The following is a 72089-nucleotide window of genomic DNA, read 5'->3' as shown; positions in this document are numbered from 1 at the left end:
TCGCGTAGATGTGAGCGCCGGCCGGGGGAAACCAGCAAAGGAGGCAGCCAGTCCACGCCGCGACCGGAGCGGCCAGGAACAGTTCTGCAGCCCCAGATTCGGCAGGGCTGCAAAGATCGCCCCCACGCAGCTCCGCTGCTAATTAGGGCCGGTTCCAGATAAAAGAAACTGAGAATTGGCCTGTGTAAGGGGAGCTCAGCTCGGAGCTCTACCCAGGCACGTCCTCCGCCATTGCGTGCTCAGCCACGCCCCCCGTCACCCATGCACTCATAACCAGCAGATTGGAGTACGGAAACTCCCTCTACACCGATATCAACAAGTCTCTACTCCAAAAGCTCCAGACAATACAGAACACCGCAGCCAGACTCATCCTCAGAAGAATCCCTCGACATGAGCAAATCAGCCAACACCTGTGGAACCTCCACTGGCTCCCCGTCGAGAAGAGCGTCACTTTCAAGATACTCACCCACACCTACAAATGCCTCCACAACACAGGAACCCAATACCTTGAGAGAATCTCCTTACAGGAACCCAAAAGAAACCTCCAATCCACCAACCTCGCCCTCACCGAAAACCTGCACATCCGCAGAGCCAGAACAGGAGGAAGAGCCTTCTTCTACATCACTGCAAAGACCTGGAACGGCTCTAGACCGACATCAGATGTGCCCCCTTCCCTGAACGCCTTCAGGAAGGCCCTCAAGGCCTAGCTCTTTGACTTAACGGAGTTGCTGACCCCACCCCACCCCACCCCAGCGCCTTGAGACCTTCACAGGTGAGTAGCATGCTTACAAATCCCTGATTGATTGATTGATTGATTTTTGAATATGGCCATGGTATTCTTCACTCTGGATTTGAGAGCATCATACCATGTGACCTGCATGCTGAGTTGAGACACCTTATAGAATGTATAACTGTGGATAGCTATACTAGTTCAGGACAATAATGTTTGGCCTGACATTGGTCTCTTCTCTATGTCAGTATGCAGTGCACTGTTTTTTTTCTGAGGCAGTGAAGCGTGCACCTGTTTTTTTCAATGGAAATGTCTTAGTTCTGGCATTGATGCCTCGAGGATGACCGCAAGGAGATGGGATACACCTGGAGTCAGATTGAAAGAAAAGTCCAGGACAAAGATAGCTGTTTAGTCCTGGTTGATTGCCTATACCCCAGGAGGACAGTAGGCATAAGTAAGTAGTAAGTAGTCTTAGGGCCTGATTATGAGTCAGGCCGTCTTTGGACTGCCAAACTAGTTGTGAGGAGGTGGTGGCGGTCTTGTGACCGCCACATTACGACTCTAGTAGTCGTGCCACTGTGGGACCGTCAACACCACCAGGGAACTGCTGCTCCCTGGAGGTGGCTCGGAGGTCCAGAAGCATCCATATGCTTGCCGCCAGGGTTTGTATGGCGCTCATCCTCCATGAATACCCTGGCTGAGAAGAATCAAAAGGGGCCCTGCAGAGCTCCTTTGCACTCCCGCCCTGTTGATGCACACAGGGGGTTTTTATGGCGCTCATCCTCCATGAATACCCTGGCTGAGAAGAATCAAAAGGGGCCCTGCAGAGCCCCTTTGCACTCCCGCCCTTTTGATGCACACAGAAGTTCCAGCATGGCATTGACTTTTCAGTCCATGCTGTGCTGAAACTGATTTTGGCATTGCCATTGCCATTGACACGCCAATGGAATCTCCTGCCAGCGACTAAAAAAGTCATAATACGGCGGGCGGTTCATATGCAGGTTTTGCAGTGTGGCAGCCGGCGGTCCTGCTGCCGCATCGTCAAACTGGTAATCGGCTCCTTAGTGTTTATCTAAGATGAAAGAATTTGTGTTGGAATTGTGTCACAAGTATTTGAGAGATACTTGAATGTTAATTGCTTGTTGTAGAAACATGAAAATTCAAATTGTTTCACAAACAAGTAGATTACCTTAGTAACAGTATATGGCAACGATGCATCAATATAAAGAAGTAGTTGATAAAGACCATTGTTGAGAAATCACATGCCATGGATAAAGATCAGCTGATGACATTTTGTGTATTATGTGAATAATATTGGAAGTGTGTTGCTCACTTTTCTGATGATTCTCTGAGGATGTTGAAGAATGAAGTGGCGCATGTTTGGGAAGTGGGTCAGCAGAAGGAAATGTGATATTATCAGTGCAACCACTTTTCAATTTTCAGCTATGGTAAGGAGAAATATAATACAGTAGGAAGTTGTAGTATTGCAGCGAATTCCAGTGGTTACAGACTTAGGTCAGAAAGAGTAACAGGAATGTGCGAAATGTGGCATTTGATTCTAATGTAATAACGAAAGCAGAAATGCCTTATTATAAGCAATTGTAAGTTGTTGCCAGTTGTATGGGCAGTCCACATTTTCTTAATTGTAAGGCTTGGAATTCAAAATCGTTACTGATCATAAAACTCTTGTTGTATATTGTTCTCCTTGGAGAGCTACAAACTACTCTAAGTTACTGGATGACCAAAATGAGAGTGGGGGTATTAGTGAGACTTTAGATTGTTTGCCACATACTATATTCTGTTGTGTAGTGAACGAAAAACTGATTGTGAATGGGATGAGGATGATGTGCAGGGGTGTGTTTTAGGAGTTACAGAAGAACAGTGGAGACAGCTTAGCTTTAGGCTTTTGCATTGCTAAAGAGGAGCACCAAGGTAGGCTTCTGACCACTTCTGGGTACGGAACCAGCTCTTATCTCTGTAGTGAAAGAATCCAAAAAGATCAGGGAGAAGCAGTAGCCATCATTCTCCTCGATCTAAGTGCCACATTCAACACTGTTAATTTTGATATTCTTCTGAACCGGTTTGGGAATGTAGGACTATCAGGGGAAGCAATAGCATGGATCCATAGTACCTCAGTGAGAGAACTTTTCAAGTTTTTTCAGGAGAAGCCACCTCAAGGTGCTATCCTCTTAGATATGGAGTGCCTCAGGGATCTTCCCTGAGTCCTACCTTATTTAACGTGTATATGAGGCCGCTGGCGGACATTGTCCTCCCATTTGGGATAAAAAATTATCACCTATGCTGATGACACCTATGATGATGCCTCTTTAAAGCAGCCGCACAATGCCCCCTCAAACCTAGAAACATACATGGAGAAGGTGGCCATATGGATGCAAAATTCTTGACTGAAGCTCAACGGCAATATGTTGGGTCAATGGTCCCAGAAAATAACCATACACTGTAAACAAATTCAAAACAGATATTCAAAACAGAACAGAATTTTGTTAGACACACTGTTTAATTCACACTGACACTGTTCTCTTAATGGAAATATTTACATATTTTTATATGCGACAATGTCCCAAGACTCAGTAAATGAAGTATCTCTACTTAAACGGAGGCTTTCATCAAGAGCAAAGACATAAAGATGCATGTGAGCCGAGAGGCCCATTTCCATTAATCAGATACTTCATTTACCGAGTACCAAGGTGCTTGGTCATCTATCGCCACAGGAGCCAGCGTGACTGTCTATGCCCCTAGACTGAGGGCAGAGGCATTATGATCACCCCCCTCACTTTTTTGTCCTGAAGAAGACCCTGGTGTAAGGGATGCAACAACCTGCAGTTCCATTGGGTCGAAAAATCGAAATTTTACTGCACAAGCCAGCAATCAACAGATATTTCAAACTGTGCAACTGTTGAAAACATGGCTTTATATTGTTTATATTGAAATAGAGATTGATTGGCTCAAGTAATGAGCCTCATGTATCGTAAATACCATACTGTTTTTGATTGGCACTTTGATCCTTCAATCACTTTCCTACCCTCACTGAAGCACCTTTTCCCGACCCTACCATGCTCCTGTCTTGGGACATTGTTGCATATAATAATATGTAAATATTTCCATTAAGAGAACATTGCTCAGTGTGAATTAAACACTGTGTCTAACAAAATACTCTGTGTTCTATGTTCTGTTTTGAATGTCTGTTTTGAATATGTTTACAGTGTATGGGTATTTTCTGGGACCATTGCCCCTACGTATTGTCTTGCACCCATGTCCCAGCGACTAATTTTGGGTATACCCTTCTTAGGTAATTAAGCTCAAAGGCGGCAAATCGGAAATCATGTATTTGGGTAATGTGAAGATGTAGAAATTCAGGAAATGCAGATTGATGTAATATGGGTTTCTTTATTAACATCTCATGAAGAAAGGATCTCATCCACAGAAGACACAGGCAGGCAGTACCTGACTCAGCACTGGCCCCAATTAGAATATCAACATAACTACATCATATAATTCTAAGGACAACATTCTATAAGTCAAGCAAGTACCTCATGCACAGGTATAGCACAATGAAGGATACCACACACCTTCCCCTGAAACACAAAATTGTTATTTTAGAACATAGTCACTAAAAGCTGCAGGAGCACAGGTCAAACGTGTGCTTTTCCTGACAGGAACATCAGGCTCAGCATGAACATCAGTATTGGTAGAATTGTTATTTGCTAAAGTCGACCCAACAGAAATAACACCATTGCTTGGACTCTTACCATTTGAAGCTGAACTTGAAAATGAAGCAACACGGTTCAAATTCCATACCCTTCCATCATTTAGTTTTACAGCATTACGAAAGAGTTTTGTGACATAAAAAGGAGAAGAGAACTTAGCCCCTGAGGATCTAAGTGGAAGGCGAATTCTCACCCGATCCCGAACAGAGACTTTAGTATGATCAACAGCATGTCTGTTATCAAAATTCTCCTTCCTAACCGTGGACTTGGCCTTCTGCTTCAATAAACCTAGGCCTTTGTTATGATACTTAGTTTCCACCCCTAGATTCCTCATCCAAGTTTGAAACATGTACGTTTTCGGTGTACGACCTTGGAATAGCACAAAAGGAATCTCGCCAGTCGTGGAATGTGGTGTGACCCTATACACCATTACTCTTTCCAGCAGATTAGTTTTCCAATCGGCCCCTTGATCTTTAGAAACTTGAATAGATTCCTTATGTACTCGGTTGAACCTCTCCACCATTCCGTTACATTCCGGATGGTAAAGTGAACGACGCTTATGCTTAATTCCCTTATTGACCAGGAAATCCTCCATCTCCCTTGAAACCAGCTGTACACCATTATCTGTAAGGATTGTTTCGGGGAACCCCTCCCTAAAAAATACATCCTGTAAAAATGTGGTTATGTCCTTGGTCTCAATATTCTTGGTAACTTTTATCTCTGGCCATCGCGAGAACATATCAATCAAGACTAATACATACCGTTGTCCACTAGTAGAGGAAATTGGCCCCAGAATGTCCAAGGCTACATCCTGCCAACACCGTACCGGCGTTTCTCTAATAATCATTGGCTGTGTCCGTGTCTTACACACCTTGTCAGATGAGTTACATTTAATACACTTCTGTGGATGAGATATATTTTGAAGAGCACAAGATAAGTAAAAACTCGAAGAAAGGGCAAGAAAAGTTATTAAAAGAATGTAATATTTTCTTTTTTTTTTGTCATTCAGTGCCCAAAGTAAAGTTTAAGGTTGCTTAAAGTTGTGCAAAGTACCATTAGATGAGGCTTGGTGTTAAGATCCTTTTGAGAGATTTTCAAAGTAGACCTTTTTCTTCTACAAGATAAATATTGATAGTTGAAAAATAAGTCTTCAATCCCATCCTCGTCGCTAATGTGAAGATGTAGAAATTCAGGAAACGCAGATTGATGTACTATGGGTTTCTTTATTAAAATCTCATGAAGAAAGGATCTCATCCACAGAAGACACAGGCAGGCAGTAACTGACTCAGCACTGGCCCCAATTAGAATATCAACATAACTACATCATACAATTTTAAGGACAACATTCTATAAGTCAAGCAAGTACCTCATGCACAGGTATAGCACAATGAAGGATACCACAGGTAATTTACCCAATATTGACTTCAAACTGCACATGTCGGGGACAAGCACCCACCCCAAAACTCAAGATAAAAGGCTTGGGAGTATGGCTTGACAGATCTCTAAAATTTGGGCAGCAGGCTGTGGAAGTGACCGGGTCATGTCATGGCATCATCAGAACGCTGAGGAAAATTCTACCCCTTCTGCCCACTGGGGCAAGAAGAACGGTGGTCCAGGCCCTGGTTCTTTCACGCTTGGACTATGGTAACTCCTTATATCTGGGTGCACCCAAATCCACCATTAGCAAACTCCAAGTGGCCCAGAACTGTGCAGCCAGGGTACTGCTTGAAGTGCCAAGAACGCAAACTGTGAAATCATGTCTGAAAGCCCTACATTAGCTACCTATTCTGGAAAGAATTAAATTCGAATCCCTTTGCATAGCCCACAAAATCCTGATGGGGAAAGGCCCCACTATTTTTAAATCCTTCATTACCTTTTACCACCCCAGGAAACTTCTCCGCCTTGCAAGCATGAGGCTGGCCTTCATCCCTCAAATTCACAGGACACGTAGTGGGGGTAGCTCTTTCTCGCATAGCTAGGCTATGGAATATTCTACCCCTGCAGCTACCATTTGAGACCCATCTTCTCACCTTTCGAAAGCATCTGAAAACATGGCGATTTCAGAACCTTAGTCGGTAAACCCACCCACTCTCTCTGCTAAAACCGCTAGCGCTGGGATACCTATGGGTAGCTATGCACTCTAGGAATGCCAGGTAATAATAATAATAACAAAGAGTGCATGAAAGTTAGTTGGAAGAGCACCAAGGTAGTAGAAGGGTATGTGAGAAGGAACAGCACAACTTTTCGTGGAAGTAGTTTTGTTTACAAAGGTCAGTTTAGTTTTCACCTTTGGGTATACACAGGGAATTTTGGCATTGGAACATGTGGACATGGTATAGAGTGAAGGGTTTAATGTGGACATTTTATCTCTGGTCTGGATTGAGTGATTAAAATGATAAGATGGCGGAGGTGTGAAATGAGTTGTGGAGCAGATTGTGGTTTGAGAGTGTGTTCGAAGTGCATGACACCGTTGGAAGGCTCATTAAACCCTGGAAATGAGTAGCTTTAGACATCGTGGGACCTTTTAGAAAGATATCAGCTAAGGAGAGAAGTGTCTGAACTTTTGGAGGATGCCATGTTTCAATAGGTAATGGTGGACATTTGTGATTAAGCAAGATGTGTCTGGTGGGGCTTGGATTCCTGAGTGTGAAAGGAAGGAAGGGGCAGGAAAGATCACAGCAGAGGGAGAAGCGCATTGCAAAATTGCGAGATGGATTTAGGAAATCATGGAAGTGAGGCTGAAAGGAAGTGTGAGCAGTATTTGTTGTGAGGGTGATGTGTATGAAGGTCTAGAGAGTGTCTGTGGCGAAGAGGGTGGAATGCAAATGTGAGAGTACTTTTGTGTCTTGTGTATTTTGTGTTTTTATTGTTCAATGAGAAATGTGTCATGTGTATGTGTTATTGGTCGTGCAGTAGTACTATGGCTAACTGTGTAATGAAATGAAATGTTGTTATTAAGAGCGTTTTGGGAGTGACAGCCACGAGGCTAGTGAAGAGAATTCCACTTCATTGTTCTTTGACGGAGATTCATTTTCTTCCGTCTTAATTAGAGTGTGAGTTGTTCTTACTCAGCCTTTGAACCATGTTTTATTAGGAGCAGGGCTCAGCATCTTCTGTGCACAGACACTGCTGTCAGCAACACCAGGGCTCAGTGTCTCTACATGCACTGGTGTCAGTGGGGAGCAGGGCTCAGCGTCTCTACATGCACTGGTGTCAGTGGGAGCTGGGCTCAGCCTCTCCACATGCACTGGTGTCAATGGAAGCAGGGCTCAGCGTCTCCACATGCACTGGTGTCAGTGGAAGCACGGCTCAGCATCACCACATGCACTGGTGTCAGTGGGACCAGGGCTCAGCCTCTCCACATGCACTGGTATTAGTAAAAGCAGGGCTCAGCCTCTCCACATGCACTGGTCTCAGTGGGAGCAGGGCTCAGTGTCTCCGCATGCACTGGTGTCAGTGGAAGCAGGGCTCAGCGTCTCTACATGCACTGTTGTCAGTGGGAGCAGGGCTCAGCCTCTGGACATGCACTGATGTCAGTGGGACCAGGGCTCACCGTCTCCTGCGCTACAGGCACTGATTTCAGCAACAGCAGGGCTCGCCGTCTCCACATGCACTGGTGTCGGCAACAGCAGGGCTCAGTGTCTCCACATGCACTGGTGTCAGTGGGAGCAGGGCTCAGACTCTCCACATGCACTGGTGTCAGTGGAAGCAGGGCTCAGCCTCTCCACAAGCACGGCTCAGCCCCTCCACATGCACTGGTGTCAGTGGAAGCAGGGCTCAGCATCTCTACATGCTCTGGTGTCAGCGGAAGCAAGGCTCAGCCTCTCCACATGCACTGGTGTCAGTGGAAGCAGGGCTGAGCGTTACCACATGCACTGGTGTCAGTGGGAGCAGGGCTCAACTTCTCCACATGCACTGGTGTCAGTAGAAGCAGGGCTCAGCGTCTCTACATGCACTGGTGTCAATGGGACCAGGGCTCAGCGTCACCACATGCACTGGTGTCAGTGGGAGCAGGGCTCAGCGTCTCTACATGCACTGGTGTCAGTGGGAGCAGGGCTCAGCGTCACCACATGCACTGGTGTCAGTGGGAGCAGGGCTCAGCGTCTCTACATGCACTGGTGTGTGTGGGACCAGGGCTTAGCATCACCACATGCACTGGTGTCAGTGGGAGCAGGGCTCAGCGTCTCTACATGCACTGGTGTCAGTGGAAGCACGGCTCAGCATCACCACATGCACTGGTGTCAGTGGGACCAGGGCTCAGCCTCTCCACATGCACTGGTATCAGTGAAAGCAGGGCTCAGCCTCTCCACATGCACTGGTCTCAGTGGGAGCAGGGATCAGTGTCTCCGCATGCACTGGTGTCAGTGGAAGCAGGGCTCAGCGTCTCTACATTCACTGGTGTCAGTGGGACCAGGGCTCACCGTCTCCTGCGCTACAGGCACTGATTTCAGCAACAGCAGGGCTCGCCGTCTCCACATGCACTGGTGTCGGCAACAGCAGGGCTCAGTGTCTCCACATGCACTGGTGTCAGTGGGAGCAGGGCTCAGCCTCTGCACATGCACTGATGTCAGTGGGACCAGGGCTCACCGTCTCCTGCGCTACAGGCACTGATTTCAGCAACAGCAGGGCTCACCGTCTCCACATGCACTGGTGTCGGCAACAGCAGGGCTCAGTGTCTCTACATGCACTGGTGTCAGTGGGAGCAGGGCTCAGCGTCTCTACATGCACTGGTGTCAGTGGGAGCAGGGCTCAGCGTCACCACATGCACTGGTGTCAGTGGGAGCAGGGCTCAGCGTCTCTACATGCACTGGTGTGTGTGGGACCAGGGCTTAGCATCACCACATGCACTGGTGTCAGTGGGAGCAGGGCTCAGCGTCTCTACATGCACTGGTGTCAGTGGAAGCACGGCTCAGCATCACCACATGCACTGGTGTCAGTGGGACCAGGGCTCAGCCTCTCCACATGCACTGGTATCAGTGAAAGCAGGGCTCAGCCTCTCCACATGCACTGGTCTCAGTGGGAGCAGGGATCAGTGTCTCCGCATGCACTGGTGTCAGAGGAAGCAAGGCTCAGCCTCTCCACGTGCACTGGTGTCAGTGGAAGCAGGGCTTAGCGTTACCACATGCACTGGTGTCAGTGGGAGCAGGGCTCAACCTCTCCACATGCACTGGTGTCAGTAGAAGCAGGACTCAGCGTCTCTACATGCACTGGTGTCAGTGGGACCAGGGCTCAGCCTCACCACATGCACTGGTGTCAGTGGGAGCAGGGCTCAGCCTCTCCACATGCACTGGTGTCAATGGAAGCAGGGCTCAGCATCTCTACATGCACTGGTGTCAGTGGAAGCACGGCACAGCATCACCACATGCACTGGTGTCAGTGGGACCAGGGCTCAGCCTCTCCACATGCACTGGTGTCAATGGAAGCAGGGCTCAGCCTCTCCACATGCACTGGTCTCAGTGGAAGCAGTGCTCAGCGTCTCTACATGCACTGGTGTCAGTGGGACCAGGGCTCAGCCTCACCACATGCACTGGTGTCAGTGGGAGCAGGGCTCAGCCTCTCCACATGCACTGGTGTCAATGGAAGCAGGGCTCAGCATCTCTACATGCACTGGTGTCAGTGGAAGCACGGCACAGCATCACCACATGCACTGGTGTCAGTGGGACCAGGGCTCAGCCTCTCCACATGCACTGGTATCAGTGAAAGCAGGGCTCAGCCTCTCCACATGCACTGGTCTCAGTGGAAGCAGTGCTCAGCGTCTCTACATGCACTGGTGTCAGTGGGAGCAGGGCTCAGCCTCTGCACATGCACTGATGTCAGTGGGATCAGGGCTCAGCATCTCTATATGCACTGGTGTCAGTGTCTCCGCACGCACTGGTGTCAGTGGAAGCAGGGCTCAGTGTCTCTACATGCACTGGTGTCAGTGGGAGCAGGGCTCAGCGTCTCTACATGCACTGGTGTCAGTGGGAGCAGTGCTCAGCGTCTCTACATGCACTGGTGTCAGTGGGAGCAGGGCTCAGCCCCTGCACATGCACTGATGTCAGTGGGAGCAGGGCTCAGCATCTCTATATGCACTGGTGTCAGTGTCTCCGCACGCACTGGTGTCAGTGGAAGCAGTGCTCAGCGTCTCTACATGCACTGGTGTCAGTGGGAGCAGGGCTCAGCCTCTGCACATGCACTGATGTCAGTGGGACCAGGGCTCAGCATCTCTATATGCACTGGTGTCAGTGTCTCCGCACGCACTGGTGTCAGTGGAAGCAGGGCTCAGTGTCTCTACATGCACTGGTGTCAGTGGAAGCAGGGCTCAGTGTCTCCGCACGCACTGGTGTCAGTGGAAGCAGGGCTGTAAAAGGTGAGCCCACATTACTATCGATGCCCGGGCTGCTGGCGCAGGCCGCCTCTTAGTTCCCATTCTGAATAGTTACCAAATAAAGAGACGGGCGGTGGAAGCAGGAATCACAAGAACAGGATTTATTACTCATGAGGAGAGCCTGTCATTTCGGACACGAAACACAGTGTCTGTCGGGAGGTGCTCTAACAAGTGAGCTGAGACATCTTCTTTTATACCTTACAAAACACTTGTCATTACAATCAGGACATTGTGACACAAAGAAAAGACATCCCTATAATCCTCGTGTCAATCCTACCCCACATATGTTATCAATAGAGACCCTTGAACTGTAGATAAGGGAGGGGGCAATGACGCAGCTGAGTGTTCCGCTGATTATTAGGAGATGTGCGCCTGATCGTATCCCAAGGGGTGGGGAAGCCAGGATCAATAGTGGGTTCTTTGAAGAGGAGTGACTCCATACCATAAGGGGCAATAAACAGTATCTTCCGGCTTAGGCGATGGCCTCGGACATGTGTGGACAGTCCATCGCGGAGGGAGGGTTTACTAACAGAGGGGTTATTCATAAAAGGAAAGGAGGTGTTGGTCAGGCGCGGCCGGGACTCCCAAGGACAGGGTCTTGCAGAAGAGGAAGGTTTATGACTTGTCCATGTGAGGGAGGAGGGGGGAGCCAGGGTGCGCACAGGGACAGAGTCGCACAGAGAGAAAGGTCTTGTGACCTGTACATGAGAGAACAGGGGCAGTCAGATACAGCTGGGGGGTTATGTCAGCTGAGACGAAGGATGCCTCTTCAAGAGGAAATGGGGGGTTTGCGTGGGTCAAGCAGGAGGGTTGCCTTTCATAGCAGGGTCGTGCAGAGGGAGAGGGTGTCATGGTCTATGCATGTGAGAGGGGGTTTAAGATACGCACAGGAGGGAAGCCGGGGATTCCAATGGGCAAAAGGCCATGGTGCCTAGAATGGCTGTCACGTACATATGGGTACGGGCTTTTACTGGCGGAGTGATGCAGTCAATATTTTATGGCATTCATGGTGCTTACAGGGAGAGGAGTGGGAAAAGGGAAATGAACGCTGTTTATGTACATCAATTTTTCTAATTTTCCACAGTCGCCCCTTTTTACATTACAGAGTTCATTTTTGTACTTGATAGGGGTACAAATAAACAGGCGTAGTTGAAGAATTAGCATTTGTCAATACTAACATTTGGCATATAATCATGGACAGTTGATGTGATGGGCAGAATGCAGCACATAGGAGATTGCATTTGTCGAGTTCCTATCATTTCAAAAGCACTACATAGCATAAATGTTTCTGACTTAAAAAATGTGACCAATGAACATCTTGACCAAGTAGTTGAGGGCGGAATTCAGTTCAATACACAAGATCTCTTCGTCACAGTGTCTTTTTAGCAGTGAGCCATCACTGGTAGGCTCTAGTCTTTTTAGCAGTGAGCCATCACTGGTAGGCTCTAGTCCGTGTCCTTTCGTTGGCGCTGTTGAGCACCGGCGGTGGAGCTATAGGTCCAGCTCGTGTCCATCCTTACGCGTTGCAGGGTGCGGTCAGTCCTCTGCTGTTAGACCACAGTCCTGTTCCCTAACCAATCCTTTTAGTGGCGCCTTATGCTCGGCACCCATATTCCTGCGGCGTACCCCATTTCCACCTGGATGCTGTCCTTCCTTTCGACAAGAAGTCATGTGGAAAAGAGGGTGTGTGGTTTCGATAGTCGATGGGAGTGAGAGGGCGGAGTGGGGGCAGATTTTCCTGGGACACACCAAAGGGACCAAGGGAGCAAATGATAACAAGCAAGCAAGCCCATCAACCGGGCTTGAAGAGGGGGACGGAAGCTTCAGGCACGTGTGGGTAGGCGGACAGAGGGCTTCAGGGCAGCCTTTCATCCTTTCGTTTACCACATTGGAGAGTGCTGCCTCGTCCCGTATTCCTGTCGTGCTGGGGCTCCACCTTTGGTCGAGGTCGCATGTGTCCCATGATCTGCGGCCAGGCTGTGTGTCACGTCCGACCCTTCTCCTCCGGTGATCGTATATCTTTGAAATAGGTACAAAACAAGCTTTAGAGAATTGGTCAGGGGAAGACATTTATTCACGTGAATTCCTCCCTCAATCCTACGCACTTGGGAGATACGCTCATCGGTCACAGTCAGAGGTTCATTACCAAGCAGTGCATATGTCAGCATTCCTACTGAGTTCATGCCAAGTTTTATTCATCGTCTACACATGTCACATATGGAGAAAAGTCAGGCTCTTATCAACTGTGCATTTCATCAAACTCAACATTTCGGAACCTCCAGGGAGACTCGTCTTTCTAACCTGAGCCTCAACAGCCTAACATTTCCCTTCAAGGCTGGCTAACCTTTTCAAACAGGGCGGGGGCGCTATCATCGAGAGTCAGGGTAAAACAGGTTTTTCTCGAGGGACGACAGTTACTCATGGTCATCATGTTTATATCCGGGACAGCAGCTGGGGTCAATCAAGTGGGGCGGGGATACTTCGGGCATTAGCGCTTGGGTGCAAAGGGGTGGGGCAATCTGGGCATTGGAGGTCAACCTAGACGTTGGCGTTCGTCTCTGATGAACAAACAAAAAATAAGGTGCCATTGACATACAGTTCCCCTATAAAAGGCCAGATTGGGGGACTTTAGTCGTCTTACCTGTCCTTTCCTTCTCAGCCAATTCGAGTTCGTTCATTTTGCAGAAAGGAGAGGTAGTAATATGGCGAGATATGATCATTTTAATTTCGGTCAATTTCGCTGAACACCTTCGCGTTCAATAAGTATCCAATCAGACTGGTGCCGGTGGGGCACAATTTTACCACAAAGAGGAAGAGGAAATAGGGAGACTCTCATAGAGAGTGAGAGCCGTCCGCAATCTAAACGAGCCATTCGGTACACGTATGACATGTAGAGAGAGGGAGAGAGAGAGAGAGAGAGAGAGACGTGTACGAAAATAGGTCGTTTAGTGCGCTCACAACACAGAACAGCAGGGGGTCAGGTAACGGAGAGACGCAAACAGGGAGGACATAAACCCCTACAGCACACATACACAAACTCAGACGAAGGAAGACGGTACATGTATTACATATATAAGACATTCACGACAAAACATAAAACAAATATTGGCCAGAAAGATCTATTTTTACATCCTGCGTATCTTTACTATCCTATTTACCTACGTGCTTAGCTCTTTTTACCTTTCCCTCCTTTTCCCTCTCGCTTGTTATTTCTGCGAGCGTTCTCAATTTGCCAATACTTACACCTCGGTCAGTCGATCAGAAATTAACCTGGTCGGGCCATTGCCCATAGGTGGATTTTAAACCATTTGTGAGTTTCTTCTTTTGGTTGGAAGTTCTCCAGGCTGAGGCAACAGAGGGTATTGATCAGGAGAACAGTCGGGCAGTTTCGTTATATCTATAAGAGGGTGAGAAGGAGGTGGTACATTTCGAACATCAACAATATTTCTAACTTCCCAGACGGGTGGTGCCTGGGTACCCTTACCTCAGGACTTTTCCTAGTCCTTTCCCAATCTAATTAAACGTCATAATCGCGTTATCTAGCGTGCTAATGTCGAGTCAATTTCCGTCATACAGTACCCGTCAAGTTTCTATGTCAGTCCATCCTCCCAGTCGTTACGTTCTAGGGAGGAACAGTCATATCTACGTCTACGTCTGTCAAAGCTTGTTAGCATAAGTACTATGCTCAGATCCCCTTTTTCTCCTTTTGTCGGTCGCTCGATCGTCGCTTTTCCATACTTCAGCCGACGGGACCTGCAGAAGGGAGGAGAAGGAGGGGGTGGGGGCAGCATTCAAAACACATCAGCGCGCATAAATCCGAAAATGTTTTTACCTACCACATACTCGACCTATCTCCCCGGGGTGCATTCTCTACCATCTCGGCGTTTAAGCCCAGAGGGATCAGTAGCGTCAGTTAGATAATCATCGATGATCTGCGTATCTACATGAATTACACGATCGTGACCTTATAGGTTGTGTGCAAGGGTGGCGGTCAGGTGGTATTTCTGTGGTGTCGTTTAAGGGCGTCTAAAACACTTTTCCGGCTGCCTGTGACACATAATGTAGCTGCTAAATATCGGGCCCTTTTTATCCTTCAGCCTTAATCATACTGTACGTTTCTTATGTCGGTGACAGTAGCCATACATTTCGATAACATTCATAAATACAAACACTACGAGAATATTTGCGTGTTCAAAAACTTTTAATGAAAAGGTTGGCGCACAAATACGGGCCTACAACCCAGTGGGCCGGCTACGGAGCAGACTGGAATTGTGCATAAGGGAAACGAAATCGGTGGCCATTTATTTCATAAAGTGCAGTAGTGTAATGAAAATCATATCGAACTTTCTTAAGCGGCAAGTATAATGCGTGTCAAGCGTTCAACAATATCATCTCATTATTCTAGTATTGATGATGAATTGGCTTTTATAAAGCGCAACTTACACTCCATGGAGCATCTTGGCGCTAGAAACATCACGTGTCATAGGTGAGAAAGGAGGGAGAGTTGTCCGAGAACATAAAGGAAAGTGGAGAAGTACTTAATACAGAGAGGATGAGTGATATTAAATTAAATTAACGCTAGACATAGTGTGTCAGTGGCCTTAAAAATCCATGTTTTAAGGGCTTTTCGGAACAGATTCTCTGAATGAATCAGACGCATCTGGGGTGGGAGCTTGTTCCAGGCTCTAGCTCCTAGCACTCCGATGGATTTTCCACCTTTTGTGGTCAGTCTGAATTTGGGGACAGCTAATAGGTTTAAATTGGATGATCTGAGTGACCTGGAGGGATTGTATCTTCCAAACCTTTGGGATAGGTATGAGGGGCCCGACTGGTGGTAAGCTCTGAAAGTGATGAGTAGGATTTTAAATAAAACTCTCTTATGAATGGGTAACCAGTGCAGGGTTTTGAGTGCCATGGATGCAGATGATTTCCTGGGTAGTCTTAGCACTAAGCGGGCAGCAGCATTCTGAACCATCTGCAATTTGTGTAAGACAGCTTTGTTGGAACCTGCATAGATGCTGTTGCAGTAATCTAGCCGCGATGTAATGAGGGCTACTGCTATCGTTTTTCTGGCTGTCAGGGGGAGGAGGTCAAAGAACCTTCTGAGGCCTCTAATAATGTTGAAACAGGACCCTGCCACAGTCCCTGCTTGTTTTTTGAAGGATAGGGCTTCATCAAACCTTATCCCGAGGTTGCGGGCTGACGTGATGGTATTAGGTGGAACTTCGGCGTCTTGGGGCCACCAGTTGTTAGGGGAAAAGAGGTTATTCTGACCAAAAGGGAGGATCTCAGTCTTGCCTGAGTTGCATTTAAGGTGGTGAGTTCTCATCCATTCAAAGGTTGCGGTGAGACAATCTCTCAGATTTTCTTCTGCTTTAGTTGAGTTGTTGTCCAATACAAGGATGAGTTGGGTATCATCCGCGTAAGATATTGTACTGATGTTGAATGATGTAATCAGTTCAATCAAAGGGGACATATAAAGGTTAAAAAGGACCGGGCTCAGGCTTGAGCCTTGTGGTACCCCTGTTGTTAAAGTTTTTTCCTCTGAGCAATAGCTTCCTAATATGGTGATTTGTTTTCTATGGCTTAGAAAATTTTTCAGCCATTTGAAAGCGGTTCCTGTTAGTCCTGATTCTGCCAGGCGGCCAATTAATACGGGGTGTGAGACCGTATCAAAGGCCGCCGATAGATCGAGCAGGATCAGGACAGCCTTTTTTCCTTGATCCAGTGCCATCTTAAGTGTCTCTACAGTATGTAGAAGGGCTGACTCTGTGGAGTGTTTTGCCCTAAAACCTGCCTGGTTAGGGTGTAAGAGGTGATTTTCCTCCAGGTGTTTAGTCAGCTGTTTGTTTACTGCTGCTTCAGTCAGTTTGAATAGCAGTGGAAGCAGCGAGATTGGGCGAAGGTTAGAGAGTGTGGTGGGATCAGCTAGGGGCTTTTTCTGTAGCGGTTTTACAGCAGCACGCTTCCATTCAGATGGAATGACGGCAGTGGCTAGAGAGGAATTTATGATGGAGTTTATAATTGGGTTTACCATGTCTACTAACATGTGGAGCAGCAGTGGGGGGCATGGATCAAAAGGGGAGCCTGATTTACATGAGAGGATAGCTTGTCGAGTTTCATCGAGGCTAATGGGGGCAAAGTTATTTAACTGAGGTATACTGTTGGATAATTGTAGATTTTCAAAAGCGGGGTGTTCTGAAAGATCTGGGAAATCTTTGGTGATATTTAGTATTTTCATTTCAAAGTAGTTTGCTATGGAATTACAAAGTGTTAATGACGGTGGTATCTCCTGCCTGAGGATTCTGGGATTCATGAACTCGTCAACTATTTTGAAAATTTCCTTCTGTTTGTTATTGGATAAATTGATGGCTTCTAGGAAATGGTCTTTTTTGGCATTTTTTATCATAAAATGATATTGTTTCCTAGCGGTTTTATAGGCGAGAGCTTCCGTAACATCATAGTTATGGCGCCATTTCTTTTCAAGGGATCTGACCTCAGTACGTTTGTTTTTTAAAACGGGGGAGAACCAGGGTGCAGATTTTTTATTTTGTTTTTTCCGTAATTTTCCTGAATTTGTAGGACCACAGAAATCTGTGACCCATTTACAGAAGTTATTATAATCGGATTCAGTACATCCTGTAATGGACGGTTTAGATTCCTCTGCGATGTGGTGCAGATTAGGTGAGTTTGCAAGTTTTTTCCAATCTTTCTGCGTCGAGAAGTCAATTTTTAGGTTGGCAGTGTTCGGACTTTTCTTTTTGGTTGTAAGTTTGAAAGGGATTAACCAGTGATCCGTCCATGTTTGGATGAGGGGGGTTTCGACAGTTAAGGTTTTGATGTTGGTACAAATACAGTCTAATATATGGCCTGCTTTGTGTGTGGGCATTTTAGTCAGTATTTCCAGCCCCAGTATATCAGTTAAGTCATTAAGCCATATTGTATTGGGGTCGTTGGGCTTGTCTAGGTGAAAATTTAGATCGCCTAAGACTGTGAAATTGGCATATTTCAGGGTTAAGGTGCTAAGTGCATCTTCGAAGCTTTCGAAGAAGCCGTTTTGAGGTCCTGGGGGGCGATAGATTAAGGCTCCCACGAAAGTGTTCTCCTCATTGATCTGAAAGCAGAATCCCATACTTTCTGCCCCTTTTACGTCCGAGAGTTCGAACGTCGAGCATTTCAGTGATTCGCGGTGGATAATGGCTAGTCCACCTCCTCTCAGTTCCTGTCTATCGGTCCTCTGAATGAGGTATCCTTGGGGAACAGTTTCAGTTATGATTGGGTTGCACCATGGTTTTAGCCAGGTTTCCGTTATGAATAGTAGGTCAATGTTATTCTCTGTAATAAGGTCAAATATGTGCTGGCCATTTTTACATATTGACCTTGCATTGATCAGGGCTCCTCGGAGAGCGGTCGCGTTTTTCATAATGGGTGATTGTATTTCCGGGGTGAGGAGTGTTCTACAGATATGACAACATACAGGTCCTAACCACTTTTCGACATTGATCATGTTGTGACAGTGATTTTTATTATGATTGAGGGCAAGTATTTGATCTCTTGTATAGGTAGGTATATGGTTGGTACATACCTTAGATAGGGCAGCATGATGGGCCCTGGGCCCGGCCGAGGCACGGACGGGCACAGACGGGCTTGCCCTAGGCGCGCCTTCGGCGCGCAAATGGCGCGCCCGCTGCGCCCGTCCGCTGCGCTTCCGGAAATGACACATTATTTTATGGACAGGAAAGCGAGAAAGAGGGGGGCGTGTCCTCGTCAGGGGGCGTGTCCGAGCTTCGCGCCGGTGACGGCGGGGGAAGCCTTTCTGTGCTTTGTGACTCCGAGTCAGCGTTTATCTCGGCTGCACGGGTGCATCAAAAGCGTCAATGAAGGTAGGCGAGTGACAGATAATAGTGCTAAAAGACAATTTTTAAAGTGACTCTCAATATTTAAAAGTTTCTGGCCTAGCTCCCGGCTTCCGCCTCAGGAGACACGAAATGGTTGTAGGGTCGCTTGTGGTCAGCGGCGCCTTTATACTGCGATGTTTGTGGGCGTGTCCTCGTCAGGGGGCGTGTCCGAGCTTCGCGCCGGTGACGGCGGGGGAAGCCTTTCTGTGCTTTGTGACTCCGAGTCAGCGTTTATCTCGGCTGCACGGGTGCATCAAAAGCGTCAATGAAGGTAGGCGAGTGACAGATAATAGTGCTAAAAGACAATTTTTAAAGTGACTCTCAATATTTAAAAGTTTCTGGCCTAGCTCCCGGCTTCCGCCTCAGGAGACACGAAATGGTTGTGGGGTATTTGCTCAATATCTAATGTATATCAATTCATTGTTTAAATGCTCACTCCGTGCCTATTTCATACCAATTCATCGCTTCCAACACATAATTAGTACCCACTCTAAATCAGTTCATTGTCCCAGCACATAATCAATATCCATCTTATATCGCTTTGTTTTCCTAGCACATACTCAATATCCATCTTATCTACTTTCATTGTCCAAAAACTGTATGCATATCTTGGGGCATCGAAGCTGAGCAACCAGGGTGCAACAAGGATTTTAAAAAAAAGTCTCATCTTGTATCGGCGCCATTTTGGGCGAGGCCAGGCAAGTCCCAGTATAGTCAGATTGCCTCCACTGACTCGCAGTAGGACCAGAACCTTCCGTTGATAGTTTCAAAAGTTTTCGTAATGCGGTAACAGTCTAGCAATATGGACCATCAGTCAAAAGAGGGGAGGGCGGTAACAATTTTTCCTACCGGGTCATTCTGGTGTTCCACCGGAACTGAACAAGTCTGTGCCTTGGCTGTATTTTAGCCATTTCCAAACTGAGGCTGGCGCTGGCAGGAGTGCGCCGATGTCGCGGTTCCCAGTGAGGGGGACGGGGGCACCCATGCGGAGGGATCGGGGTGCCCCCCCGGCTCTCATAGAATCTTCAAAGTTGAGGAGAGAAGGCTTGGGGCGTGTGCCCGTCCTGGGCAAAAGACCGCTTTTCGATGTTGACCCTCTTTAAGCAAGAGCATTGGGGTGTCGCTGGAAGCCTCCACCTGGAGGGAGGTGGGGGAGGGTCGTTCGCGCCGCCTCCCCCTTCCAGCGACCCCGCGCCGTTCTTCGGCTCCAGCGCTTCGGTATTGGCCGTGCCAGCCATTGAAGATGGGTGGGGGTCGGTGGCTGAGGCAAGACATCCCCCCCCCCCCTTTGACATGTGGCGGGACTACCTACAACTGTCCAGGCGTTGCCGTGTGGCTGGACTACCTGTCACTCTCAGGCGTTGACATGTGGCGGGACTACCTGTAATCTTCAGGCGTGGTCATGTGGCGGGACTACCTGCAACTCTCAGGGTTGTCCAACCTCGCCTTGGCTCCGGTCCTCGTCGATGGCCAGATCAGGCAAGAGAGAGGGTGTGGGAGGTGGTTGGTGGCCGAGGCAAGACAGCCCCCCCCCCCTTGGCCTGCGGGGCAGCAGAAGAGGGAAAGGGGAGACCTCCATGATTCCTCGGGCCGTCCGCCCCACAGCCTCCCCCTTCGACTGCGGCCAGCCGAGCCCTGCACGCATCGAGGCCTCGCCTTCCGGATGGGCGTAACCGTGGACCTGTTGCACTTCGGGAGCTTCTGGAATGGGGGTAGGTACCTATTGAATTGTTTCTATTTCATGTGACCGTTATTTGGGCATGGTGGGCAATGAGGCAGACATGTTGGGAGCAGGTATAGGCAGTGGAGCCTAGCTACCTCGTGGCTGTCTTGCTGTCGATTTTTCGCCATTTTATATTTCTTATTACGAACTGTTTCTAATGTTTCTTATTTTTAGTGAAGTCGAAAGCTCATCAGGGGGTTACTGACTTAGCCCGATTTCTTTTTATTTTTCCTTCTTTTCCTTAGCGTGTTTCGAGCTAAAGTTTTCTGTTAGTAGGGTACGGTGATCACTTCATTTTTATATGTCCTTTCACTAGGGGTACTCCTGGATGGACCAGGTGAGTTACCTCCAATAAATGGTCCGGGTTGGAACTAGATTATCGATCAAAGGGGAACACATATCCCTTCATTAGGGTATCATCCTGGACGGACCAAATGATGTACCTCCACTTACTAGGGTAGCCTCCTGGACGGACCAGATGGGTTACTTCCAATAAATGGCCAACAAGTGGGGGCATGTGTCCTCCATAAGGGTAGCCTCCTGGACGGACCAGGTGAGCTACCCCCCAAATAATAGTCAATCAGTGGGGAGTGGGTAGGACTGACGGATTACAACGGGGACAAAAGTCTGCATCACCTACCCTTCTCTATCTGCAAAGACTAGACAGAATATTTCTATTCCACGTTGTTTGCAAACAGAAAATACCTCAAACAAACAATTCCTTGGACAACAATGTCCAGTCAATCAATCAATCAGTGGGGAGAAAAACAGGCATGACGGATTACAACGGGGACAAACGTCTGCATTACCTGCCCTTCGCCATCTGCAAAGGGAGACAGAATATTTCTATTCGTCTCTGTTTGTGGACAGGGAAGATCTCAAAGAGCAACAATCGATTATTAATCGATTTCAAACAATCAGTGGGGAGAAAGGTAGGCATGACGGATTACAACGGGGACAAAAGTCTGCATTACCTACCCTTCTCTATCTGCAAAGAGAGACGAACGTTCCTATTCGCCGCTGTTTGCAAACAGAGAATGTCTCGTTCTCAAGAAGAGAACCAATATTTCAAGTAGCAACCAAAGCTAAATGAACCAATAACAACAATATCAGTATTCAAATACCGATTCCAATACAATCAATCAAACAATCAGATGGATGAAACCATCCTACCAATCAGGCGTAAAACGCCCTACTTAATCTTACCCGGACCGGACCATACGGACAGTTCTTCATCTTCCTCCTCCAGCGCCCGATCGTTCTCTTACTCCGTGTAGCATTCCTGTGGGATTCCAGTCAGGACAATAGGTCACTCGAGAGAGGTCCGTTCAGAATCGGTGAAGTTCTTTCGATCGGCAGCCGGACGAGGGCCCTCTCAAGGCAGGTATACTCCGATCATTTAGATGTTCACTTCTTCGTCTGGATCTCTCTTACCGGACCTTATGTCACTGATGGACCCCGCGTTGGGACGCCAATTGTAAAAGGTGAGCCCACATTACTATCGATGTCCGGGCTGCTGGCGCAGGCCGCCTCTTAGTTCCCATTCTGAATAGTTACCAAATAAAGAGACGGGCGCTGGAAGCAGGAATCACAAGAACAGGATTTATTACTCATGAGGAGAGCCTGTCATTTCGGAAACGAAACACAGTGTCTGTCGGGAGGTGCTCTAACAAGTGAGCTGAGACATCTTCTTTTATACCTTACAAAACACTTGTCATTACAATCAGGACATTGTGACACAAAGAAAAGACATCCCTATAATCCTCGTGTCAATCCTACCCCACATATGTTATCAATAGAGACCCTTGAACTGTAGATAAGGGAGGGGGCAATGACGCAGCTGAGTGTTCCGCTGATTATTAGGAGATGTGCGCCTGATCGTATCCCAAGGGGTGGGGAAGCCAGGATCAATAGTGGGTTCTTTGAAGAGGAGTGACTCCATACCATAAGGGGCAATAAACAGTATCTTCCGGCTTAGGCGATGGCCTCGGACATGTGTGGACAGTCCATCGCGGAGGGAGGGTTTACTAACAGAGGGGTTATTCATAAAAGGAAAGGAGGTGTTGGTCAGGCGCGGCCGGGACTCCCAAGGACAGGGTCTTGCAGAAGAGGAAGGTTTATGACTTGTCCATGTGAGGGAGGAGGGGGGAGCCAGGGTGCGCACAGGGACAGAGTCGCACAGAGAGAAAGGTCTTGTGACCTGTACATGAGAGAACAGGGGCAGTCAGATACAGCTGGGGGGTTATGTCAGCTGAGACGAAGGATGCCTCTTCAAGAGGAAATGGGGGGTTTGCGTGGGTCAAGCAGGAGGGTTGCCTTTCATAGCAGGGTCGTGCAGAGGGAGAGGGTGTCATGGTCTATGCATGTGAGAGGGGGTTTAAGATACGCGCAGGAGGGAAGCCGGGGATTCCAATGGGCAAAAGGCCATGGTGCCTAGAATGGCTGTCACGTACATATGGGTACGGGCTTTTACTGGCGGAGTGATGCGGTCAATATTTTATGGTATTCATGGTGCTTACAGGGAGAGGAGTGGGAAAAGGGAAATGAACGCTGTTTATGTACATCAATTTTTCTAATTTTCCACAGGGCTCAGTGTCTCCACATGCACTGGTGTCAGTAGAAGCAGGGCTCAGCCTCTCCACATGCACTGGTCTCAGTGGGAGCAGGGCTCAGTGTCTCCGCATGCACTGGTGTCAGTGGAAGCAGGGCTCAGCGTCTCTACATGCACTGGTGTCAGTGGGAGCAGGGCTCAGCCTCTGGACATGCACTGATGTCAGTGGGACCAGGGCTCACCGTCTCCTGCGCTACAGGCACTGATTTCAGCAACAGCAGGGCTCGCCGTCTCCACATGCACTGGTGTCGGCAACAGCAAGGCTCAGTGTCTCCACATGCACTGGTGTCAGTGGGAGCAGGGCTCAGCCTCTGCACATGCACTGATGTCAGTGGGACCAGGGCTCAGCGTCTCCAGCGCTACGGGCACTGATTTCAGCAACAGCAGGGCTCGCCGTCTCCACATGCACTGGTGTCGGCAACAGCAGTGCTCAGCGTCTTCACATGCACTGGTGTCAGTGGAATCAGGTCTCAGCCTCTCCACATGCACTGGTGTCGGTGGGACCAGGGCTCGGCATCTCCTGCGCTATGGGCACTGATTTCAGCAACAGCAGGGCTCGGCGTCTCCACATGCACTGGTGTCGGCAACAGCAGGGCTCGGCGTCTCCACATGCACTGGTGTCAGTGGAAGCAGGGCTCAGCCTCTCCACATGCACTGGTGTCAGTGGGAGCAGGGCTCAGTGTCTCCGCAGGCGCTGGTGTCAGTGGGAGCAGGGCTCAGCGTCTCTACATGCACCTGTGTCAGTGGGAGCAGGGCTCAGCGTCTCTACATGCACCTGTGTCAGTGAGAGCAGGGCTCAGCGTCTCCACATGCACTGGTGTCGGTGGGACCAGGGCTCAGCATCTCCTGCGCTATGGGCACTGATTTCAGCAACAGCAGGGCTTGGCGTCTCCACATGCACTGGTGTCGGCAAAAGCAGGGCTCAGCGTCTCCTGCGTCACAGGCACTGGTGACAGTAGGAAAAGAGCTTATTGACTCTTGTGCCACAGACCAAGATTTCTGTAAGAGCAGGGCTCCGCGTCTCGTGAGTCACATGCAATGGCGTCAGCAACAGCAGGGCTCAGCATTTCCTGCGTGAGAAGCAGTAGTGTCAGCAACGGCGGTGTTTAGTGTCTCCTGTGCCATGGGCACTGTAAGCAGCAGGAGCCGGACTTAGTGTTTCCTGTGCCACAGGCACTGGTGTCAGTGGAAGCAGGGCTCAGCATCCCTTGTGTCTCAGGCACTGGTATCAGAGTAAGCAAGGCTCAGTAACTTCTGTGTCAATAATGCTTCTGTTCAGGGTTGGACTGGACTATTGGACAATCTGGCGGTGCCTGAAAGGTTCATCTGACAGGTCAGTGTTTGTATTTTTTGCTGTTTGTGGGCCTGTTTAATGGCTGGGTTTTACTGTTTATGTATCTGATATTAGCACAAACAGTGCTGGTAAGTAAAGAGAACCCGGTTGATCCCTGTTCCAACAAGCTACTTCAGTGTCGGATCTGGGGTCCGGCCAACCCGGGAAAACATACTGAATTTGGTGTCCATTCCATTGATTCAGAGCAGCAACCTGCAGGTAGCGAGAAAGGCTTTCTTATTTTACCTTCCGGGAGGACACAAACAAAGCCTGAGTTAAAGGGCCTTTCGCCCTTCTATGGATGGGTTTTTGGTCGTTTGTGGGTCTGTTTTGGGCTGTTTTTTTACTGTTAATGTCTCTGATATTACCACAAACAGTGTTGGGAAAGTAGAGAGAATACTGGGGGATTCCAGTTCCGACAAGCTATTTCTGGGCCAGATCCGGGGTCCGGCCAACCCAGGGAACCATGCTGAATTTGTCTTGGTGTCATTTTCTGACGCCAGGACACAATTCAGCAGTGCCCCCACATTATCTGCTTTCCATTCATTCGGAGCACCAACCAGTAGGTGGCAAGAAAAGCTTTCTTATTTTAACTTCCAGGTGGACTCAAAACAAAGGCCTGATTAAAAGGGCCATCAGCCCTTCTTTTGTTGGAGTTTCATTCTGGCTGAGAGCCATTTCGAACCTAACACCTAGACATTAATGCAATGGAAGGAAAGAAAGTTAATATAATAATAGAAAGCTTGTAATTACATCACAAGTTCTTAGGAGCAACTATTGGAGGCAGGTTTCACATTTAGTTAAAACCCCACATATGTAATAGCTGGTCATGCACTGTAAGAATGCCAGATGTACCTGTGTGTATTTACAGAAAAAAATGAATTCAGTGGCTCCTGCTATTTTTCTATTTTTTTTTTATGTTTTATAGCTGTACTCATCCCAGTGTAGGGTGCCAGAGTGGTATACATCACACATTAAATCATAAAAGTGTGTAAATTAATGTACAGGAAATGTTACACAAGACATGCGGGAATTGTCTATGCTTCTAGACGGTATGTGTTAAGAGTAAATGGTTAGGTGAAACTAAAGTCAGGGAATAAAACGTAAGGTGGTGGCTGCGGTTGTCTGTGCTAACAAGACTATGTCAATTTCCAAAGGAACCCTTCTTTGCAATCTTAGACTAAAAACAGATTGAGAAAAAAATAATAAGGAACTATCTAAACCCATGATTTACAATTTGCATGCAACTCCTTGATTGGTAAGAAATAGGTCTGCCTTAACAACTAGAGTTATCTGACCTCTAGTATAATCCCCTCAAAAGGCCTGGGCGCATAAACATCTGCAACAGGTGTCTTAACCCTGTAAGATATTTGAAAATGCAGCCTTTTTTACACCAATTAAATAATTTAGAACATATTTACTGTTAACTTTGTCCTTCCTGTCAATTTCTTTCCAGGATTTTTTTTTTATAAATGCATAGGTTGACAGTGAGATTCTGCTTTCCAAGCCCTGACTCTCGTGACTCCACCCACTCTCCTTTGCCACTCCGCGACCCCCCCCGATGTAAGGGTTCCAGGATTACATTTTTCCATTTCCAGCATTGCTTACAGACATTGCCTACTGCAAGCACAAATGCACACTGTCTTCCGCATCTTCTAAAGCATTTGATTTGCTATTGCGGACCACTTTTTAATACGGTACACGGGCCTATGTTCCATCTCAGTCCGACCCTTTCGTTCATGTGCCATAGGCTATGGTGTCACGCGCCTGCGCAGATTTCAGCGGTAGCAGGGCTCAGAGTCTCCTGTTCCACGGGCTACCCACTCGTGAGGTTATCGACCCTGCTGAAAGTAACGTCAGAGGCCAGGGCGTTTCCTCGCCTCTGACGTCACTTTTATCAGCAGCAGAGCTCGACTACTTTTATGTACCAGAGGGAGCGACGCTCGTGCTAAAAAACATAAATAACCCTGCGTTGAACTGCTGCCGAGATCAGGGACTGCCAGAGCAGACACGGCACATTTCGAACCTGACAACAAGCACAGGCGGTCTCAGAATAACAGAATAAAACGACTTTCCAAATGTGCAGTGGCACCCTTGCAGTTCATAGTGTGCCGAGATGTACCATTTTTAACATTCCTAGTCAATCAAGTTCAGCCTCCGTCGAGGCAGCGGAAAATAGGGCCGGACTCAAGGCACATTTTCGGGGTAATCACTCGCCAGCCTTGTAAATGACCTCCATTTATAAAGTATTTAAATGTACCCCGTGTGGACATGCTTTAAGTCTAGCCTCTCGGATATAAATTGGCAACGTTCCTCGAGTGTTGTAGAAAACGCTGCTGGGACGGCTGTCTTGTTCAGCGTGGACGCGGATATTGCACGTAAAAGTTTATATCTGAGCACAGACTCTCAAATATCAATCTAAGCGCCCCGCAATAGAAGGCCATGAAATGTCTTAAGAGTTAGTTGGTGTTTGGAAGTTGGCCTTGTCGCGAATAAAGTGAATAATTAGTAGTTAATTTAAAGTTACGTGTTCGTTTTTGCAAGTAACCGTCGACGTGCTGCTATTTGTAAAACGAGGTGGAACAACCTAAATGAGTGGGTGTTTGGCATCAGCGCATGCGCAGACTGTGCGTTAAACGCTGCTCAGTCTTCAGCGTCTGTCCACTGGGATTGCTGACTGTCGAAATCGGTAAACACACAATAGGTATTGGTTGACATATGGCACAACTTTTCTTTTTTATTTAAATTTTAATTTGTGCACTTTATTCACCCCAATTCCACCCGACAGTGTCTTTTTTGTCATCTATTTTGAAATGCTTTATATGGAGGGGGAAATAATATCTGGTGGTTTAGTCACTGGTGTGCGACATTTTATCAATAAATGTGTATTTTATTTTTTGCAGATTTCTATAGCCCGAACTCGACTCGGAGGTATTGTAGCGCTTTTCATGAGCGCCACCAGTGACGTTACACAAGGACGCATTCATGTGTACCGGCGTGAGAAATTATTTTACATAAATCCATAACTTTAAAATTTCGACAACTACAAAGTTGTGCGCGACTATTTTTTATTGTCGTTTTCAGTGAAATATACATTATTCGTTGCACTCATTATTTTCCTTGCTCTCTGGAAATAAAGGAGAAGAAAAACACACCAGTGGCAGTGGCACTCGACCGAAAAATCTGTGGAGAAATTGGACAAATAAATATATAGTTGTTTGTGGCATTAACGTATTTTCTCAATTGAAATTACTATTTTAAAAAATGATTTCTATTTTGATGTCAGGCGGGGCAATAATATGCGCACGTTTCATCAATACGTCAGCTGTTCTTTTATTGCCAATGTTGAACACGTGTATGCGTCGCAATAAAAAGTGCGTAGGTTGACATACTGGCATTTTTCTTTTAAAATGAAGTGTATTTTTGAAGTTATTCGAAAACGGAGAGGAGTGTAGCCTGGAGGGGAGGACAATTCTGGTCGGAGCAAAACTGAAGATACGCTCATATTAAATAGTGGCCGCGGTTGCGGATATCGTCCAGTGTGCGCGTGGTATAAATGGGCAACCGAAACCATTCGTCTCAATACAAAAGAACACTTAGAGGGTTAAAATAAATCAGACACGGGATGAAGCATGGACGGTTCGACCAGGAAAGGAACTGCAGTAATTCCATCATGGGTATGCGGTGTGTTCACACGCTGCCGACCCCCCGGTGCCGCATAGGCCCCGTGCCGCATAGACCAGCTGTGAGGCGGAGCGTCGGGGGGGTCAGCGCCCCACCGACGAGAGAAGGGCTGCCAGGCAGAGCCCCCGCGCCTCTCAGACCTGCCCAGGGGGGCATCGGCGTCTCAGAGAGCTGCTCGTGGGCAGAACCCGTGCCACGGAGAGCTGTTTTCAAGTGGTGGGCACCGCCTGCAGTCATTTGTGGGGGCTGTGGTGTAATCATCAGTCTCTGTGCCCGCACTTGAATGTGGTTGTTACAAATGAAGTGCGGGGGGGCATGCTGTGCAGGGGGGCCAAGCCGAGGCCCCGGCCCTCACCGAGCTGCCCTCATGCACCCCCCTAAACCCGCAGACTCAGTGCTGGGCCGAGCCCCCAGGAGGCAGGGAGCTGCCCCATGCATATCACACAGACCTGCCCAGACAGACTCCTCTGGCATCACAGAACTGCCCCTTGCAGACCCAAGCAGGTACAGATCTGCCCCGGGCAGAGTCCCCTGGAATCACAGATCTGCCCCGCGCAGATCATTGCAGACACAGAACTGCCCCAGGTGGAGTCCCCTGGAATCACAGATCTGCCCCGTGCAGATCACTACAGCCACAGAACTGCCCCTGGTGGAGACCCCTGGAATCACATAACTGCCCCGCGCAGATCATTGCAGACACGGAACTGCCCCGTGCAGGTCACTACAGCCAGAACTGCCCCTGGTGGAGTCCCCTGGAATCACATAACTGCCCCTGGTGGAGTCCCCTGGAATCATATAACTGCCCCAGGTGGAGTCCCCTGGAATCACATAACTGCCCCTGGTGGAGTCCCCTGGAATCATATAACTGCCCCAGGTGGAGTCCCCTGGAATCACATAACTGCCCCTGGTGGAGTCCCCTGGAATCATATAACTGCCCCAGGTGGAGTCCCCTGGAATCACATAACTGCCCCGTGCAGATCATTGCAGACACAGAACTGCCCCGTGCAGGTCCCTGCAGGCACTGAGTTGTTCCCGGACAGAGTCCCCTGGCATCACTCAGCTGCCCCATGCAGATATATCCCTGCAGGGACCGAGTTCTTCCCGACAGAGTCCCCTGGCCCTACAGATCTGCCCCCCTGCAGCCCCCTAGAGGCGCAGAGTTACCCCTGGAAGTCTGCACTGCAGATGCTGCATGCACCGAGCTGTCCCCGGGCGGAGCCCCGTGGCTCGCAGTGCTGCCCCCAGGCAGGAGGTCTGCGGTGGAAAATCCAGCTCAGCGGCCTCCAGTCAGGCGGACGTCCCTCCCCGGCTGACGCTGGCAGCGCCCGCCAGTCCCTCTCTGGAGCCGGGAAGGAAGGATTAACGCTCCACGCACACGGACGGAGGCCAACGGGCCCGCGCGGCCCACGCACATTCCGGTGCGGTGAACACGGACTCGAGCCCGCTCCTTTCACGGAAACTATCCCGGCCGTGCGGTGGAGTGAAGAGGCAAAGTGGACAATTAGAGAGAAAAAACTTTAAACCGGAATCCGCACGCACGCGCCAACCACTGACGACACGAACATTCATGTTTTCTGGCAATGCTTTCAATGAATGGTTGATATTATTATTATTAAAGCTGCATTATGTAAAATGCGTAACGGGTAACTGGGTCTGTAAAAACATGTTGGGGTTATTTGGTGTCATAAACCCGCAGCCTGACGGGCAGTGGAGTACAAAATCACCAGGACAGTGAGCTGGCACTAAAACACCATACCACTTTCACCAATGTTAGTAATAATTGTCTAATGCAATTCATAGGAAAAAAAGAACATAACGCGTGTTTGATATTAATCCCATGACTTGTGATTTATATGATATTATATACGTTTGTGTGTGTTCTGATGGCCCAACATCCCAGGAGGCCGAAGACGGAGGGGTCGGTAAATGTCACCGGAGCCCGGCGAGGCAATCTAAGCCCATATTGCACGTTACAAATCGTTCATTGAAACTAGCAGTAAAAAGAAGGGAACAATACTTAGTATTATAGTCAAGTATGTAGAGTTTTAGGGAAACAACCTTTGTGTTGCGCAACTTCACATTCTCTCTGTAGAACGAGGACCTTGTTGAATCTGTTCTCCTCAAGGTGCAGCTCAGAGTGGGCACTGGTTGGAATTGGAATGTTCGCCTTCCTGAATAGATTGTGGATGAAAAAAAGGACACTCGGATGGGAGCGGAATTATGTCACTCAATGGCTGCAGCATTTACCGCATAATTATAGATGTACCACACAATTTGCATATTTTAACTAAAAATGCGATTACTGGCAGAATAGATCAAAATAATATTGCCGAAACTAATTTCACAGGGTATTAACTGTATAATATGAAAAATATTTTGCTGGTCAATGTGAAAAGTGGGTTTCATCCTAATGACAGCTGCAAGCCACTCTTTATAATTTTATTATTGCTAGGGCTACCACGATTATGCATAAAGCCTGATCAAATTATGCAGCACGGTTATTTTAATTATGCAGCAAAAAGCAAATTAGGTGACTTCTCCGGCAGTATTACTTTCATCCATTTGAACTAGAAAATTTTTAGAGAAATATGTAAATTATGCAAATTATGTGAAAAAAAAATGTGTGGTAGAGTTGGCAAACACATAATTAATGTGGCAGACCATGCAACCAAGCAAGTACATAAATCCAGTGGCTCTCACCCTCGCCCATTGTTTTATGAACAGTGTATTCATGAAAGGCAAACAAAACCTAAACATTCTAATTCCAGTCTGTTGCTATTGTTAGATGCATGTTGAAGAAAAATTATTTTCCCAAACTAACTCCCCTCAAATAAACATTTAATATAAAAAATACATGACGGATATCATGCATACAATGGTCCTCTATTACCAATTCAGGTTTCTGGTGCCATTTACAAATCACTTGTGGCTTATTGTGTCACCAGAACCACTCAATGCAACAATATTGGACCAATTTATTCAGGACCACTGGAATTATTCAGCATGAAAGGATCAAATTATGCTCCAGGGTTGACTAAATTATGTGACAAGAAAGAGAAAATTATGCAAAATAATGCACCACATATTGTGATCAGTAGCGGCCGGTGGTGGGAGTGCTGCGGTGAGGCGGGGTGGGGTGGGGAGGGCCAGGGTGGGGGGTAGTAAACTATGGAATACGGCCGAACAGAGGTAAGTAAACAAATAAATAAATAAAACAAATGTCATTGTGCGCGCAGCATTGCCAAATGCGATGAAGCGTGCGCAACAAAATTCGTTGTATTTATTTATTTGTTTACTGACCTCTGTTCAGCCGTATTCCATAGTTTACTACCCCCACCCTGCCCCTCCTGCGCCCCGCCTCACCACCCCGCAGCACTCAGACTTCCGGCCGCTACTGATTGTGATAGTATTACCCCATAATTTTGTCTTTTTTCCGCATGTTAACACTGTCTGGGCAAAGGTTTAACATCATTACTACCACTTTACCATCAAATACAATAATAAGCAACTGAAAGATGGCCAGTGACCTTTTTGCATAGAGCCTTTCACTGCACACCAATATGTTTTGCCATAAATTTAGTAACTTTTGATCCATTTGAGCTAGTAACAGCATTTTTCTTTCAAATCTGTAGGTTATGCAGAAGATGATGGATTGTGTGACAAATGAGGCAAATCCAAAATTATTACCTTGTTATTATTATTGACATTAGGAAGAGGCCATGACTCTCAGCAGGGAAGTCCACATATTTATGTCTCCGCATTTACATATATGGTTTATGCTGTCTGTTATTGTTTGCACCCTTATTTGTTTTAAAAGCGATGTTTAACCAAACTAGGATACAATGGGTTAAATTGTGTGGAGTAAGGAAAGATAACTTTCAAGAGGCCGCCTGACTATTGGGAGAGTTATTTCCTTGCATACAGTAATAGGGGAGGGAGTAAAGAATATTTTCAGATGCTAATATTGCTACACTGTGTTTGTGGTAATAAAATAGAATTTGACATTCTCAGTGTAGTAATAAATGTGTGCATGTATATTTTTTTGTGCAGTTGCTCTAAAGGACATGTTACTGGCCAACATTTATTTTACTACTGTGGTGCATATTTATATATATTCCCCTCCTCACTCCAAAAGTAAACGAACCAGCACTCCCGTTGGGTGAATCCACTATTTAGTTGTTTAGGGGTTTCCAACCTTTTCTGCAACGAAAGCTACTTGCATTGAATAAAAATCCTCCTGAGCTACTAATATTATTACTGCTGTAATAGTGACCACATCAGGCAAATGACATAGGCTGCTGGGGAGCTAGCAGTAGCTCACGAGCGACTCGTTGTAGACGCCTGAATTATATATATTTCATAAAAAATTATTTATGAGCTTGCAATTACAAAAACAGTTTTGTAATAATACTAATTCGTCATGTAATTATGCATTGTAGATCCTACGTGTCTATAAGAGTGCATATTTATGTATCCTAATGAAAAGACGCTGTACATTAGAAAAATAATTGCACTTTATGAACAATTCGACTGTGGGAGGTCTAAATGGACCACATTTTCTAAACATTTTCAAAACTTAAACTTACAAGTTTTTCAATGCAATTGAAATGCTTAAAATACTATAACCTTATTCATGTATTAAAAGTATGAATTAATATTCAAGTTTCCAAGATCGCTAGGTGTGGGCGTCATTGGTGGTCTCAGAATATATTCTGAATTAACATTGTAAATAAGACACATTTCATTAACTGTGTTAAAACTGGAGTTTATAAATAAGCACAGCGAGAAGCTTATAAAGATTCACACTTGTTTGCAGTTCAGACACCCAACAGGGAAGACAGAAACCAAACAGTTTTAAAAAATATCTGCATGTCATAATCAATAGGTATCAAAAGGCACTGAGCGGTAAAAGCACCAAAGGTGAGGGAATGCGAAGGAACACTATTCACATTAAGAAAACAGAATGACCTTCTCGTTGCTTCTGGAAAGTGCTAAATAAAATCTGACCCCTCGTAGCTCACAATAAAGTCAGGTTTCATAATCCACAGCGGCCTGTGTTTTAATGCAAGTGTCATGGCGGCCAGTCTAGAGTGGGAGAGGTCAGCGGCTTCCGTACTCGCGCACTCTCCCGGGGCACTCCGGCTACAGACAGGTCAGAGGTCACGCTATCCTTCCGCAGGAAGAAGGGGGTCATTTAGAGGGTAGTGCGTGAGAGAGCTGCTGCTTTGCGTCCATTCACTTTTCTCTGCCGCAATAGATTCATACAAAAATAAAACAATTTAAGGAATAGAGGCAACATGAATGCTAAGAGGTGTATGTACAATTCTCGGGTTCTGCACCTTGAACGAGAGTTCATTTCACCCTCCAACTGTCCAGTGACAGGAGGTTAAGAGAGTTCACTAGTTCATGCCAGGAGGGGTCTCGAACCCCCGGTACACTGTGTGCGGGCGGAGAGGATTCTGCTGCGCGCGCCCTCCAGTCACGGTCTGCGCAGTCCGCTGATACCTGTAGGCCCAGAGTTCCTGCTCAGCCGTTCTATGGTGAAAAGTACCGGTGCAGCCTTTCTGGGAGTTCAAAGGGCAAGTGAGTCCTACCTTTATTTCCAAGGCACTGGTATAGCCGTTGTGTGAGGGCAAAGCCAGTCAGTGTAGCACGTAGGAAGGCAAAGCCGCTCTAGAAGAGTGTGGACCCCATGCAGCTGTAGTGTAGACCCAAGGACCCTTGTGGAGATTGTGTGGGCCCAATGACGCTGTACAGTCTTCAGGCCTTGGTGCACACGTTTTGTAGAAACCTCTGTAGCTATTTTGTAGGTGACAGTCGTTCTGTAAATGCCAGGCCCAAGTGGAAAGGCTTACCATATGCCAGGGCTCAGTTGGGCCGTTCTGTAGACACAGGGCCCTTCCCTGCAGCCATTTTGTAGGTGACAAGCAAGCATCCGTGCAGTCTTTCTGTCAAATCAAGGCCCCGGTGCGATGGTTAGCATTAGTCCGGTTACTTTAGGCCCTTCTGTAGACACAAGGCCCCCGGCTGCAGCCATTTTGTAGGTGCCAGGCATCGGTGCAGTCATTCTGTAAATGCCAGGCCCCAGTGGAGCTGTCCTGTAGATGTTGGGTCCGTTGCCCCCTGTGCAGACGCCAGACCCCGGTGCAGTCGAGCTGGGGCAGGGCGCGGGGCTGGGTCAGGGCGCGCCCCGGGTGCAGGCGGCGGAGAGCGTCCAACCCGGCAGGCAGTAGTAGGGGTAGTAGTAGGAGGGCTGCAGGGAGAGCAGCGAGGGCCGCAGCAGCTCGCCCGGCTGGTACTGTCTCTGGTCGTCGCGCACCAGCACCTTGACGGCCACCTTCTTGGCGGCGCCGGCTGCGGGGGCGGCGGCCAGCAGCTCGGCCGCCAGCTGGCGCCGCTTGGTCTTGTAGCGCCGGTTCTGGAACCAGATCTTGACCTGGGTCTCGGTGAGCTTGAGCGAGGCGGCCAGGTCGGCGCGCTCCGGGCCCGAGAGGTAGCGCTGGTGGTTGAAGCGGCGCTCCAGCTCGAAGACCTGCGCGTGCGAGAAGGCGGCCCGGGAGCGCTTCTTCCGCTGCTGCGGGCCGGCCGCCCTCGGCGCGCCCCCCTCGGCCAGGAGCAGCGGCTCCGCGCGGGGGTCCCCGGCCGGGGGGCTGCGCTCTGTGGGGGAGGGAGACAGAAGGGATCGTGAGAGGCGGGCACAGTGCAATAATCAAAGCATTATCAAAGGAAACGAGTTTCACCATCCCAACCCCACCACACCTTTCACTGCTGTCGTAATAATAACATATAATTAACAATAATATAATGATTAATCCCAATAATAGTAATAATACATCCTAATCGTAAATCAGTCACAGCAGCAGTGTAATTTACATTTCTACTCGTATTATCATAGTTGTTATTACTGTTACTAATACTGACCACGTAATGTCCAAATGTGAATACTAATAGTGCTAAAATTATAAAAATATTTCTACTACTATTTCTATTGTTTTATTGCAGCTGCTGTTGCCACATATTACGCCAATGATGGGTACCAATCTTATTATGGCATTTATTATTAATCTTATTACATTAGTGTAACACTCTTAATATACGTATTGCTCTGGCATACACAACTCCCAGCACAACGTCTGCTGTCATTCTTATTACTGTTCGTTCTACTCCGAATATGGATTATAAACATGTTAACAATATCCTCAATCCCTAGCAGCTCCACAGTAGTAACGCCACTGATATTAGCATCACTTCTTATACTGTTTCTAATATTATTAGAAGTGTTATTCTGTTATTTCTACCCCTGCAACTTCTGATAAAAATGGCGATAAAAATCATACTGTCGACGGGAATGCTACTGATATTATGAAAGCGCTACTGTTGCTGCCGCTAGTAACGCGTTCAAGTCCACGAAGGCCATGTGCAAGTCCACGAAGGCCACGTGCAAGTTCAAACAGGTCACAGATATACAAGCCTATGGGAAGTGGTGACCTGTGACCTTCAGCCGGGCCTCGCTGGACAAACAGAACCACCGTGCACACAACATGGCGCTCCGCGGCGCCCCGTTACAAATGCTCGAGGGACTCCTTCTCTTCTGAGGCTGACGGTAGTTACCCCCGCATAGATTGCGTGGCCAGTGCGTGGCCCACAATTTTTTTGCGAGATGGCACCAGGCTCCGCGCGTCACAAGACGCTAATCAGCCCTGACACAAGTACTTTTTAAAACCTGCCACTAGAGACGTCGTGTAACTGTGCTGCCTTTTGTAAAGGGTATATGTTGCCATTGAGGTGGCTTCGTAGTGCTTTTGGCATGCCGGGTCATCACTAACAGAACGCCAACTCGCAGAAAACGTCGAGCAGCGTGGTTTAGGGTAAAAAGTACAGTCTGGGAAAATGCACATGGCGTGGGCTGTTTGTGAGGCCTGAGCCAGGAGGTGCTCGAAATGCGGGGCCTGCCTTGTGTTTGTCAGTCAACCCCTGCCCAGCAGAGCAGCGCCCACACGCATCTCTTGGCGGAGGAGGCCGGCGCAGACAGGCGGAGAGGGGGGCAGGCCGCAGGGAAGCCTCTGACCCGGGCCCCGTGGCCTCCCACGCTGACAGTCAGCTGAATGTGGGCGCTGGCCTTGGCACTCTCCTGCAGTCTCCGGGGCCACCCTCGGTTCTAGACCCTGCTGACCACGCCCCCTGGGCTGCAGGGTAGCTCTCTGCTCTATAGCAGGAGCAGCGTTTCTGCAAGACCCTTTCTTCAAAGAACGCCCGTTCCATTCAGCTCCAGAGCCAACCTTCTGGTTTTAGAACAAGCTCCTTAACTGGTCTAGGTTTGCCTTCAGGCCTGCAGTTTGGTCAAGGCCACTTGCTTGTGTTCTAAATTTCTAGTCTCTGGGGCCAAGGTTTTCTAGTTTAACACCCTTCTGACGTAGGCTAGAGTAAAACAAAGCTAAATATATATTATTTAAGTAAAAATATGTTTTCCTAAAAAGGAGGTGTTGGCATGCATGGTTCCCTTCCATCTGATTTGTACTCACATTTCTATTTCTAGGCCCTGCTTTACTTTCGAGCCTGTTCCCAGTTCTACCCACATGCAGGCTGTTCTGGAGTCACCTCATACCTTCTAGGCTATCCGGCTGTCAGTTCTAGGGCCCAGGCACACTGTTTTACTACCTACGGGTGGTTCTAGGCTGTCTTCCTCTGCTCTACGTTTCTCTACCATCACTTGTACGCTTCCTAAGTCCCAACCCTCGTTTCGAGGCTTGCCTCCGACTGTCCAGGCCATCTTCATCCGCGGTAAAGCACTTTTTTTTGACAGTTTTATATAGCGCGAACTTGACCCGAATCGGGTATCAAAACGCTTTACATAGCACCAGTTTGGTGGCCGGCTCCTCTCTATGTTTTTGTTCCTCGACCTCGGTTTCGGGTTCTGTGCTCTCACCTCCTCCAGGCTCGCCCTCACTGGTTCTACGTCACTGGCACGTTGTACGCGGTCCCCACGTTCAGTCAGGGGTCACCATCTCTATTCTATGCTGCTTGTTCTAAGTTCTATGCGCTCGCTTCCTTTCCTCAATCCCCAGTCACGTGGTTCTGGAGTTAATAGGCTCTGTTTCTCTCTTTAGACTCTTCATTCTCTGTTTTAAATTCTAGACCTTAGGTCTCTACCGGGGTTTGGCTCACACACCTCTCTACCCTCTCTTTTAGGCCGCTCCTCCTCTGTTCCTGGTTCTATGCCTCGTGCACTATGCTCTTCCTAATCCGTCAGATCTCTGCTCTCTCTTCCAACCTGCTTCTCTTGGGCTCTGTGTTCCAGGTCCCCTGCCAGCTTCTGTTCTAGGCTCTGCACACTATGTTCCAGGCTCCCCCTCCACCCAAGCTCTCCCGGTACCCCCCTGCTGCCCCAGTACCCAGGTGGCCGCCCAGTACCTGAGGCTCCGGTGGACATGTCGCTGTCGCTGTGCCCCGGGGGCTCCTCTTCCTCCTCCTCCCCCTCGGCGGGGTCTGTGCGCTGCGTCCTCCCTGTCCGGCCGCCGGGGGTCTGCGGGCTTCTCCTGTAGGCTTCGCCTTCACTGGCCGCCGAGTCCGAGTCCCACCCGCTCACGTCCTCGGGCCCCGGGGAGGGGGTCTGAGCCCCGGGCCCGGCGCACAGCCGCCTCCAGCCCCCGCAGGCCGGGCTCGGGCCGCAGCGCTCCAGCCGCTCGTCCTTTTTCTTGTTCAGGATGGCCTGGATGGAGAAGGGGGTCAGGGCGCAGCCGCCCCCTCCGCGCAGCGCAGCCATGGCCTGGGATCCGGGGGGAAGCGGGAGGCCGACGACGGCCCCGGCTCAGACGGCGACCAGGGGGAGGGAGCTGCAGGCCGGGCGCAGCTCAGCCGGGGAATGCCATCCTCCTCCCGGCACCCTCCCGAGGCCCTCCTACCACTCGGGCTGCACCTTCCGGCTCTGTGCACACTCGGCCTCAGCCGCAGCTCGGCACCGCTGCAGCTCTCAGCCCTGCACTCCTCCGGCTCTGTGCACTCTCAGCCTCAGCGGCAGCTCCGCCCCGGATCACTGGGCCCCTGCAGCAACTCCCCTGTATCTGAGCACCATGCGGGAGCTATCAGTCTTTGCACCCCTCGAGATATGTGCACACAGGAAGGCTGGATCACAACAAGGCTCTCAGAGCTGAGGCAGCTGTTCCGGTACTCAGCCTTGCATCCCCTACCGTGCACTCGTAGATGAGTGCACACTGAGCTATCAGTTCCGTCACCCACTGTCCTGCACCCTCTCCAGATCTGTGCACACTGGAGCCCTGGACCACCGAGGTACTGCAACAACACCCCCGGTGTGTGGTGAGTGCAGCAGCACTCACCCGTGCACCCCTAGAACCGCGTGCACGGTTGGAGCCACCTGTCCCTGCACCCCGTCTAGTACGTGCACTCAGAGGCGCGCAGTCTCTGGATCTGTGCACAGCGCTGCACCCCCAGATCTGTGTGCACCTCTCCGGATGTGTGCACTCTGCAGCCCGGCAGCGCTCTGGCCCCGCTCCCGCCCGTCCCGTGCACACCGCGGCACTGATCCCCCGCTCTCCCTGAGCCCTCTGCTGCAGGCTCCTTCCCTTCGCTCTCCCCCACCCCTCCCTCCTCACCTGTGACTGACAGCGCCGGCCCCCACCCCTGCCATTGGACGGCCCCGGCTGGGAGAGTGTTGACTCTGAAGCCGGGACCTGCACGTTCAGTGACAGGAGGACAGGGGGAGGGCGGGGCGGGGGGCTATTAACCCCCTCCGGCGCTGCTACTTCTCGCTGGCCAGCTAATAACTCTCTCTGGCCCGGTGTGAGCCACGCCCGTGCCCGGATAATGCCAGCTGGCCACGGAAAGGCCCTTGAGCCCGTGCAGGGTCAGAGCCCTGTGGTGCCCTCTTGTGCCCGGCTAGCTCCATGGCACGGCCGTGCCCTGCAGGCCTCACCCGTGAACTGTCACAAGCATTTAACGCGTTTGCTGACGGCCAGAAAGCGAGCCATGCAATAATGTTTTGCTTCTGCGCCTCCGGTAAGGCGGCCGAAGAGCGTCGGAAAAGCGCGGCGTTAAAGAGTTTACAGGGAAGCGCGTAAGTGGAAATAAAAACAACTTTCCAGGTGGAAACCTCGCAGGTTACACAAGATAGGAAATGCTTCTGTATTTGTTGGTGGCTTCATGTTTTACCACTGAGCGGAGCCAGGAAACGACTGCAGACGTGTAACTGGCATTTGGGGGAGTTTTTTTTGGGGGGGGGCAGCTTTTGCATCCGTATTTATGGATTCATTTAGCTTTTATTATATTTTATGAGAACTAGGCCCGATGAGCAGCACAGCGAGAAAATATGAAAACAAGTGGTTATAAGGAATACACTATAGGGGAAGGCGCACAGTCTAGACAATGAATTGCCTAACATAGAAATCATTCCAATGTAGAGAAACACAAAACGTATTTCTTTAAATGGTGCTTGGCATTAGTATTTTATAGCGACTGGTGTGGCATCACAGCGCTAATGTTTAATACTGGGCCTTTGGATGTTTTGATACATTAACTGACTTGGATCATGAACCCACCCGTGATAGTTCGACCCATACCTTCCAAGGATGACTGGTCTTCATCGTGTTTGCAATACATCGAGTGTGCGTCCACGGTGGAACCGTTTTTGGTGTTTCGAAGGGATTCACCATGGGCAGTATGACGTTTGATGATATATATATATATAAATAATATATATATATATATATATATATATATATATATATATATATATATATATATATATATATATATATATATTATATATATCATATATATTATATATTATATATTATATACATTCATATTCAATTGCTCCTGTCTGGTTCTTTTCCGAGGTTATAAATAAAAAACTCGTTCGAGTGGCCAGTGGGCAAGGTGCCGGGGTTGGCACTGTGACGTGTCATCGGAGTGACCGCTGAAATTATTTAGCGCCCCAAAATAGCGTCTATGGAAGGGCGCGCAGTGCATTGGCCGGAGTTGTCCATTTCTCATAATTTGTTTCCACCGCGGCACGCGCGGCCTCCGGGCAGTCATTAATGTCCGCACCTCGAGGCGCACACAGTGTAGTGTGTGTTCATGCGCAGACACTTTCCTATTTTGGATAACAGGATGGAAAGTTTTTTTTTGCAATTGGGGAATTTATAGCCCACCAGGCTCCGGGTTTACAAGTCCTTGGGCCAAACTTTTATAAATTCCTCCTGAGTAGCTACAATGCTCGATTTATTTTTTGCTAATTTACCAAGACTGCTCCCCGGCGCCCCTCGAGCTTCCACAGCAGTGGCACCCACAGACCTGCGCGTGCGCACACGCAGACTCTCGAGACTTCGCACACACATACATAGGCCCATAAGGAACTATTCACACACAATCCGTGACACATACACTATACTGCAATGTTTAGAGACAGAGAGGCGGATAATCGAACAACAAACACACAGCTGGTCCCCCACAAAAACAACACTTTGACACACTCGCTGGAACACGAGACCACTGACGCACACGCACGTAAGGAACATGCAAGCACACGCACACACACACACACACACACACGGAAACGTTCACATTTAGACAGACAGACCACAGACACACACAACACAGATATACGCATACACAGAAACAACACACTGGAATACACACAGTTACATACACAAACACAAATAAACGCCTTCACGTGGATGGATTTAACACACACACACCAAACAGAAACAACACACAGGCATTCACATATATGAACATGCAAAGACACCGAACTCATGCCTTCAGGCAGATTGACAGACGAACACCAAGATTCATTCATACATATACACTCAGAAAGGACACGCACATATATATAAGTAGACACAAAACAATCACATGTTCGCACAGACAGGTAGACACATAACATACACAGAGCACGAACAGACATGCATATGTGATTATACATAAACCGGCAAACAGAAAGATACACACGTGCATACCTTAAACATACACTGTGGCGCTCCTCTTGGATAGAGCGCTCCTATGTCAGGCTTCGAGCCGCCTAGGTTGGCAGAGGGGTATATCGGGCACCAGGAAGCAGTTGACTCCAAACAGAGATATTAGGGGCACCGTTGGGCCCAGGGAGGCAGGGGCAGGGTCAGTTGTGTCTCTGTGCTACCGTCCATGCCGCATGGACTGGGAGTGCAGGCCCGCGAAGCGAGAATCGTATTTTCTGGTATTTCCCCCAAAATCCTTACCCAATCCCGAATTTAAGGCCTGGACACTCCAGCTCTCTCCCACCATGGTGGAGATCGCCAGAGCACTGTGTATTCCTGGGCAGCTGGTCGGAGAGATCGCCAGAGCTCCATGTACAACTGGACACACCAGCTCGAATGCGCCGTGGCGGAGATCGCCAGAACACCGTGTACTCTTGGGCACTCAATGATGGCGATCGCCAGGGCCTCGTGAACTCCTGGACACACCAGTTCTACTGCACAGTGGCATGGTCCGCCAGAGCATAGTACACACCTTGGCACTCTGCGGCGCAGATCGCCAGAGCCCCGTGTACTCTTGGGCACTCCATGGCGGAGATAGCCAGAGCCTCGTGCACCCTTGGGCACTCCGTGGCGGAGATCGCCAGAGCCCGTGTACCCTTGGGCACTCCGTGGCGGAGATCGCCAGAGCCCCGTGTACTCTTGGGCACTCATGGCGGAGATCGCCAGAGCCACGTGTACCCTTGGGCACTCTGTGATGGAGATTGCCAGAGCCCCGTGTACTCTTGGGCACTCCATGGCGGAGATTGCCAGAGTCCCTTGTACACTTGGGCAACTCCATGGCGGAGATCGCCGGAGCCCCGTGTACTCTTGGGCACTCCATGGCGGAGATTTCCAGAGCTCCGTGTACCCTTGGGCACTCCATGGCGGAGATTGCCAGAGCCCCGTGTACTCTTGGTCACTCCATGGCGGAGATCGCTAGAGCCCCGTGTACTGAGTGGGCCGCGGATGACGGAGTGTGCAGAGCGCTCAAGCCCCCACCCTCACGTCCCCAGCGCCCCATCCTCCGCTCTAGAGACGGTGCCCGGCCGCCAGAGAGCCACCGGTGTAGGTCTGAATGTTCTCTTGTCCGGCCCAGTTTTGTGAGAGTGGACGAGAGAACAAACCCCGTCCAAGGTCACCGTCAGACTAGAACAGCCACCGCGAGACGCTTGTCATGAACCAACCCTGTCACGACACGATCTGCACCGCTGTGTGTTACATACACACAAGTACGCACTCACACATGCACCCGCACAGTGTATCACGGATCCCTGCGTGTATTGGTCACACACTGACACTGAAGGCTATTGGTGCGTCATGTTGTCCCTGCACTGTCCCTTTAGGAGCACAATGCAAGGTTTGCCATTCATTATTTAAACACAAGTTTTGAGTGATTTTATTCCGATGTTTTGTTTTAAACACGAACATAGTGAAAGCAGTGACATTACTTGGCTTTGCATTGCACTCAATAGTAAAATGTCAATTTCCGTTAGCAGGCGGTGTTTAAGTGTGGTATTTTAGTTTTACGGTGCTGTTTAAACATGCTATTTCATGTTCGTCTGGATGACTTTTGCAGTTGCCTTTTCGCCTTCAGACTAACTAGGCGACTGTTTGTATGTGGTTGACGTCAATTGCACAGTATTTGTGATGTTTGCATATTTAGAAGCACTTTCATGCTTAGGTAATACTTTATTAACGAGAATGTCTGGAAAACTATCTGAGTATACACTTTTATTCATGTGCACTAAGGGTTTTGAAAATATTATCCATGTGCAGTATGCAGCGATAACAGTTCTTGACTATTTGCATTCTTTTGTCATAAATGCACACACACACACACACACACACACAGTTTGTAACCCCATCCCTCCCCACCCCCTCGTGGTTTCCAGCGTGCATCCAGAACACCAGACGTGCCGCTGTTTTTCACAGCCGAAACGCATAGATGTCTTCACCCTTTAATGTCAAATAAATTAACCTCGTGCCGCTGCTCGGGTACCCCTCGGTATGGGTTGTCTGTGTCCACGTACGTCCAGAAAGGGAGGGTTTTGGAGACATTATAAAAAACCATACCACAGTGCCAAAGGCTCTTACACAAATTAATTGTCTTGTAGGGTTTATAGCACCATTTTATAATTTTATTATGGAAAAGGTGAGCATGTGTTGTTCTTCAAATATTGGACTGTTTTTGAAAACTGTAAGAGAACTACCAAATTATACTGTTTTGTTTGCTTTAGAAGAGAATGCACTTCTTGATAATGTAATTAACAATGTAGAATTTTAGAAACCCCGTTCTTTGCTTTGTTAATAACACATTGAGTCTGACTAAGGTCAGATTGTTGGTGTTGTTCTCTTCGACGTGCAGCCAATGGTCACTAATTGTAATTTAAAATGTCCGATTTTTATTTAGCTTTCATTTCCCGGATGCTGCTGTTTTATTCATGAACAATTGTAAAGCAGTGTAGCACGGTTTGGGCTGTGCCGACGACGAAACCCAAATTTCACAGAGGCGGGGGTAGTTGAATATTTCCATATTTCATAGACACCTATAAAATATTTGTCATATTTCATTGGTCCTGTAAAAATGAGTTGTATACTACTGCACTTTGTGTAATAACATCATGACAGCGTGTCTGTGTATATGTGTGCGGATGTGCAAGCTCACCCACAGATATTTAAATATAGTTTTAAAATATTTACCTTTATTGTAAAATTAATTTTCACTGTATAAAACAATTCATGGGCGCAGAATTCGACCGACAGTAGATACTGCAATTCAAAACCCTGAATTATATTCTATAATTCACAAAAAATATATTCTTAGAAAGTACTATTAAAAGAAATCCCAACCACTAAAATCCCTGTTGTAATACATGACCCGATCCCCGACATCAGAGTATTTCGCTGGTTTTGTTTCGCTATCCCCTCGCTGTATGTACTAGTTTTGAATCCCCTCCCATCACTTATTTTTAAACAGGCTTGCATCAGACAGAGCTCGCCTAATACCCCCTCCGCCCTTTTGATATGTGCTGCGGGGGTTATCCCTTCACGAACTGCGGCCACGGCTGCTCGAGTCGTGCCTTCAGATACAACTTTTCCGCCATAAAGCCCTCCTGTCCGCGAGCGCCGTCCGCGAGCCGCGGTGACTCCTAGTGCCCACAGAGTGCGCGAGCCGCAGTCACACCTCGTGCCCCAGGAGTGCGCGAGCCGCGGTGACTCCTCGTGCCTCAGGAGTGCGCGAGCCGCAGTCACACCTCGTGCCCCAGGAGTGCGCGAGCCGCGGTGACTCCTAGTGCCTGCAGAGTCCGCGAGCCACGACCGCAGCCCGCCAATCGCAGTCCTTGGGGGTATCGAACTCCGTAAAGGGGCGGGAAGGAGTGCCCGGGGACAGGTCAGTCCGTCCTCTCGGCACCAAAGGCCGCTACGAAGCACACATGGCAAGCGAGGCGCGGTGCTTTAGCATCTCAGAATACCAGCTTATCGATAATGACTGCGGGCCTTGTATGCTCGACACTCGACGACCACCCCTAAACATACCCCCGATGCCCGAATGATTCAAATTCGCAGTAGTACCGTAATTGTGGACGGTGGGCTTCACTTTTGTGGTAATAGAAATCACAAAAGTGAATCACGATGTGTAGCAAACTCGTGGGAAAAGATGGACGCTCTAAATTAAAAGTCAGCGCGTGGCCTCTGCCCCAGGCTTGTCCCCTTCTAGAAACCCGAGATTTCATTATACCTTGGCCGGGGTCTGTGTCCTCGAGCAAGGCTGTGAAATAAACCGGGACACGGTGTTCCCCGGCCCGTCTCAGACGGCCAGTACCCCAAACCAGCCGATAACACTGTCCGATCGGATATCCGTTCATACTAAAAACACTGTCCGCTAGAATACCCTACTAACATAGACCAGCACAACCCCACCCACGGATGATACTGTCCGATGAGAGAGTCACACTTACAGACAACACCGTGAGCTGGGTGGGACAACTCCAGTCAACACTGTCCAACAGCACACTTACAGACAACACGGTGCGATGGTACACCCGCAGTCAACACTGTCCACCAGCACACCCACAGACAACACCCTGAGCTGGGCGGGACACCCGCAGTCAACCCTGTCCGCCAGCACACCAACACCGTAAGACTAGACATCCACAGTCAACACTGTCCCCAGCATACCCACAGACAACACCGTGAGCTGGGACACCCACAATCAACACTGTACGCCAGCACACCAACACCGTGAGACTGGACATCCCCAGTCAACACTGTCCCCAGCACACCCACAGACAACGCAGTGAGCTGGGACACCCACAGTCAACACTGTGCCCCGGGATACCCACTGACAAAACAGTCCGGGGAACATCCCAAAGCAACATTGTGAAGTGGGCACCCGCAGACGTCATTGCCCGTAGCAACTTCCAACCCCACAGACAGCACTGTCCCCCGAGACACCCACATTTACAGGAAAACACTGACCATGTATTAAAAGTGGATGGGTGTAGACCGTGTGAACTAGGGGTTAAATAATACAATATCTAATGCTGGTTGGTAATTTTGTAGAAGAAATCACACGGTGGAGGCGAACTGTGAGCACAGTATAAGAATGGAAGATTCCGAGGGGGTTCTTTAGGGGTCTGGGTTGTGCCAATGTTGTCCAGGGGTTATTTACAGATTCCGTAGTTCTACTCCTTGGACCCCAGCCAGCACGTGTTCCGACCTATGCATTTTAGGGCTTGGAGTCCGAGGGATTGGTCTCGGCTGTGCGTGGGTGGGCGGCTTGGTTCTTGAAATCAGTACAGAGGCGGGCAGTGTCAGTGGGTCTGAATAGCGGGGTCTCATCCTGTGGGCGCGTCACGCTTCTTCGCCCTAGTCTACACACCTAGAAACAACACTGTCTGCTGGGATACTCAAACACACAGGCCCCAGTGTCCGCTGGGATATCACACCTACAGACAACACTCCACAGGGCCACGCGGACAACGGGGCCACTGGGCCACCCGCAGCGACAGATGGGACTGTCTGCTGGGACACCCACCCTCAGACAACACTACCCTCCAAGACACCCCCCACACAGGCTCCACTGTCCGCTGGGACACACAGACAACGCTGTCCGCTGAGACAACCACACCTACAGACAACATTATCCGCCGGAATATCCACACACACAGGCAACACTGACTGCTGGGACATCACACCTACAGGCAACACTACCAACCAGGGCACCCAAACACACATACGCCACTGACCGCTGGGTCACCCACGCCTACAGACATTACCCCCAGGACACACAGACACCACTGACCGCTGGGACACTCACACCCACAGACATTACCCCTAGGACACCCAAACAAACAGACACCACTGACCGCTGGTACACCCACACCGACATGCACCAGTATCTGCCAAGACCCTCTTTCAAAGACCACACAGCCCAGAAGGGTACCCAGCCACAGACAACACAACCCACCACTACACCAAAACACAGAGACAACACCGTCCTCTGGAACACGGACCACACAGTCCGCTATGACACCCACAACTAACAGTGGCTTCAGGGGCACCAAAACACACAGCCAACACTGTCCACTGGGAAACACAGAAAACTCTGCCCTCTGGGAGACCCACAGCGACAGACCGCACTGTCTGCCGGGACATCCGTTTACAGACTACACTACCTACCGGGACACCCGAACAGAGAATACTGTCGGCAGGGACACCCAAATACACACATACCACTCTGTCCCTGAGATACTAACGACTCTTGACAACACTCAACAGTTCTACGCAGACAACACTGACCACTGGAACACCCACATCACACTTAAATACACACTCAACACTGTCCTCTCCGATGCACACACAGATATATTGCACCGTCTGCTGGGTAACACACATCAACTCTCTGACAATACCACCTGCTGGGACACCCAAACACACAGACATCACTATCGCTGGAACGGATGTATGTCGTTACAACGCATACTTTTACAACGCATACCTTTACAACGCATTTTTTACACCGCAACATCCATTACAACAAATTCTTTGAAACTACCTTTACAACGCATTCCACTACAACGCATACTACATTTACAACGCATACCATTACAACGCATACCATTACATTGCATGTATGATAAGTTTTGGATAGTGTAGGGGTAAAAATTACTATTCTAACTCCAGGAGGGAGCAACAGTAGGGTAAGTGTTGGCTAGTGTAGGGGTAAAAATTACTATTCTAACTCCAGGGGGTGCAACAGTAGGGTAAGTGTTGGATAGTGTAGGTATGCGTTGTAATGGTATGCGTTGTAATGACTGCATTGTAATGACATGCGTTGTAGTGTATGCGTTGTACCGACATGCGTTGTAATGGTTGCATTGTAATGGTATGCGTTGTAATGGATGCTGCGTTGTAAAAGTTTTGTTGTAAAGGTAGTGCGTTGTAAAAGTTGCGTTGTAAGTGTTGTTTCCCGCTAGAACGCACAGACAACACTGCCCACAGAGGGGCACCCATAGCGACAGACACCAGTATCTGCCAGGGCACCTATATGTGACCTATTAACAGACAACACTACCCGCAGAGACACACAGACTATACACTGTCCGCTGAGACCCACACCAACAGATAACACTACCTGCCGGGATACCCAACAACACAGACCCCACTGCCCGGTAGGACACACGCCCACACTACCAGACTACTCCTGCTGGGACACCCAACCACACAGACGCCACTTCCCACTGAGACGCTCACACCTACAGACATTACCCCCAGGACACCCAAACACACAGACACCACTGACCGCAGTGAACACCCACATCAACAGGCACCAGTATCTGCCAAGACCAGCTTTCAAAGACAACACAGCCCATCTGGGTACTCAGCCACAGACAACACTACCCAGCACTACACCAAACCAACTACACTGCCCACAGATGGGCACCAACAGTGACAGACACCAGTATCTGCGGGCCACCTATTCACAGACAACACTACCCGCCGAGACACACAGACCACACACTGTCCGCTGGGGCACATGCCCACACCAGCAGATAACACTCTCCGCTGTGACACACACACACTAACAGATAACACTCCCCGCGCGACACACAGACCACACACTGTCCGCTGGGGCACATGCCCACACCAACAGATAAAATTACCCCCTGGGACACCCAACAACACAGACCACAGTGTCCGTTGGGGCACACGCCACTACCCGGTGGGACGACCAAACCCACAAGAAACCCCGCCATGCTCACACGGGGTGTCCCATGGGTAGTAAGACCCCTAATTCCCTGGCGTTTTCCCAGCAAAGACCTCCTCAACAAAGAATGGCATAGATTGCTGTCGCAGAAAGGTTGCACGACCCTCTCAAACTTTGAGCCGCACTCACAGGCAAACACCATATCACCTTCACTCACTGAACAGGGGCTACGTTGCAGGACTCTTCCACCAATTGTAGCTATCCTTAGTGCGGCAGGTGCAGTGGCACCCGAGCAGCGGTGGATGGAACCCATTGCAGTCAAATTATGGGAGACATTTAGCATTCAGTTGAAGGGCTGCTGGCGTATTCCTTGTTTATCTTAGGGGTCCCTTTTGCTATAAAAACACATACACTGCAGACTTGTGTCTGAACTTCAGAGCAGCGCCAATGAAAGAAACCTGGGGAAATCTATTCTGTAAAAAAATAAAACTCTCGTTAGGCGAGCCTTCCCAAACTGAATTAACCACACATGCACAGACTCTCCAGGCCAGGAGAGGTGTGCTCCAGACTTTTAACAACCCTTTGTTCTAACCCCTCGGTTAAGGCCCACACCCCGATGTATCGCTGACTTCAGTGTCTCAAGACACCCTGCTTCCAGTACAGGGCACTTCTGTTGACAGTCATTGTCAGCTGATGTGCCACTTCAACTGGGTCATCGAAGCAACTCCGGACTCCAGCTCCCAGAACACACTGCTTAGAAATGAAACTCGACAGCATGAGATGTGATTTCTTGATGACGTAAGCCAAGCTAACACCCCTACCTCAACCAACTGCAAGCAACATGCCGAGCACACAGTAACTCGCGCTGAGCTCATCTCCTTGGACAGACAAGAGAGGTATTTACATGCTCTGTCGAAAGCGGCCAGTAAACTAAATTAATAAAATAAAATACATAACACATAGTTTGCAAATTACAAACGTCCCCCGTTAGAGAAGGTTGGAAAACGTGTCGTAATATCGATTAAATTATGACACAGTTAATAGGATTATCAACGTTTAACGCGATTTTTCATTCTCTCCGACCTTTTCTAAATGAGAAACAGGGCAGGAAAAGAAAATAGTCACCGCTCCAGTGATAGCTAAGGCGCGCCATCTAGTGGTAGAAGCACGTCAACACACTACAGTATGGACTCTTCTCATACTGGAAAAGTAGCCCGTTTTCTGGAACTCTTTACAACGAGGCTGATGGCCCCTGATAAAGGCATTTAAAAGAGTGAGGGGAGTTGATAGTTATCATGTGTGGAGGGCTCGTAGGGGGTGCCAGGGAGGGATGCAGATTAGCATCGGTTCTGCTAATCGTAAATCTAGGGCATGCACTCGAATATTTCACACATAGGTCATCTATGGAATCCCGCTGAAAGTGTACAGAGACCGACTGCCCGACCAGTAGCGACTTGAATCTGGGAGAAAGATTTAACTAAGTCGTTCCCTTTTCTCATGTTTTAGAGGAAGATTTGTAGAACGCGGCGCCTTGCCAAAAATGCGTGCGTGGAGGGCGAGAAATCAATGCTGCATTGCGGTCCAAAGTGACAGCCAGAGGCAGGCAATGCGCTCATTTCGATTTTTCCTCCGCAGACCAAACAGTGATAATGGGACAAGCAGCAGGCGTCAAAAACAACCTGCAAGAGTGAGGTAAGGGGGCCGGGAGTATCTGATGAAGCATAAAAGCCACAGCGCCCAGATACCCCTGGGGGTGGCAGTGTGGCGCTTTACATATGCTGTTTGAGTGATTGAAAAGAGGCTTGAGGTAGAGTGAGTGCTAAGAAGCCTTGGTATTTGGCAACCATGACCTTCAGGTGCGCTGGACCGGGCGCAGGCTACTGAGCAAAAGCCTTGGGCCCCAACACTTATACAAATCACGCCCTGCTGGTAATGGACCAATCAGAGAAGACAGGCTTTAACTGACCCAATCTCTACCCAGAAATGGCCACTGAATGCAGTGCTCAGTCTCAAAGCACAGTTTAGAGTACTTTTTCTGACAGGTGAAATTCCGCATGAGTAGTTTCTGTAATTGTGGACAGCAGCGGCGGGGTCGGATGAGCAGCTCAGCTCGGATATATCCACGTCCATTGTAACTTCTTGTGGGTAAGATATAAACTCAGTGCAGCATGCGGCTGCCTCCCAGGTGTCTGCGCACCAGCGCCACGCACCTTTCCTCACAAGAGAAGACCCACGGCAGCGCTCTGCCCCTCGGCGCTTAAGTTGCTTATGCAGAAGAGTTTAAATCGATCAAATAGAAAGGCGTGTCGGGTTTGTATAACGCTGTCAAAAGAAAGCAATGAATTAAGTAAGCCCTCTGAGGCCTTAGTACATTCCCACGTGTCGTGTTTTGTGAATAGAGGGGCTCACACCAAGCCCAGAGAGCCCGAGTGCGAAACCTGCAACAACACGCTGGGTCACAGTCGATCAGTTTACAGAGGTGGAAGCATGAACGTTAGGGCCAGTCCGCCGCGGAAAGATTCGAACCCTTGCCCTGCTACATCGTTCTGGGCAGCAAGTTCCACGGAAGTACCGCCTCAGACCCCGCGTGATACCGCTACAGCAAGGGCTTTCTATGCACGCCGGAAGTGACTGCACAACATGGCGCCCACACAACTGCACGTTTATTAAGGCGCGCAATCGCTTTTCTAACCGCACTACACTACTATACTCTATCGTCTTTGGAACTCCGGGTTTTGTAAAAGAATCAAGAGGCATTTGCTTAGGGTGCTTTGCATTTTTTAATAAGGTGTTTTCAAGAACCTACTGGATTTCAAGCGCGCTGCCTGAAGCAGTAACGTTTCCATGAAATAGGGCATGGCGAGGCTCCCTCCCTGGGGCTGACACCATTGCAAAGATGACGCTGCAGAGCCTGTCCAGTGACACTGCAGGCACTGCAGACGCTGTCACTGGAGGTACTGCAGAGGCAAGGGTACCTATAGTGGCACTGCAGACGCGGTCCAGTGAGACTACAGGCACCGCAAGGGTACCTACAGACGCTGTCTGGTGACACTGCAGAGACAGTTCATGTGACACTACAGGCGCCGCAAGTATGGCACTGCAGAGACTCCACGGACGGCACTGTCGGCGCTCTCCAGTGACGCTGAATGCACTGTTTGGCTACTACAGACACTACACGGGCGACACTGCAAGCACTGCACAGGGGACACTTCAAACTCTACGGGGTGTAACTGCGTGCACGGCACGGATGACGCAGCTGGCACTGGCCATTGACACTGTGCAGCTGGTGGCAACACCCCAGACACTGCAGTTGTTGCCCAAGAGACACAGTTTGCAGCACCATGGCGTTTGAACCTGCAGTAACTGTGATTTTTAACACTTTCTTCTTAGATGTGTCTATTTAATGACCATCAGATGACATGTATGCGGCCTCAGTAGGAAATGAGATGCGTTTTTTACCCGCACTGCAGGCCCTGCCCGGCGAGGAGCATCACCCAACAACATATATTAAAACCTTTCTTCGCAGTGTAATAAACAGTTTGCTTTGCAAGTTGTTTGTTAGGGTGTTACATTTTTTTTTATTAACTTTCCTGTAATGGCATTCTAATGTATAATACCCTATTCCATCCCCAGTGTCAAAGTTTGCATTTGTTCACCGACTTGGACATAACCAGCAAATACTCAATTTCAAACAAAGTCAGGCTAGAAAGCGCCGAGAGAGACCCACTCGGGTGGGTGAAAGGAGCGCTGCCCCGCGGTAGGAATCTTAGAATCTGCGGGCAAAGTTTGGAAGATCTGGGGGAATTCACCCGATAAATGTTCGCACTTGTTATTTTATTGTTATTTGAACCTGCACCGCATAGACCCCCACATGCATCAATGTAGGATTTTGCATTTCTGAAATAGCGAAAATTAAGGAATCGCTATTTAGGAAATGCAAAATGCTATGCATCATTTTTTTCGGTATTTCTTTGTGATTCGGTAAAAATCGCATTTTTTACCGAATCCCAAAGAAATACCGAATTCTTAAGTTAATTTTCGCAATTTCCATTGATTCCTATGGGCCAAAAGGCCCATAGGAGTCAATGCAAATTGCGAGTGGCACTTAGAAAATTTCATGGGTGCAGGGGGGGGTCCAAAGGACCCCCCCCTGCACCCCTGAAATGTATTTTTCGCATCATGTTGCACACACACATGTCCTAAGGACATGTGTGTCCGTAACATGAATGTTGAAAAAAAAACATTAAAAGCATTTTAAACACTTTTTCCAAATTTACCGAGTGGTTCAACCACTCGGTAAATTTGGAACCCTAAGTGCGAATTTTCACTTGTCAAAAGTGATGATGCATTGCTTTTAAGAAGTCGCACATCTGCGACTTCTTAAAAGCACCCGCAATTTTAGAACTCGCAACAATGTTGCGAATTCTAAAATTGCTTCATGCATCCCAAAAAGCACTTTTGCATTCGCAAACGGCCGATTTTAAGGAATCGCACCGTTTGCGAATGAAAAAGTGCTTGATGCATGTGGGGGGTTATCTTTCTGGTGGGAAGCATCCGCAGATTGACGGCACACCGCCTCCGATTACTTTAACATTGTCTTGTAGTTTAACTTTTACCATCATATTTATTATATGTTGTCTAGATGTGGCTGCTGGAACTGCTCGGTTCTTACTGTTTGTTAAACAGAGTTTTAACGATGAGCTACAGTGGGTTGGGGGGTGTTGGGTAGTTTGGGTGGGACCTTTTTTATGATCTTAATTGTCATCTGTTTTAGAATGTTTTATGGACAACTGTCTAAATAAAATAAACGTAAATACTGTAATATTTATGGGTTTTAGTAACTGTAATACGTTTTTATTGACAGTATCAACATTAATTCGAGATTAGGTACATCGCATAATTGTGGGCGCGGCAGAGCGTTCCTGCCTGGCAAACTGCACCGCAGCCCAGCCTGCTGCCCACCTGCAGGCACCTCCAACGCCTCAACAGGGCGTCATGAACTAACAACATCACGGAGCTATCTTTCCAGACGGGGGCCGATGCTTCACTGCCTTTGCAAACACTCGCAGAAGCCTCTGAGGAGGCTGTAGCTGGGAACGTACGCACCACGCGTAGCTCTCCACCTTTTCTTAACATGAATTCTTGAGTGAATATGTAACTTGGTAATCTGTTACTCTCAACACGAGTAGCTTTTGTACACACAAGTAGTGATACCTACTACCATGTTACTCTCTTTCCCTATTTAATTTACTCGGCTCAATTAAAAAGCGCTCTGATACCTCCGGGTAAAGGGAGCGCTATATAGAAAAGTATAAAACATATAGTGTACGCATTCGATCGCATTAGAACATTGTAGCGCATTTCAGACCTCTGCCGAGATCTCGAAGCGCTTCCGTGGGTTGGACATTTATCGACCTGCTGTTTCAGAATATTCCGTTTGTGTTGATGTCTTTCGACTTTGGTTAGGACTTGTTTTTCGAATGACCAGCCGTCACCGCCCCTTTTTTTTCTGGACACGCAGAGCCCGCTGCACTGGACCCGTCCTGTCTTTACTCACTAGTGTGTAGTTGATATTTGTCGGGGCCCTTGCAAGCCGCGCGCGGCTGAAGTTCGATTAGAATGGGTCCCGAACTGCACGGTCCATAGGCACAGAACGGGTTGCGGGCTCCAGGGCTTTAGGTTGTGACGTCAGCGCAGTTCTAAGAGAACTACCGGGAAAATACTCGGGATTAGGAAGATTCACCGATTAACCCTTTTTCCCTCGGCGCGCTCGTTTCGGGTAATTAAATTATGCTTTGCTGTAAGCCAGTGACATTTTTCAAACCCTCGAAGTTGCTCACCGAGAAAATAAAAAACATATAGACAGTGAGCAAGGGGGCGAGGTGAGGACGCACGGTTTTCTGTCTGGAATATATTCACTTGTGGTACTAGGAGGGTGCAACGCGCTGACACGACCGCGCTTCGTAAAAAAAACATATTTTAAGTATCTCTCTCGCCGCGGACAATTAATTAAAGGTGCTAGAAAACGAAAAGACGCACAGAAGTTGACAGTGGAGGGCCATGTATTTCAGCATAAATAATTATGTCAATGACTCCGTGTCACGTTTTAAAAAGTGACATAAACAGAATAAAAACACGAATATTGAAAGAAAGAAGGTATGGGAAACCAGATAAAAATATACACACGATATGAATGTTAAATATAGGATTTGGTTGCATTTTTAAAAAAGTTATAATTTCACAAAATAAAATGAGAAACATATTATGATGAATGCATGTGCGGCAAGTATAAAAGGGTCTGAAATGCAGATGCGCGTGTTTGAGAAGGAGTATTAATGGCCAGCATTGTTCCTGTTTGCCCCTGGATTTTTGAAGGTGACTGGAGTGGGAATTCGTTTTATGAGACGATCTTCTCGGAGACCCGGACACTTGACCAACTTGTGTTGTAAAACACCAGACTCTTTAAACTACATTTTATATTTTTGGATCCCTTTCTCGTGTACCATTACGAGTCAGAGCAGTCTGCCTTCACGAGGACAGATCCGTCTGCCTTCACGGGAGACAAGCAGCCTGCTGCCAATGCCTTCACAAGGACACAGCAGTCTGCCTTCACGAGGACAGATCCGTCTGCCATCACGGGGACAGAGCAGCCTGCCATCACGGGGACAGAGCAGCCTGCTGCCATCACGGGGACAGAGCAGTCTGCCTTCACAAGGACAGAGCAGTCTGCCTTCACGAGGACAGATCCGTCTGCCATCACGGGGACAGAGCAGCCTGCCATCACGGGGACAGAGCAGCCTGCTGCCATCACGGGGACAGAGCAGTCTGCCTTTACGGGGACAGGTCTGCATTCACGGGGACAGACCAGTCTGCCTTCACGAGGACAGATCCGCCTGCCAACACGGGGACAGAGCAGCCTGCCATCACGGGGACAGAGCAGCCTGCTGCCTTCACGGGGACAGAGCAACTTGCCATCACGGGGACAGAGCAGCCTGCTGCCATCACGGGGACAGAGCAGTCTGCCTTTACGGGGACAGGTCTGCATTCACGGGGACAGACCAGTCTGCCTTCATGGGGACAGAACTGCCTGCCATCACTGGAACAGATCAGTCTGCTTTCAGGAGGACAGATCAGTCTGCCTTCACGGGGACAGAGCAGCCTGTCATCACGGGGACATAGCAGCCTGCTGCCATCACGGGGACAGATCAGTCTGTTTTCACGAGGACAGAGCAGTCTGCCTTCACGAGGACAGAACAGCCTGCTTTCACAGGACAGATCAGTAATCCATGTCAGGGTAAGGCACAAGCCAACCCTAAATTAACCTGTGCTAAACCATCTGCTAGTTTGGCATAGAGAAGTCAGGCTTAACTCAGAGGCAATATCTAAAGTATCTGTGCAAGACTTCAAACACTAATGAAGTGAAAACATCACACAACAAGCATCGGCATAGCCAATAAGTCTCGCCTTCGGGAGGTGTAAGTAGTTTTTCTGTATATGCTGAGTTCATAAGTTATAATTTGCAAAGTGTTCTGTAAATGGAATACAAGTACCCACCTGTAGCAGTTTACTGTTTTACTGTTCTGTAGTTGAAGGCCTACTAAAGGGAGTTTCTCTCGGCTACTACTATTATGAATTAATAACAGTAAAACAAATTGACTCAGTTATTTTTTTGTATTCAAATAGCAAATATACATTTATTATATACACACTATTAAATACTATGGTGTAATTTCTAAATATTTGCAATACGCAGATGGAATCACGTTTGGTGCTGGCATACACCGGCTAAAATTATACCCCCTGCAGGGGCCTAGATTACGCCCCTGGGTTGAGCGAGCGGAAATAGGAAAAGAGGGTGTCTCACGCCATGGAGACAGGGGGTGCATGCGAAGAAAAGAAGAGGGCAGAGAAAGGGGCCCATTTCGTAGAGGGGAGAGAAGAAGCGGACTGTTTTTTTTTTTTTTAAAAAGGACAGGCTGAAAGGAAATAGGAAGAGAGGGTGTCTCACGGCATGGAGACAGGGGGTGCATGCGAAGGAAAGAAGAGGGCAGAGAAAGGGGTGATTGATGACAGGAGCGCCACCTGCATCAAAACCAGGCCCGTTGTGAGTACTGGTACTCTCCTTATTCAAGGAAAAGTGCCGGTACTCGATGCGAGAAAATGAACAAGTGCCGGTACTCAGTACCGGTGAGTACCGGCCCATTTAAAGCACTGGTCAGGGTAAGGCACAAGCCAACCCTAAATTAACCTGTGCTAAACCATCTGCTAGTTTGGCATAGAGAAGTCAGGCTTAACTCAGAGGCAATATCCAAAGTATTTGTGCAAGACTTCAAACACTAATGAAGTGAAAACATCACACAACAAGCATTGGCATAGCCAATAGGTCTCGCCTTCGGGAGGTGTAAGTAGTTTTGCTGTATATGAGGAGTCCATAAGTTATAATTTGCAAAGTGTCCTGTAAATGAAATACAAGTATTCACCTGTAGCGGTTTACTGTTTTACTGTTCTGTAGTTGAAGGCCTATTAAAGGGGATTTTTTTTCGGCTACTACTATTATGCATTAATAACGGTAAGTAAAAAAAAATTGACTCCGTTATTTTTTTGTATTAAAAAAACAAATATACATTTATTATATACACACTATTAAACACTATGGTGTAATTTCTAAATATTTGCAATACGCAGATGGAATCACGTTTGGTGCTGGCATACACCGGCTAAAACGATACCCCCTGCAGGGGCCTAGATTACGCCCCTGGGTTAAGCGAGTGGAAATAGGAAAAGAGGGTGTCTCACGCCATGGAGACAGGGGGTGCATGCGAAGAAAAGAAGAGGGCAGAGAAAGGGGCCCATTTCGTAGAGGGGAGAGAAGAAGCAGACTGTTTTAAAAAAAAAAAAAAGGCAGGCTGAAAGGAAATAGGAAGAGTGGGTGTCTTACGGCATGGAGACAGGGGGTGCATGCAAAGGAAAGAAGAGGGCAGAGAAAGGGGCCCATTACATAGAGGGGATAGAAGAAGCGGAGGTCACAGGTTTGTAAGATAAGGGAAAGCTGAGAAAAAAGAAAGCCTGGGTCAATTAGTAACATGATCCAAGAATGCAAAGAATTCAGCTGGCATCCTGCACTCGCTCCTGAGACCCAAAGGCCATGCTTTCATTATTGAAAGACATACGCAAAGGCCAAATAAATGTGACAACCACACGCATGAGCTTTAAGAAAGTGTGGAGTGTTTTCAAGAGGCCCTCTCCTAGAGCAGGGCATGCGCGCTGCGCTAGGCTCGACCTAATGAGCAACAACCAGAACACTTGTTTCTTACCGAGATTAGCATATGTTTCATCTTAAACATATTCCTGCTACAATTATTACACTGGCGATGGAAGGGACATCTCTTTGGCTAAATCTAAAAATAATTGCCTCAGTCTCAAAAATATTGTCATTTATATGTTCATTTGAGGAGATAGTAGCATAAAAGTAGACTGAAGGAGATCACAAAACAGTTACGGGGAAAATGTAGAGTCCCTGGACATAGGAATATTACCTTCCTGAAATTCCTTCTTCTAATCTGTAATGTAAAGTAAGGTGGATTTGTTGAGCTCTGCTTGTCACCCGCGAGGGTAACCAGGTGCTGAGTAGGGAGCATAGGCATGTGGTAAGGTTGGGCCTGAATACAGGCTGTCTCGACGATCCCGCAAGAAGAAAAACTGAATAGCTAGGTCTTCAGCTTCTTGCGGAATTCAAGATGTGAGGAGGCCCTGATGTGTTGGAGAGGAAATTCCAGGATTTGGCGCTTGATTAACCTCCCTTTTTGCTTCTGTGGATGTTGGGTGTGTGAGTGAGAGTGATGCTGAGCTAAGTTGCCTGGTGGGGTGGTGGAAGAGAAGCTGGTAATTGAGGAATGTGGGTCCCGTGTAGTGACTTGAATGTGTGTGTGAGAAGTGTGAACTGGCAGCACTTCTGGGTGGAGAGCGCTTACCCTGTTTTATTTACCCAACACTCTTAATTCATAGTCTCTCAAGTAAGAACAAAAGATTTTGGTTGGTTCCCTGAGATCTAGAGCTTGCTTTAATGCACCAGACGTATACACTTTGCAAGGTCTGTCACCTTCCTCAAATTCTACTTTTTCTTCCCCCACCCAAAATGTATAGCATTGTAGCTGTGGCGCAGGCTGATTAGGCGTTCTCGTGCCTTTTCCATGGGCCACAGGCACTGCAAAGGGGCCAGGGGTGTTACAAAGGGGCTAGCAAGTGAAATGGACCCATTTGCGCAGGTTTCATTGTACAAATGGCTTCTTTTTGCACACAAGATATTCAGAGTTCCAGCTACTACACATGCTACGGTGGTTCTCATGATTCATGAATTACTCCCTTGAAATGCCAAACAAACCCCAAAAGGTGCCCTTAGCAACCAGCCCTGAATAGAGCTGACCGAAAGACTGGGTTTCAGATAAAAAATATGTACAAAACCTGTTCATAGAAGGGTTTGTTGTAAGATTGCCTGTGACTCTCCCTGTAAAGCTTTCATTAAATGGTGCCAGTGTCACGCAGGCACTTCCGGCTCAGAGCCTCCTATCTGGAGATGCCAGCTTATACTAGGCAGCCCACTCGGTACCCAGCATGCCAGGTCATGTGTTAAATGGAGACATTACCTTGGGTTTCTTCTAAATGAGAAAGGATGTGACATAACGCACAATGGGTTTTAACTACAGCTGAAAGAGGTGCTATTTCATCCCACCGAGGACAGTATCTGTCCTTTCATTTGATATCAGTTAAAAATACCCTCCAGATTAACATTTTAACCGAAATGCACTTGCAGACACTCATTAGCCTGTGTTTAATGTGGCTACTCAGTGCACATTTTTTAAATGTGCTGCGACAAAGGAAGGTGCGATTAGAAGATGCTGCTGTGTAGAAAGCATACTCATGGTTAGTTGTATAGTACGGAAGGGGTTTGATAGTGTGGTGCCACTAAGCATATGTTCTGATCATGGCTTATCCCTTAAACAAAAGTATGTGATCCTCTGCAAATCCCTTCTTTGGCGTGCTCTCCTTTGGCTGAAGTTACATTATTACAAACAAAATGAAACCAGTGTTAAACAAAGAAAAACTTGCAAAAAATGCCTTTCCTATATTTCCAATTCATTTGTTTCCTTCACAGCCAAGAGAGACCGATTGGCAGTGCCAATGCTTGTTAAACAAGTGCTCGCGCCTCCCGCTGGCAGCAGGCGGAGGGGAGAGAGGAGGGGGCCTGCGCCTACTTTTTCTTTTCAAAACTGTCTCCAAAGACGGCTGAAATAGCAAAGGCATTCAGAAAAGGCTCTGCTTGCTTTTGTGGACGTTCGTGACGGGCAGAGAAGGAAAAGGACTCTGTCTCTTCCTTACTGCCCAGAGCAGACATGGACAATGTCCACTTCTTTTCTTTGCTGGCACCTGCCCCCACCCCTCTCTCTTCCTATCATTCCCTCTCTTTCTGTCTTGCTCCTCACATACTGAAAACCGTGACTTGACGAAACGGTTCACAATCTCTTTCCTTCTTTCATTTAGTTGCTTCCCTATGAAATGGATCCATAAAAGACAAGCGCGCGCGCCTCGCGCTGGCAGCAGGGGGAGGGGAGAGAGGAGGGGCCTGCGCCTGTTACCCTTGTGGGAGCGAGCAGGAACCATATGGTTTCAAGGCTCGCTCCCACAAGGGAATCGCCAAACGTGCACGCGTTGCCATTGAAAGCAATGCAACGAGTGGACGTTTTTGTGGCCAAAACAGAATCGACCACTAAAGGTCTCCTATGCAGCGCATGCGCGTTGCGTAGGTGAGACCTAAAAAGGATCTTACACCAAGTTGGAAATATGGAGCTCCTTTTGATAAAACAAATAATACCAAAACAACAAAAATCCTGACTGTAGAATCAGAGAGATGCAGTTAAATTTTTTTTGTGAAAATAGTGCCAAAAAGCACAAAGTGCCAATTGTGGATATCCGGTTGCACCGGACGGGGACAAAATCACAAGTTCACGCCGATCATGAGGGAGTGTGGTCCGGCTATAGGGACCCTATCATTCTCACCGAACAGAGTAACTTAAATCTTGGTTTGTTGTGCTTTGGAAGGTCTGTGTCGAAGATGCATCGCAAAGCCGAAGTGATGCAGCGGTTCTGAGATGCGATAAGGCTGTAACGCGAGGGCCTGTCTCATCATCGAGAAACCCGTTGGCAGGGCTTGCTATGAGAAGTCCGACATTGTGAATGCAGAATGCAGTCAGAGTGATGCGTCAGTTCAGAGGAGATGTGATTCTGCAATGCGGAGTCCTGCATCGTCGACGTGGCTGCCGTTGGCAAGGGATGTGAAGACCTGCACAGAGGATGCATTGCACAGTGGCATTTCCGATGAACTGCAGGGCGATGCAAGTCTTTGTGATGGGTCCAATCCACGCGGCAGCGGCAATGCATCGGTTCTGCTCGGGTTTGCGCTGCGCAGCATGGGAGATGCATTGGTTCCACTGGATCCATGGAGGGTGGTAGAGCACCATAGACCCAATTCCAGGACTGGGGGGCACCACCCGGCAGTGTTGACTCACAAATGACAGAGTAAAGGTACAGGTGCATGGTTGGTAGAAACCTGTTATGTCCCGTAGGTTTCAGATTAGGACGACAGCAAACTAGGCCTTGGAGTAACTTTGGGTTCTGGGTTCAAGAGATGCAGGCCCAGTCCTTCTCACCCAGGAAAGAGGGCAGCAGGTCAGCAGTCCTTCAGAGCAGGAGTCCAGCAGAGTGGCAGTCCTTTCAGCAACACAGTAGTCATCCTCCTGGCAGAGTATCCACAGGTCCAGAAGTGTACTGCAAATGGTGGTGTCTGATGTCCAGTAAACATACACTGAGTTGTAACTTTGAAGTGGGGAGAAGCTTCTAGAGGCATGCATTAGAAATTCACAGGTGCACTGCCGTCCAGGCTCCAGAATACCTGCAGGGGGGATGCAGTACTTTGTGTGGAGACAAGACACAGCCTATTCAAGAGTAATTGGGTATTAGAAACTGGGGTCTCCTTCTGGCAGAGGTAGGTACCTTTGTCCAAGTAGGGACCCTTCTTCCTAGTCAGGGTACGGAAGCTACACTCCTAAAATAACCCCGCTCACCCCCTTGTTACCTTGGCATGAGCAGTAAGGCTTATCTCAGAGGCAGTGTGTAAAGCATTTGTACCTAACCAACATTAATACAATATCAGTACCAGAAAAAGACACCACACCAGTCTAGAAAAATATCCAATATTTTTATGGAAGCAGTGTATGGTGTGGTGCCCTCTTGATGTAGTGCAGGCAGCGGCTCAGTGATGATCATCTAGACGGCTTTGGTGAGACCAAGGCTTACAGTGCAGGGCAAGGCGGTGCTCGATGCAGTGCAAGAGACAGAGCCGGTTAGCGGGAGTTGGCGTAGGTTGGCCCAGGCTGCTGTGTGGAATGAGGTGGTGCATTGTGAAACTTATGAAAGGTGCCCCCAGCCACGATGCAGTCACGGGTGTCGGAGTCAGCAGCAGCGACGGCGTCCGTGAGACCAGGATGGCGGAGTGAAGCCAAGCGGTGCGGAGTGCGCGCCCACAGGTCACGGTGCAAGCAGCGGCTTGGTGGTGGCGGCGTTGTCGGTCGTTGTCGTTGGTGAGACTAGGGTTGCAGTGCAAGATGTGGACAGTGCCTTCTGCAGTGCCATCAGGACACAGACACAGGACACAGAGCCAACAATGGAGCCAGTTGCGTTTCCCTTCTCTGTGGCAACCAGTGGTCCTCCTTGATCTTTCCGCCGCCTTTGACACGGTGGACCACACCATCCTACTCACCCGTGTCAAGGCGGCTGGCATCGGGGGATCAGCTCTGATCTGGCTCTCCTCCTTTCTGAGGGAACGCACTCAGGCGGTCCGACTAGGCGACTTCACGGCTACTCCCCTCCCTGTCACTTGCGGTGTTCCCCAGGGTTCCTCGCTTTCCCCTTTACTTTTCAACCTTTATATCTTTCCTCTCATCTTTGCACTACAGCGGCTGGAGGTCACTGTCTATAACTACGCGGATGACCTCCAGCTCATCTTTGATCTGTCCCCCTCTCCTCTTTCGGTCTCCAATTTCCAGTCAACTATGACATTCATCAGGGACTGGATGAACCACAACCACCTTAAATTGAACCCGGATAAAACCGAGCTGGTTCTCACCGGTGGTTCATCCAGTCCCTGGAACTCTCTCTTCTGGCCCCCTTCTCTTGGCTCTGCACCGACCCCCTCCACCACGGTCAAAACACTTGGGGTAAAAATTAACAGCCAACTCACTCTTCATTCACAAATTAGCTCTGTGGTGTCCTCTTGTTTCCTTTCTCTCCGCACTATCCGCACTGTTTCCCGCTTCTTTTCCCCCCAGGCACTCAGGATCATCATGGCCGCACTTGTAATATCCAAATTGGACTACGCAAACGCTCTTTACCACGGCATCCCTGCTTACAGTTTGCGTAGACTCCAGACCGTTCAGAATCAAGCGGCCCGGCTTGTGTACGGCCTCCCTCGATATCACCATTCCACCCCCCTTCTCAGGGAGCTCCACTGGCTCCCCATAAAGGAACGGGCTCTATTCAAGATCGGGTGCATGGTTTTCCAGGCCCGTCAGGGCTCTGCCCCTGCCTTCATCTCCTCACTAATCAAGTCCTATGTACCTGCAAGAGAACTTCGGTCTTCCTCCAGGTCCCTCCTCCAGATCCCTCGCTTCACTCGCAAAAAGTGGGGCGGGGCTAATTTCTCCACCCTAGCCCCAACCTTCTGGAACTCACTTCCTGACCACCTCCGCTCTGCTACTCAGTATCTCCCTTTTCGCAGAGAACTGAAAACGTTTCTTTTCAGTCAGGCTTTCCCCACCTAAAAACTCCCTCAATATTTTTTCATCTCTCCCTGGTCCCTCTTCATCTCAGTTGCCGATCCCCCCAGCGCCAAGAAACCGCAAGGTGTACGCTGCGCTCTACAAGTATTTTAAATTAGAAATTAGAACCATAACAGTAGTTCCAGAAGCGGTACCCAGTGATCTGTAAAGACTTTGCAGTCCCTGAGACTTTAGAACAGGAGCTCTACTTCAAGCCCTTGGAGATACTCAGCACAAGTAAAAGAAAGTTCAGTCCAGCCCTTTCACTGCCCAAGGCAGAAGCAGCAACTGCAGGCCAACCCAACAAAGCAACAACACAGCAAGGGGGCAGTACTCCTCCTGGCAGCTCTTCCAGCTGTTCTTCTTGGTAGGTTCCTTGATTCCAGCAAGTTCTAAAATTCAGGGGTCTCAGCCCCAATATTTATGATCAAAATCTCTTTGTTCTCTCAGGCAGAGAGTGTCTGTGCTTAGTCCAAACCAGTTCTGTCCTCTCTGTCCCAGCTTCCTGGCAGGAGGGGGAGTCAGCATTGTCGAAAGCAGACCAGGCCCATTAATGTGAAAGGAAATCTCCCCCTTACTCTAAATGCAGCCCAGGTCTATTCAGCCCAGTCCTTACTCATCCAGACTCTCTGGAGCCACTGCACACCCCCAGCCCCTGTCACTCAAAAGTCAGACAGTCAATCCACAAACTCAGCAGAGGCACACAGGATGGCTAAGAAAGAAAACACCTATTTTCTGAAAGTCAAACACAGAATATAAAAATCATCTTTACTAAAAGATGCACTGTTACATTCTGAGTCCGGGCATACAAAACCCCATTTATCTATCTTGCTCCAATGGAAAGTTATGCTTATAAGATGTTATAAGTAAAACTCCCATTCTTTCCTATGGGACAGATAGCCTTGCAGTGGTGAGGGAAGGTTACAGCCTGGTAAGTGGGTGCGCTTGCCAGGTCAACATGGCAGTTACAAACTGCGCACAGACTCTGCAGTGGCAGGTCTGAGCTACCTTTTCAGGGCAACTCATCATATGGGTGGCACAATCAGTGCTGCAGGCCCACTAGTCTTGTAAGATTAACAGGAGTGCAACCCATAAATCAATTCAGGACTGGGTAGGTAAGATGCAAAAAAGAAACAATGTCCAGAGAGGTAAGAGTCAGTAGACAATTAAAACAAGCATGCACACAGCATTACTTTGAAAGAATGAAGGAGAATATTTGTTGGTATGACAAAAGATAGTTATTCATCTTTATATTGTAACATTAGTTCCAAGGTCAGAAGTATACAGTTGGAAACAGCACTGCATACATTGAATTAGTGACAACCTTGTGAAACTTGTGGCGACGCAAGTGAAGGTGAACAGCGTTGGCGGCTCACTGTGCATAAAGTGCAAGTAATTTACAGTGAGTGGCTCAACGGCGCATGTGACAGTGTGATATCAGAGTAGGCAAGGGTTATTTCATTTAATTGTAGAGCCACAAGAGAGAAGTGCTCCTATTGTTTAGGCTGTTAGGTCAACGACGTTTCGATCCGGGTAAGTTCGGATCATCATCAGGACTTGGTTGTCTGAGTTAAGGAGTGCTGAAGTGGGATCCGAGTAATGCGAATCCTCTTTTAGTTAAGTAAGTATCCTCAGGAGGGAGGCCGTGGTAACTTGTGGACACCCGCTCAAGGATCGTCTGCTGGCTGCAGGGGGGTACTTAATTGATCGGTGCCCCGGTCGGCCTTGTGATTCAGCCGATTTCATGAACGCTGTCTGATTCGGCGTGCGTGGCACTTCTGAGAAGACAATCGTCTGGCCAGGCTATCCTGGCTGCAGAGGGGTGAAACCCCGAAACCCATCCTAGCATGCTTGTTTCCAGTCCAGGGAGGACCTGGCTTGGCAGTTCGGGCTGGACTGTTCCCATGAGGCACAGGGTCAAGACTGATATGTATATGTCTGAGTTCAAACTGGAATGGCATGGTGAGCAAAAAAATGATGGATTTAGGCCCAGATCTCTTTACTGGGATGAATATATGCATTCTGTCCATCAATTGTTGTTTTTGTATTTTCATGTAAAAAAGAGCAATAGTTCAGGAAGTATTTCTCATATGTAACCAGTGCAGTGTGCATTTAGCAAGAGAAGCCGCCACTAAGTCAGAAAAAGTGAGGCATCAATCTTCCACAGATCTTCCGGGTATCCCTTGGCTGCATGTGGATGAAAAGTTCTGAAGTCCAGCAATTTAGAGCGAGACCAAACATCAGCTGCATTATTATAGATACCAGGCACGTTTGGCTCTAAACAACACATATTTCAAACGTAGCACAACCAAATATTTAAGCCGGATCACTGACAGAATATCGAGGAGCAGAATATCGAGCTGCCAGAATATCGATGAAAAAATATAGAGTGATAGAATATCGACTTCCTATCTACAAACAGGTAAGTACAAAAATATCAAATCCTAAATATCGTTGTAAAAAATATAGTTTGCTAAAATATTGACTTTATAAAATGTCTTAAAAGTAATACATTTATTAAATAATCAATATAATTAAGTACAACATACTTACAAATAATTAAAAAACTTTAAAATTAATAAATAATATATGTAATGTAAAAGAAAAATAAACATGCATTTTTGTTTTTATTATATATATTAACTTAATAATATTAAAACATATTTAATATTTTTAATTTTAAAATGCAAAAAACATAATTTAAAGTATAATTACACATACATTTATATAAATATACCTAGAATATTTAAAGTAAAAATAAATTAAATATAATAAGTTAAAACATAACAAAAACATTTTAAATAATATTTTACACTACATTAAATATAACAATACTGAAGACGTTGCATAGCGTAAAGGATAAAATTACTATTTCCACTTCAACGAGTGGTACAGTAGGAAAAGTGTTGGATAGCGGGTGGATAAAAATTACTATTCCCACTCGAGGGGAGTGGAACAGTAGAAAAAGTGTTGGATAGTTTGAGGGTAAAAATTACTATTCCCACTCCAGTGAGTGCAACAGTAGGGAAATTGTTGCATAGCGGGTGGGTAAAAATTAAAATTCCCACTCCAGTGAGTTCACCAGTAGGTAAAGTGTTGGATAGCGGGTGGGAATAATTTAATATTCCATCCTCCACCAAGTGTAACAGTAGGGAAAATGTTGGATAGCGTAGGGGAATAATTTAGTATACCCACTCCTGCAATATAATTAACATTACTTAACAAGTAATTATTCTTTCAAAATTAATTTACCTCCCACCATTTCCCCCCATAAACGTCACCTACAATATGGTAAAATATTATTAAATTAACAAAATAAATTAATTAACAATTACATAATTAACTAATTATAATTAACAATAAAATGAATAACCATCAAATCTAAATTAATTCAACACTATAAAATAACTTTTAATAAATATAATATAAAAAATATAAAAAATTACATTAAATCTAAAGTACTTCCTACCCTACTCCCCTGTCAACAGTTAACCCACTCCTAAAAAAAGTAAACAATTAACATATTTACAAATTAATTATTAATATCTAATTAATGACTAATTAATAAACAAACAACACAATTACCATAATTACCTATTAATTATTAGTAATTAATTTATAATTAATGAATAATACATGAATTACCTTAATTAACAATATACAATATTCAATACTAAATTATTAATTAATAACATATTTAAATAATTAATTTCAATTACATTACTTCCCACCCTATTCCCCTATATACCCACAACCTGCTACAGAATTAAATTATGCAAAAAATAATTAACATATAATTAATTATTTCAAAATAATGCTAAAAATTACCATAATTACCTATTAATTATTAGTAATCAATTTATAATTAATTAATAATACATGAATTACCTTAATTAACAATATACAATATTAAATACTAAATTATTAATTAATAAAATATTTAATTAATGAATTTCAATTACATTACTTCCCACCCTATTCCCCTATATACCCACAACCCACTACGGAATTAAATTATGCAAAAGTAATTACATTAAAAATAATTACTTTTAAAAAATTCAAACATACATTACAAAAATAATGCGTACTTTTAACACATATACTAACACATGTTATATTACTGTCGATATTACTAACTTTGATATTATGAAAAATGAAATTTCTTACCTGCATTTCAATATTCTGCACCACTATATTTTGATTATGTTATGTTATGTTATGTTAAAATGGGACTTTTATAGCGCAACGGCTACTCCAAAGGAGTGTCCCGGCGCTTTGTGCTCCAGACCAAAGAAAGAGCTGGAAAACATAACAGTAAAAGAGCAGGGGCCTAAAAGAGGGGACAGATTATCCAGCGAACAGCCAGGTTATTAAGTCTTTCCTGAAGACAAGCAGGTTTGCGGTGTTTCGCAGGGACACCGGTAAGGAATTCCATAGCTGAGGAGCAAGGAATCTAAAGGACCGGCCGCCTAGCCGAGCCCTTTTAATGCGTGGCACCCGAGCCAAGGCCAAAGCTTCTGACCTGAGGGATCGTGCAGGTCGATAGAAATCCAGCCTCCTCTGAAGATATTTGGCACCATTGCCATACAAGGCCTTATGGGCAAGAGTCATGGCCTTGAACAGTATCCTCTTCCGCACCGGAAGCCAGTGAAGGGATACAAGGAGATTGGAGGCACTAGTGCGACGGTGCAGGCCAAAAATTGCACGAGCAGCAGCGTTCTGGGTAACCTGCAAACGCTGGAGGAGGTATTCAGGCAGACCCAGATATAGGACATTTGCATAGTCCAATCTGGACCCTATGAGTGCCTGAACAGTGATCCTCCGATGTTCCTCCGAGAGAAGGGGAAAGAACTTGCGTAACATTCTGAGGATCCCAAAGCATGTTCCCGTAAGAGTAGACACCTGGGATTTGAGCGAGAGCTCGTTGTCAATTTTAACTCCCAGGTTCTTAGCCCACTTAGAGGACTGAGTGGGAGGGAACATGTCGGCAGGCCACCATCCCTGCCAATCTGGTTCCGATGGGCATCCGAAGAATAGTATTTCGGATTTGTCCGAGTTGCACTTGAGGCTGTTGTGTGAAAACCAGCTAAAGACAGCCCCAAGGCACTCGCGGATCCTGTCTCCATCGAACTCTTCGCTCTTACGACAGGTGAATAGGAGCTGGGTGTCGTCAGCATAAGAGACGATCCGGGCCCCGTAGGACTCCGCCAATGTCGCCAGAGGGGTCATAAGGATGTTAAATAGAGTGGGGCTCAATACAGAGCCCTGAGGCACTCCGACTCCCAATGGCGGCATCTCGGCAGACCCGGGTGGGACCCAGACCGTCTGCCGGCGGTTGGCCAGAAAGGAACGAAACCAGTTGAGCACCGTCCCCCCTAGTCCGATGTCATGAAGTCTAGTGAGGAGATCCTCATGGGGGACGGTGTCGAACGCCGCCGACAGGTCTAACATGACTAACATCACCCTGCCTCCCGTGCCCAGCACCTCCTTAACGATCTCCGAGACTTCCAGGAGCGCCGTCTCGGTGCTTAAGTTGGAACGAAAGCCCGATTGGGATTCATGAAATAACTCATTCGACTCCAGGAAGTTAGAAAGCACGCTGTGCACGTGTTTCTCCAAGATCTTGGTCAGTGCTGGAAGGAGCGAGATTGGCCTATAATTGGAAGGCGCCTCTGGGTCAAGATTGGGCTTCTTGATCAGGGGAATGAACATGGCTTGCTTCCAAGCCTGGGGCAGGAAACCCTGACTCAGGGATAGATTGAGGATAGGATTAGCTATGGGGTTGATGACGTCTGCCATTTTCGCTAAGAATTTTGCTGGGCACGGATCTAACGGTGAGCCCGATTTAAGGCTCCTCAACAAAGCTAAGGATGAGGCAACCAGAAGGGGAGGAAAGTCTAGCTAAGCTGGGCCAGGAGGAGACAGAGAGGCTGTCTCAGTCGGCATCGTAGATAAATCATCTAGAGATCTCAACGGGAAAGAATCCTGAATTTTCCTGATTTTAGTGGTGAAGAAATTGGCAATAATGTTAGCCCAGGTCTCCACCGGAGCACCCTGAGTAGAGATAGGCCGGGGGCTGGTGAATTCACGCACAATTGAAAAAATCTCCTTACAGGAGTTAGCTGCGTCTTCAATCCTTTTGGCGAAGTAGCATTTCTTGCCCTGAAGAATTAAATCATGGTATGACTTCATCATGATACTGTAATGTTGTTTAGCCTCAGGCTCATACTGGACTCTCCAAGCCCGCTCAGCAACTTTACATTGCCTACGGGCGTGGGCTAACTCCTCCGTGAACCAGGGGGCAGAGACCCGTTGGGCAGCAGACCTGGGTGGCTGTAAGGGAGCGAGCTCATTTAGTCTGGCAAGAAGCCAGGATTGCAGGCTCTCCAGATCTTTCTCCAGGTCGCCCGTACAGGACACAGGGTGATCTGCCAGAGCATGCGTTAGCATATCTGGGGTCACCCGGTGGAGTGCCCTATAGCTGCTGCCCTGCTGCCTCATGGCACTGGCCGGAGAGGTCGCAGTAGATGGTATTTCAAAATGGGCAAGATAATGATCAGACCAAACGACTGGCAGAAGTGTTACAACCATGATAGGTGTGGTGGAAAAAACCTGATCAAGTGTGTGGCCTTTGTCGTGGGTCGGACCAGAAAGATAGGGGGAAAGGCCTAAGTCGATATTATGTCCACTCAATATTTAAAACACAATATTTTGCAATATCAATATTTCAAATTCGATATTGTGACTGATTACCATTTCAGCCACCACAAGAGTAACCTCGACCACCGACATGCTGTCAGAAGCGTAATAACACTCTTCTTTCTGAAACGTCCAACCAGATAGTCACTACAGCAATGATAGGAAACAATTCAAGGAATATCATATTTTTGGTTATTTCCCTATCACGGTAGCCGGTCTTCCTTACAACACTGGGTGTCCAAGATTGCCTTGGAGCCAACATTGATGGCTGAATCTGTATGACAACCTAATGTTTGATTGGATGTGGGGGTGAGGACAGACTACTGAACCACTGAATTGTTCCAAGAAGGTGCTCCAATTTATTTTAGCCTCCTTTACTTTCGGCAGGCAAATGGTTTGTTGATGTTTCCTTGTAAAAAACTGTTATTCACCTTGCAATTGACCTGGAGAATGGGCGAGTAATTTTCAGGACAAAATTCAGTTGGACCACCAAAATCTGCAGCTGATGCAGTGTCACCTTACTATGGGGTAATACTGCATCAATTGATTGCATCAATTGCAGCTTCTCTGGGGGAAGGCAGCACTCTCCTGCCACCGAGTCAACCACAATGCCTAGAAAGGTAATGCAAGTGTATGGGCGAACTATTTTGTCGGAGCTAGGGTAATCCCAACCCTTGGAATAAGGAGATGAAAGTTTCCAAAGCTAGTCTACACTCCTCAGAAGCAAGGGGTCTCATGAAGAGGAAGTCATCAAGGTTGTATGTGACATCACAGTGACCAGTATCCTAAACTGCTTAAAGTAAGAACAGGAGACTACACAGCACATAGGCCGGCACCTGTCATATTAGTGCATGTCTTTGAATTAAAAAACTAGCAAGTGGGAATCATCGAGGTGTACAGGTAGGAACCTAAATGCCGATTCTGGGCTCGATTCCGATCCGGTAAAAAAATCCACCATACGATTCGTATTCGTAGCCCTTTCCGTACGAATCGTACCCGTCCGTCCGAGTCGCGTAGTACGATCCGCATTCCGTGAATCCGTCCGAATCGTCGCGATCCGTACGTATTGCAAGGCTGAGACTGTGAACCGTACGACTCGTACACACGCCGTACGACCCAACGAGTACGATCCGGACCGGGGCATCAGGACGCGATTTGTACGGTCCACGTCAGGTAAGGGCGATTCGTACGGAAAAGCGCACGATTACATACACCCCGTACAGAGCGTACCCCCATGATTGCAGGGGTATGGCATGTACCCCTGCGATCATGGGGTGTACGAGCCGTACCCCCATTGTATGATCGGTGTACGATCGGTGTACGAGCCGTACCCCCATTGTACGATCGGTGTACGAGCCGTACCCCCATTGTACGATCGGTGTACGAGCCATACCCCATGTACGATCGGTGTACGAGCCGTACCCCCATCGTACATGGGGTACGGCTCGTACACCGATCGTACATGGGGTACGGCTCGTACACCGATCGTACAATGGGGGTACGGCTCGTACACTGATCGTACACCGATCGTACAATGGGGGTACGGCTCATACACCCCATGATCGCAGGGGTACTGTGCGTATCCCTGCGATCATGGGGGATACGCACCGTACCGGGGGGGGCGTTCCGTACCTGTTTCGGCACGAACTCTGCTTTTACGGCTGTTTTCAGCTCCCGTAGAAAAAGGGTCGTACGGTGCGTACCCAACACGTATCGTACTTGCTGGGTCGTAAAAACCAGCCGCGAACCGTACAGATGTCGCGTACAGCAGGTTCCGAGGGAGAATCGTACGGAGATTAGAGTCGTACGGTGTCTTGTACGACTCATACGGAGTACGGCTCCTGGTACGAATCGTACTTCGTCGTACGCACTGGGGACGTTGCAGGGTACGATTCGTACGGGAAAAACGCTCCGAACGGCTATTCGGAGGGGTTTTTCCCGAATCAGAATCGACCCCTCTATGTCAGTTATGGCAATCCTAATTTTCTTATCTTTACCAGTGGCTGGTCAAAAGATGAATGTTTTACTGACCACGCCTGTGGAGCTATTGTACCGTTAACTGGTCTCCCCATTGTGCTGCAGAGAGTTTATGGATCTCTCTGAACTGTCCAAGTTCTTTGTTGGGTACCCCTCACCCAACAAATCCTGAAAGAAGCATTAACATGGGAAAATGGATTTAAAGTTCCCTGGCTCAAATATATCAGCTAATGTTTGTCTGAACTTGGG

At 48.0% G+C, this 72089-nt stretch overlaps 1 protein-coding gene across 1 annotated transcript; it reads right to left on the bottom strand.

Annotated features, from left to right (window-relative positions):
- Positions 1–32823: 32823 nt before the first annotated feature.
- NKX3-2 (NK3 homeobox 2) lies at positions 32824–37962 on the bottom strand. The gene is made up of 2 exons (XM_086964526.1): positions 37486–37962; positions 32824–34731 (listed from the first exon to the last, which is right to left on the bottom strand). The coding sequence occupies exons 1-2, from the start codon at positions 37835–37837 to the stop codon at positions 34253–34255; spliced, it is 831 nt and encodes a 276-aa protein (XP_086820652.1). The 5' UTR covers positions 37838–37962; the 3' UTR covers positions 32824–34252.
- Positions 37963–72089: the final 34127 nt, after the last annotated feature.

Source organism: Lissotriton vulgaris, chromosome 3_2 (assembly GCF_964263255.1).
Source record: "Lissotriton vulgaris chromosome 3_2, aLisVul1.2, whole genome shotgun sequence".
In the NCBI taxonomy this organism is placed as follows: Eukaryota; Metazoa; Chordata; class Amphibia; order Caudata; family Salamandridae; genus Lissotriton; species Lissotriton vulgaris.
Note: the sequence above shows the minus strand (reverse complement) of the source record. Positions and strands in the feature narration are given on the sequence as shown.

Coding starts and splice junctions, on each gene's coding strand:
- NKX3-2 (XM_086964526.1), bottom strand. CDS start 37,837: ATGGCTGCGCTGCGCGGAGGGGGCGGCTGCGCCCTGACCCCCTTCTCC. Junction 34,732..37,485: donor CATGTCCACCGGAGCCTCAG/GTACTGGGCGGC, acceptor CCTCCCCCACAG/AGCGCAGCCCCCCGGCCGGG.